Source organism: Cervus elaphus, chromosome 12 (assembly GCF_910594005.1).
Source record: "Cervus elaphus chromosome 12, mCerEla1.1, whole genome shotgun sequence".
Classification (NCBI taxonomy): domain Eukaryota; kingdom Metazoa; phylum Chordata; class Mammalia; order Artiodactyla; family Cervidae; genus Cervus; species Cervus elaphus.
This window is the reverse complement of record NC_057826.1, coordinates 61884331-61956419: the sequence shown is the minus strand read 5'-3', so window position 1 is coordinate 61956419 and position 72089 is coordinate 61884331.

The following is a 72089-nucleotide window of genomic DNA, read 5'->3' as shown; positions in this document are numbered from 1 at the left end:
CACAGGCAAAACACTCTCCGAAATGAATCACAGCAGGATCGTCTATGACCCACCTCCCAGAATATTGGAAATAAAAGCAAAAATAAACAAATGGGGAAATTTTTGAAGGGGCCGAAGGCAAGAATGAAAGATAGAAGTTTAGGTAAGATGCTTGAGTGCAGGTTAGGATGCCTGCCCAGGTGGCTGAGTGGTAAGGAATCTGCCTGCCCATGCAGGGACACACGAGATGTGTGTTTGATCCCTGGGTCAGGAAGATCCCCTGGAGGAGGAAATGGCAACCCCCTCCAAAATTCTTGCCTAGAAAATTCCGTGGACAGAGGAGCCTTGTGGACTGCAGTCCGTAGGATTGCAAAGATTTGGACACAACTAAACACTGTATATATTATATATATATATATGATGTATATGTGTGTATATACATGTTATGTTTGTATATATACATTGATCTTAGGGAAATTTTTGAAGCCACAGGAACAAGAATGAAAGATAGAAGGTTAGTTAAGATGCTTGAGTGCAGGCTAGATAGGATGTGCTGCTTTGGATAGAATGTTTGCTGTGGAAAGAACTAGGACAAGGGATTCATTTATGTTGCATTATTTCCTTCCTTTTATCGCCTTTCTAAAATGTTTCTATTTTCTTCTACCTCCATTTACAAATATCATCTTCTTAAGTTCCAGTAATATATATTTACTTATTTCACCTTGTAGGTAGAATTCCCTTAGAGAAATACTTTGTATTTTATTTACCCTCTTATCTGCTATGTTATCTAGGATAGTGACTACATTCATTCATTTCTTCATTTACAGATATTTCGCTCTTAGCATGTTTCAGGTTATTTAAGCACAGTAGAGTAACTGCCAAGAAAAAAAGACATAATCCCCACTTTTGTAGAGTGTCTCATCTCATAAAGGCATTTATCTGATAATACAAACTAATGCCAACTGTGAGTATAATGGATACCATGTCATAGAGCATCCATGATGCTATGAAAGCATATAAAAGGAGCGGCTTCCTATTGAGCTGAGATATGGAGGAAGAATTAGCTTTAAACAAGGGAAAGAGAGAGGACATTTTAGGCAGAGAGATGATGTGTTGATCTTGTGAACAATTAGATGCATCTGAGCAATAGAAAGAAGGCAACGTAGTTGGAACTCAGAGAAGGGGATGTAAGGTAAAACTGGGACAGTAGGCCACTTCTAGCCAATTTAGGGCCTTATAAATAGTGTTAATATTTTAGTCTTTCAAAAAGTCTACAAATAATAAATGCTAGCAAGAGTATGGAGAGAAAGGAACCATCCTACACTACTGGTGGGAATGTAAATTGGTGCAGTCACTATGGAGAACAGTATGGAGTTTCCTTAAAAAACTAAAAATAGAGTTATCATACGATCCTGAAATCTGACTTTTGGGTATATACCTGTAAAAAACAGCAACTCTTAATTAGAAAAGATATATGCACCTCAGTGTTTATAGCAGTGCTACTTACAATAGCTAAGACATGGAAGCAACCGAAATGTCCATCAACAAATTAATGGATAAAGATGTGATACACACAATAGAATATTGCTCAGCTATAAAAAATGAAATAATGTCACTTGGAGCAACATGGATGGATCTAGAGCTTATCACCCTAAGTGAAGTAAGTCAGACAGAAAAAGATAAATATCATTTGATAACACTTAAGTGCAAAATCTAAAAAAAATGACACAAATGAACTTACAAAACAGAAACACTCATTTACATATAAAACAAACTTATGGTTACCAAATGGTAAAGGTAGGGCAGGATCAATTAGGAATTTAGGATAAAGAGACACACACTATTATATATAAAATAGATAAATAACAAGGACTGACTGTATTAAACAGGACTATATTCAATATCTTGTAATAACTTACAATGGAAAAGAACCTGGAAAGGAATATATAACTGAATCACTTTGTACATCTTAAGCACTGTAAATCAACTATATTTCAATAAAAAAATAAAACAATTTAGTCTTTATCCTATTAATATATAATATGTTTCTAATAGTTATTTACTTAAAGAACAAATCTGAGTATTTTAGTAAGCAATGAGGATAGAAGTAACATGGGAAAAAAAGATTAACTAGGTGAGATTTAGGGAATTGGATTGAATTAGAAATAGGATCCATGATGTAAGGTGGTAAGAAGGTAGGCAGTGTTTGAAGTGCAGGGTTTGAAAATAGAGCAGAGATTGGTAGTGAGAAAAGTGAAGACTGTCAAGAAGCTATAATTGTTAAACACAGATGACTACTAGTACTATTGGGCTGTGAAGTTGAAGGATATTTGCATAAACTAAATTCAGGATTTCACTTTTCTCCATATTTTATGTATTATGACTGTAAATGACATGTCAGGTGTCCTCAACAATTTTCCGTGATTTGATAATTCTCTTGGAGGACTCACAGAACCCAAGATAGAGTTTATACTCACAGCTACATTTTATTACAGCAAAGGGTTTAGAAAATCATCAAAGGGAAAGGTGTATGGATCAAAGTCTCAATGTAATCAGATGTAAGTATATAAAGAGTCCTCTTCTAGTAGAGTCACAGAGGATGACATTTAGCTCCCCAGCACTGAGTTGTGATGATTGTTTGAAATGTTGTCCATCAGGGAAACTCGTTAGATGCAGTGTCAAGAATTTTTACTGGGGGCTGGTCATTTTGTCATTTTCTACCTAGGCTATACCAAATTTCTTATCTCCCAGGCATGAAATATATATTCAGCTTAAACTGCGTTTTTAAAACAGACTTTAGGCATGGTGAGTGACTCATCAGTTCTCAGAATGGTGGAGAAATCCCCTTTAAATCCAAGCTCCCAGATGCCAGCCAAGGGCCAACCTTGCAAGCAAGACTTTCTAAGCTCTGCACAGTGGTGATAATGGAATTTGTAGATCATCCTTTGTTTCCTAATTCTTTGTGCTAATTTATTATTTATATAATATATTCTGCAGCAACCTATTATCTGTATGTGTGGCTTTCATTTTCTTTATACATGGTGTCACAGACTCTTGACTTTTTGTGCTTTTGAGTTATCTTATTTTTTCACTTCTTTTCTAACAGTGATCTTGTTTCAGGACATACTTGGCTAAGCTTGGATTTTGTGGAATTCTACCTTGTATTCCACTCATTTGTCTAATCTCTTCTCTAGTCATTACATATTGATCTCATGTCATATCTAAGTTTCTTTGAAGGTTAATGGGAAAATCATCCTTCACTTTGGAATTTCTTTTTATATAAAGTAATTTACCTTCCTTACAATGCATAAATCTACCGAGTCTACCATGTTTTTGGTTGGACTTAGAAGATAATATCAATGAGAAGTTGTAATATTTAATGAAAGCTCATAAAGATTTATTATTAGTTAAAATAATTCTAGTGTGGAAATGTGTTATTCAATAACAGCGTACACTGTAAAGAAGCATACTCAGACTATTTTTTGTTTTTACTGGACCAGTCTTGCATTTTCTGTGTGTTGATTTCCCCGTACTAACACAAAATGTTAAGAAGGTTGTGGTGACCAGAATTGCGCTGCAACATTCTGTTGTTTGGCTATGTTCTTGCTGTATTTTAACAAAAGAATTTGTGTGTTATCCTATCTTTTGTATTAGTCCATACTCAAAGCCAAGATTTTTTTTTTTTATTCCTAAAAATTGTTTCTATTCACTGAGCCCATTCAAAACATGTTCCAAGGACCAGTAATGTTGGGATTACCTGGGAGTTTGTTAGAAACACAGAACCTTAGGCCTAGCCCCAGACCTGCTGAATAAGAATCTGAGTGGATTGTGTGTGCCACAAGCCTGGAGGTAGCATGGATGCCTTGTGCTGCCACGATCTCTTTTATTCGGGTTATCTGAAAATGTTAGAATTCTATCACTTATAGCTGAATGAGCTCCGTCTAATAAAAAAATTAACCAGAGAAGAGGAAACTGAGGTCGCCTACTTCTTGTGACCCTCCTAGTCATAGGTCCAAATCTGCTTCAGTTTGCACTTTATCCTTGAGAAAACCTGAGTCCAGACCTCACTGCTGCTTGGGCCGCATCATATAACCAAGGACCACAGTTCACTTTTCCAGTAAAATAATCCATTCACTCAATTAGAAAGGAGAAGACAAGGTGATGGAATAGAAGGGCTTGAGTTCACCTCCTCTCAGAGAAACACCAAAATCACAACTAACTACTGAACAACTATCTACAAAACAGACCGGAACCTACCAAAAAAGATATTCTACATCCAGAGACAAGGAAGAAGCCACGGCGAGATGGTAGGAGAGGCACTTTCACAACATAATCAAATCCGGTACCCACCAAGTGGCCTACCCACAGACTGGAAAATAATTATCTCACAGAGGTTTTCACACAGGATTGAGAATTCTGAGTCCCCACATCAGGCTCTCCAGCCTGAGGGTCTGGCTGAGGAGGAGGTCTCAGAGCATTTGGCTTTGACGAGCAGTGGGCCTTGTGTGCAGGAGCTCCAGAGGACTAGGGGAAACACAGACTCCGCTCTGGGAGGATGCACCAAGATTTCATGTGCCCCGGGACTCAGGCAAAGCAGTGACTCTGTAGGAGCCTGGGCCAGGCCTGCCTGAAGGTCTTGGAGGGCCTCCAGTATAAAATAAAAATTAAATTAAAAAATAATAATCTGCTTTTCACCAAAATCCCCAGTTGATCCATACACATATTTTAAATTTGGGAAGTATTGTTCAAAACTCCACCATTATCCTTGTTCTTATGCTCATTGTCAACCTGTGCCTGTTTCATCTGGTCATGCTGGGAATAATTAGCATGTTAGTCAGGGAATTAAAAAGGTCTGTGAACTAATGAATTGGTTATGCCTGAAAAATTCTGTAAATTGCCTTAATTTGGGGAGTGTTGCTGCAGCATCAACTATAAATAGATCTATTGTTTCTCTCATAATACTGTTTGCACTCAGAGCTCTAGGCAACTGCATGAAAAATGCCTTTAGCATAGTATCATCAACCCCAACACTGAGGCCCCCTAGCTAAAAGTCTGCCAGCTTCACCTTTGTTGATTTTAGGCAAGCAGCTGGGCCATTGATGTTGCTGTTTTTTAGTTTTTTATTGGAGTATAGTTGATTTACAATGTTGTGTTAGTTTTAAGTGTACAGCAAAGTGATATATATATATTTATTTATATATTTCCATTACAGGCTTTTACAAGGTAGTGAATATAGGTCACTGTATTTATATATATATATATATATGTATATTTATATTTACATTATAGGCTATTACAAGATAGTGAATATAGTTCCCTGTGCTGTATGGTCAGTCCTTATTGTTCATCTATTTTGTGTATAGTTGTGTGTATATACTAGTGTGTTTCTCTTAATCCCAAACTCCTGATTTATCTCTCTTCCTGCTTTTCTCCTTTGGTAACAGATAAGATTGTTCTCTATGACTATGTTTCTGTTTTGTTAAGTAAGTTCATTGATATCACTTATAAGATTCCACAAATAAGTCATATCATATATTTGTCTTTCTCTGACTTCCTTCACCTAGTATGATTATCTCTAGATCAATCCATGTCACTGCAAATGACATTATTTCATTCTTTTTCATGGTTCAGTATGGGCCATTATTTAAACTGGAATTTTTTCAAAAATTTTTTCTCCCTTTTCTTCATCAGTAGCTGCTTGTGCCTAGATTCCAGGACAGAAGAAGGAGGGCCTAATATCTTAGGAAATTTAATGATGCTCTTAGCTGTGTCCACAAAATATATTCTGCTCAAGAATAAAGAGTAAAAAGCTATTTCTCTCTCCCAGTCCCACAGTTGGACAACCTGCCTGCATCTCTGATTCTTTTTGCCTTTTATTAAAAACCTCTTTTTGTTTCTTTCTCTCTTTAATTCTTCTATTTCTAGCCACTCGTTGCTTCCCTTAGCCAATTCAGCTTAAGCTTAGTACTCCTCTTTTAGGTTTAAAGTTTTAGTGGCTCAAATTTTTCCACATCCAAAATTCTTGATTACATAAAATTATTACCCTCCCAATTAAAATGCAAATAATTATGAGAAAATAATTTATTAACATAGAAATCAAGGTTCATATAAATTATAATTTAAACTCTGAAATTATTATTCAGGGTTTTCTACAAAGATTTTAATTAACATTGGAATTTGATCTACATATTGAACAAATTTACTTATTAAAATAGAATTCATAAGTATTGAGTTGATTTATACTGAAGGGAAATATTCTGTTTAGTAGTTTGAATTCTATTTCTAAGATAAAGTTTTATAGCTGTCTAAGACTAGGTGAAGTTGGACTGTGAAGAAAGCTGAGCACCAAAAAATTGATGCTTTTGAACTGTGGTGTTGGAGAAGACTCTTGAGCGTCCCTTGGACTGCAAGGAGATCCAATCAGTCCATTCTAGGGGAGATCAGTCCTGGGTGTTCATTGGAAGGACTGATGCTGAAGCTGAAACCCCAGTACTTTGGCCACCTCATGCAAAGAGTTGACTCACTAGAGAAGACCCTGTTGCTGTGAGGGATTGGGGGCAGGAGGAGAAGGGGATGACAGAGGATGAGATGGCTGGATGGCATCACCGACTCGATGGGCATGAGTTTGAGTAAACTCCAGGAGTTTGTGATGGACAGGGAGGCCTGGCGTGCTGTGACTCATGGGGTCGCAAAGGGTCAGACAGGACTGAGCGACTGAACTGAACTGAAGACTAGGTGAATATATGCAAAGTGATGGTATTACAACAACTAAAAGAATGGATGGATCTGATTTTTTTCCACCATGAATTTATCAGTTTAGTTCAGTTGCTCAGTCATGTCTGACTCTTTGTGACCCCATGAATCGCAGCACGCCAGACCTCCCTGTCCATCATCAACTCCCAGAATATACTCATACTCATGCCCATCGAGTCGGTGATGCCGTCCAGCCATCTCATCCTCTGTTGTTCCCTTCTCCTCCTGCCCCCAATCCCTCCCACCATCAGGGTCTTCTCCAATGAGTCAACTCTTCACATGAGGTGGCCAAAGTACTGGAGTTTCAGCTTCAGCATCAGTCCTTCCAATGAACACCCAGGACTGATCTCCTTTAGAATGGACTGGTTGGATCTCCTTGCAGTCCAAGGGACTCCCAAGAGTCTTCTCCAACACCACAGTTCAAAAGCATCAATTTTTTTGGCGCTCAGCTTTCTTCACAGTCCAACTCTCACATCCATACATGACCACTGGAAAAACCATAGCCTTGACCAGACAGACCTTTATTGACAAAGTAATGTCTCTGCTTTTTAATATGCTGTCTAGGTTGGTCATCACTTTCCTTCCAAGGAGTAAGCGTCTTTTAATTTCATGGCTGCAGTCACCATCTGCAGTGATTTTGGAGCCCAAGAAAATAAAGTCTGACACTTTCCACTGTCTCCCCATCTATTTCCCATGAGGTGATGGGACCAGATGCCATGATCTTAGTTTTCTGAATGTCGAGCTTTAAGCCAACTTTTTCACTCTCCTCTTTCACTTTCATCAAGAGGCTTTTTAGTTCCTCTTCACTTTCTGCCATAAGGGTGGTGTCATCTGCATATCTGAGGTTATTTATAGTTCTCCCGGCAATCTTGATTCCAGCTTGTGCTTCTTCCAGCCCAGTGTTTCTCATGATGTACTCTGCATATAAGTTAAATAAGCAGGGTGACAATATACAGCCTTGACGTACTCCTTTTCCTATTTGGAATCAGTCTGTTGTTCCATGTCCAGTTCTAACTGTTGCTTCCTGACCTGCATACAGGTTTCTCAAGAGGCAGGTCAGGTGGCCTGGTATTCCCATCTCTCTCAGAATTTTCCACAGTTTATTGTGATCCACACAGTCAAAGGCTTTGGTGTAGTCAATAAAGCAGAAATAGATGTTTTTCTGGAACTCTCTTGCTTTTTCGATGATCCAGAGGATATTGGCAATTTGATCTCTGGTTCCTCTGCCTTTTCTAAAACCAGCTTGAACATCTGGAAGTTCTCGGTTCACGTGTTACTGAAGCCAGGCTTGGAGAATTTTGAGCATTACTTTACTAGTGTGTGAGATGAGTGCAGTTGTGAGGTAGTTTGAGCATTCTTTGGGATTGCCTTTCTTAGTGATTGGAATGAAAACTGACCTTTTCCAGTCCTGTGGCCACTGCTGAGTTTTCCAAATTTGCTGGCATATTGAGTGCAGCACTTTCACAGCATCATCTTTCAAGATTTGAAATAGCTCAACTGGAATTCCGTCACATCCACTAGCTTTGTTTGTAGTGATGCTTTCTAAGGCCCACCTGACTTCACACTCCAGGATGTCTGGCTCTAGGTGAGTGATCACACCATTGTGATTATCTGGGCTGTGAAGATCTTTTTTGTACAGTTCTTCTGTGTATTCTTGCCACCTCTTCTTAATATCTTCTGCTTCTGTTAGGTCCATACCATTTCTGTCCTTTATTGAGCCCATTTTTGCATGAAATGTTCCCTTGGTATCTCTAATTTTCTTGAAGAGATCTCTAGTCTTTCCCATTCTGTCATTTTCCTCTATTTCTTTGCATTGATCACTGAGGAAGGCTTTCTTATCTCTCCTGGCTATTCTTTGGAACTCTGCATTCAAATGGGAATATCTTTCCTTGACTTTATACTATTCTCTAAACAGCAGGGTACTTTTTGTTACTTCTTTCCGTTAAAATGCTGTTTTATTAAGTGAGAGTAAACTGGATCTACTCAGTGTAATTTTGCTGAAGTCATTAGTCCTAGCCCTAAGCTTCGTATTATTTAAAATTTGTTATGAGTATTAGATGAAATTGGAAAAAAATGTTTAACTCCGGTAAGTCCCCTATATTCAAACCTTCAAATTGCAAGCTTTCAAAGATGTGAACCTGCACTCACATGTCCAGTCATGTAAGTTAGCTCATGTGTCTGGTGTTCATTGTCACACGTGTGCCTCCTCTACAAGTGGCTGTGTGTTTGTGTACTTAAACATGCAGCACTGTATAGAGTACTGTATCTTTGTTTCAAGCCCAGGATGTCCAGAAGCAAGCATAAGAACCGTGGTGATGTAGCTGTTGTCACTATTCATGACATAGGAAATGGCCAGGAGATTTTCTTTATTTGAGGAGGCATTATTATTTTCTGAGGCATAGGACCTGAATGTAGAGAGTACATGAAGTTTGCAGTAGCCATTCAGAATTGAATCATGTGTTATCACGTCATCAAGGACGAGAAAAAAAGAGCTACTACTCAGACATCATTGGATAATTTTTTCAAGAGGCTACATAGAATTGAATCCAGCAAGGGAACCAGAACCTGTTTCATCAAGGTCAGATGTGAGTGAAATTGCAACTTGCCCTCTGTCTCCCACCTCCTCTCCCTTCTCCAGTCAGTAACTCTTTTTGCCTGTTGACTCGATGCCAGTCCCTGTATGCCAGTTGTTGTACTGTACTACTGTCCTTTTCAAGATCCTGTACCATAAGATTAAAAATATTTTCCTTATTTTTTGTGTTTTTTTACAATGTATTGTTTGTGTGGAAAGTATTATAAACCCATTACAGTGCAGTACCATATAGTCAATTTTGTTAGTTGGGTACCTAGGCTAACTTTGTTGGCCTTACAAACAAACTGTACTTATGAACATGCTCTTGTAAATGGAACTCATTCCTATGAAAGGCACTTACTGTATTTCATTCTGGACTATATTGAGAACTCACTATGAGAACAAGAAGTTTTATGAAAAGTAACCAAATTCATTCAGGACATGTCAAAATAATTTTTAAAAGCTTTGAAACATGCAGTACTTTATAATTTTTTATATGACCTTTACACCCATTCTTGCTATTCTAAACTATTCTAAAGTTCATGCTGTAGCTTTATATGTGTAAGATAATGAAGTTATTAGATACAGTACATGTATGTCTAAAAAAGAGAATGGAAGGAAAAAATTTCTTAAATCTCTCTTTTTGTCTTGGGAACTAGTTTGATAGAGTGCTCCACTAAGCCTGTCTCCAATCTCAAGTCAGATAATAAAAATCCCTCCCATGGATGGAAGATGACTAGGAATTGCAAATCCAAATTCCTTCAGGGTTGGGCAGTACTCTAAGGGAGGTAGACTTCTAAGCTGGAGGATTGTGTGGCAAATGTGACACACCTAATTATGAGAAACAGAACATGCTTAAAGTTATGGCTTTCCACAAAGTATTTTAGTTTTTAAAGTCCAGATGCCATCTCCCAGTCAGCGATCATTTTTACTATAAGAATAATTGCCTAATAACGAAGTCAATGTTCTATATTTATCAGTTTAAAAAAAACTGAGCTAGAAAGTTAACCAGATATCAGATTTTCATGCAGAAGGGCGATGAGTTTTGTTAACCTTTGCCTTCCCTTAATCAAAAGTAACCATAATGACAATAAGACAGTAATTGCAACAGTTGTGGAAACTGTTCTTGGTAAGAATTGCTTTATTCTTTATTAAATATAAAGAATAAACCTTATTCTTTAATGATCTGAAGCGAACTAATGCAGAGGACATCTGAAAGCTCCTGTTGACTGTCATCAAAAGTTAGCAAGTGGTTCAGTAAACTGGCAGTGTAAGTCAGAGACAGAAGTATGGGATCCAAGACTTTAGACAGGAATTCCACTCTAACCATATTGATTGTGTGTGTGTGCATTTAGTCACTAAGTTGTGTCTGACTCTTTTGCAACTCCATGAATTGTGGCCTGCCTGGCTCCTCTTTCCATGGAATTTTCCATGCAAGAATACTGAAGTGGATTGGCATTTCCTTCTCCAGGGGACCTTCCAAACCCAGGGATTGAATTTGTGTCTCTGGCATTGTAGGCAGATTCTTTACCTCTGAGTCACCAGGGAAGCCCAACCATACTAACTAGATGTGTTAGTAAATTTAATTAATTATGTAGTAAATTTAATTAATTACCTCTGTGCCCAAGTTAATTGTTAGGTACATAGCATTGTTAATAAATATTATATAAATTGAAATAGCGTCTTCTTAGGAGGGATGAGCCCTGGCATCAGACTGCCTGGCCTTGTCATACTTTGGGAGAGTTTCTTAATCTTTCATGTTTTGTTTTCCGTCTCTAATGTAAAGATAATAAATACAGCTTAGTTATAGGGTTGTGTGAAATTTAAATAAGATAATATGAAGCTAAGTACCCTGAATATAGTAAAATTATTAAATAAATGAAAGTAAATTATTAGTAAACAGGCAAATGTAGTTTATCCATGTGCTGTTAAAATTATTTTAAGTTTATTCTAATTTATAAAGCTCAGACTTAATGATCTATGAAATAATAAGAAATATATCTTGGTCTCTGGTCCTTATTTCTTACATAGAGCTCCTAAAACTGTATGTCAGGGTACCAGTAGAATCTTGTGTTCTAGTATTTTATCTTGACATAGAGTTCCTACAACTCTTATCCTTTCCTATGTTATAGGAGCATGTGACATGGAGCCCTTAAATCCCTTGAAATTTTCTGGGTGATAGGAAGTTTTGATTGCTGTTCTAGTGAAGCAAATCTTTGTGGGATCCTGCCTTGGGACTGATCACCAGAAAGATTAAGTCATGATTAAGCTTCATTTGTGATGTTCAAGCCAGGAAAAAGTTGATGAAGTGAGTCCAAGTGACCACAGTGATTTCCTAGGCCATACCAACAAGGCTTCACACTTCAGTCACTTAAATTTTTTTTACAAATATAGAACCCTAGGCCCCACTCTATACTTCCTCAAACTGTACATCTGGGAATGGTTCTCTTAAAGTTCATGTTTCTAGAAGACATGAATCTACAGATCTATGAATTCAGAAATGATTGTCAGTTTCCCTAGTTAGCACCTACTGTATCACAATTTCTCCAACTAGAACTGCACAAAGTTAGGTTTTGACATATTATTATATATAGTTACCATTGAGTATATACCATGATTTATTTTTCCAGGCATTACTTTCATAATTCAGAATAGAAGTATCATGGTTACAAATGTACAGTCTTTGCAAAGGGGTAGATTGCTGATTTACTTACAGTAGGTTAGGTTTCCATATTCACTTAGAACATTTCTCATTAAATATTAAATATATTAAAATAAGCAGGCAAAATGTTATCAACTTCCAATGTATGGTAGTGTAGGGTCATATGTATGTACATGTGGATTTATACATGTACATGAATATTTATTGTTTCAGATATGTTCTCAGTAACTCTTCCTCTTTGTTCAGAGAAGACGTCCTGCACTATGACTCGAGCAGTGGTACTTAAAGAGATGGGAACACCAGACCGCCTGACCTGCTTCCTGAGAAACCTGTATGCAGGTCAAGAAGCAACAGTTAGAACTGGACATGGAACAACAGACTGGTTCCAAGTCGGGAAAGGAGTACATCAAGGCTGTATATTGTCACCCTGCTTATTTAACTTATATGCAGAGTACATCATGAGAAACGCTGAACTAGATGAACCACAACTGGAATCACGATTGCTGGGAGAAATATCAATAACCTCAGATATGCAGATGACACCACTCTTATGGCAGAAAGTGAAAAAGAACTAAAGAGCCTCTTGATGAAAGTGAAAGAGGAGAGTGAAAAGGTTGGCTGAAAGCTCAACATTCAGAAAACTAAGATCATGACATCCGGTCCAATCACTTCATGGCAAATTGATGGGGAAACAGTGACAGATTTTACTTTTTTGGGCTCCAAAATCACTGCAGATGGTGACTACAGCCATGAAATTAAAAGACGCTTACTCCTTGGAAGGAAAGTTAAGACCAACCTAGACAACATATTAAAAAGCAGAGACATTACTTTGCCAACAAAGGTCCTTCTACTCAAAGCTATGGTTTTTCTAGCAGTCATGTATGGATGTGAGAGTTGGACTATGAAGAAAGCTGAGTGCTGAATAATTGATGTTTTCAACTGTGGTGTTGGAGAAGACTCTTGAGAGTCCCTTGGACTGCAAGGAGATCCAGCCAGTCCATCCTAAAGGAGATCAGTCCTGGGTATTCATTGGAAGGACTGATGCTGAAGCTGAAACTCCAGTACTTTGGCCACCTGATATGAAGAACTGACTCACTAGAAAAGACTGATGCTGGGAAAGACTGAAAGTGGGAGGAGAAGGGGATGACAGAAGATGAGATGGTTGGATGGCATCACCGACTCAATGGACATTAGTTTGAGTAAACTCTAGAAGTTGGTGATGGACAGGGAAGCCTGGTGTGTTGGAGTCTATGGGGTCACAAATAGTCAGACATGACTGAGCAACTGAACTGAACTGAACTGGTTCCTGGAAGGCTACGAATACGGACTTCACTTTAAGGCAGACTGTGTACTGGACAGTGATATGTGAGGTATCCTAGTACGTCTGGTTGTAGATTAATGACATTGGTTGAGAACCTTCCAGATGTGAAGAAGCAAACATGTTTTTTATACAGAATCATTATAAGAAAAATGTAGTTGAAATTATTTCTTTTTATTTTAGAAATACTACCTCACCCATGAAGAATTTGTATTCCTTCAAATATTTCAAGTGTGGAAATATTTAGTTAAATCAATCAGCCTATTTTCCCTGGAATTAAGACTGGAAAGTGCAGAGAAGTCTGTCTGGTTGGTGATTAAGAGAGTAGACAGAAATATCCAGGAATGTAACAGAAGCAGTTAATGGTAAAGTCAAAGATTTGCCATTACTGAGCAAACAGTCCAAAGAAACCTAAGACGCAACAGCATCTAAATCAGCAATGACAAAAGAAACTCAGCACCTCAACATCAATACTTACGAAGAGAAGTGAGAGAGAACACTGCTAGGAGCGTCACTGACAAAACCTCCATGAGAAGTGTGGATGGAGAGGGAGATCCCCGGATGGCCAAGCATTACAGGAGAACTGCTGTGTACCCTTTAGTAAACCCCTATTATTAATCCAGTCTTTCTCTTCATTTTAACTCAAAAGTATTTAACAAACATACACACACTTTCTAATATAAAACAAGATATAAAAAACATGAAGCCTTAGGCTAAGATCATACTTGGCCTTCGGCTAAGATAATACGAATATTATATCATTACCAATCTGTGTTCTGTTTACCTGGGTTCGGGTAGGTGATATCAAGGGAGGTGATTGACTCTAAGGGACAGAGGAAATGTTTTATGGTGCTGGAATTTTTCTGTATTTTTGTAGTGATGGTTATATAACTGTGTGCAATTCCCTAAATCAATCAATTTATACACTTAAAATAGGTGGATTTTATCTAGAGTAAATTATACATCAGTCAGTTCAGTTGCTCAGTCATGTCTGTTTGCAACCCCATGGACTGCAGCATGCCAGGCTTCCCTGTCCATTACCAACTCCTGGAGCTTGCTCAAACTCATGTCCATCAAGCTGGTGATACCATCCAACCATCTCATACTCTCTTGTCCCCTTTCCCTCCTGCCCTCAATCTTTCCCAGCATCAGAGTCTTTTCCAATGGGTCAGTTCTTCCCATCAGGCAGCCAAAGTATTGGAGCTTCAGCTTCAGCATCAGTCCTTCCAATGAATATTCAGGACTGATTTTCTTTAGGATTGACTGGTTTGATCTCCTTGCAGTCAAAAGGACTGTCAAGAGTCTTATCCAACACCACAGTACAAAAGCATCAATGCTTTGGCACTGAGCTTTCTTTATGGTCCAACTCTCACATCTATACATGACTACTGGAAAAACCATGGCTTTGAATGGAAGGACCTTTGTTGACAAAATAATATCTGCTTTTTCATATGCTACAATGTCACTGACAAAAACTCCATGAGAGGTATGGACGTACCTCAATAATGCTGTAAATAAGTCTAGCAAGAAAAAGAGTGTAGAGAACCCCTTTACATTTAGGAAAGTAAAACTTTGAAACAGATGGTTGTATGTCAGTGGAAGGGCTAGTTACACTTTAACTCTTGAAGAGAAAGGATATTTCAAATTATTGGTTGAAAAAAATTGTATACCACCTAATAACATAAGTATCTTATGGAATTTATACCTCAGGTAATTTGTGAAGGAGACTGAATTCTTTATGGAGTACATCTCCAAGAAGGATTAAGTAATTTGCTTGAGGTTATAGAAAGAAAGAGACACTGAAACAATACAAGAAACACAAATTCTTTGAAAGTTAAAAGTAATTTGGGGAACAAATACTTTTTCTGATTCTCTGGTAGATTAGTTAGAATAAAGTTATTTACCTTCTCATTAACTGGAGATAAGTAGAATTTCAATTTCTAAACTTCAATATTTCAGAACTACCTGGCACATTACATGTGTTATTGACTTCCATTTAACAGGTTAAGTTGCAGTTTCTGTTTCATGATTCCCTCCTTTCTTGCCAGGACTCAAAATCAGTTGTACAGTTACTGCAAATTTCAGTCTAGCTGATAGATAGGCCCAGTAAGTGCATTTAAAAATAGCAAATGGTCAGATGTGACCTTTGGATTCTGACAGCTGAGGGGTAATTGCAGTGAAATCATTACCCTTCCAGGGAGAAAAATCATGCTGAACATTGACCCCCTGCTTAAATAAAATGGGGTTATTTTTTCCTTCTCTGGTGAATCTTTTGACACTTTGATGCCAAGTGTCATTACTTTTGTCTGGCCTGTGGATTACTGAACTCTATGTAAATGTGATTCAATAAACTGAACCTGTCATGAAATATTTATAACTTTTTTGTTCTTTGAAGATTTGAATTTTACTTGTAACCATATTATTAATGAAATGACCTATATAGAAGATGCCACAGTATATCATATTTATTTTGTGCAAGTACAGTTGTTCTGATACAAGTGTATATTTTCAATCTTTTTTTTGAATTTAAATTATATCCAGTGGAATGTCAGATATTTGGTCAACCATGTGGGTATCATCTTTTATAAGCCTTAAATGTTTTGAACTAAAATTTAAGAACAAAACTGAATCAGATTATGAGAAACATGTACAAATAATAAGTTAATATTTAGTCAATAATAACATATATTATTAAGTTATAGTAATGATAGTCAATAATAATAGCAATAATAATTTATTCAATGCCTATGGATGTACTAAGTGCATATATAGTAATGAAATTTTAATTTCTAGTTCAAAGAAATTTTCCTCATTCTTATTTACATATCTTATTATTTGTGTATCATATACATATGTCAGATATTTGTATATGCTATGAACTGAGTGTATCCCCCTGAAATTCAGATGTTGAAGCCCTAATTATCAATGTAATTGCCTTTGGAGGTGGAGCCTTTGAGAAGTAGTGAGGTTAGATTAGGTCATGAAGGTGGGATCCTTGTAGAGACAGGGGATCTCTTTTTCTTCCCTCATTAAAGCACCAAAGGAAGGATACATAAGGATGTAAGGGGAAGACAAGCCTCTGCAAATCAGGAAGAGGGCCCTTACCAGACCCCTAACCTGTGAGCACCTTGATTTTGGGCTTTCCAGCCTCTGAAAGGGTGAGAAATAAACTTATAGTTGTTTAAACCACCGAGTGCATCATATTTTGTTATAGCAGGATGCGTTAACTAGAACAGTATGTGTATATATTGGATAGCTATTTTTATTGAGTACTTTCTATGTGCTGAGGCAGAAATCTAAATGTTTTACATGTAGTACCATATTTCATCTTCCCCACAAATAGATGGAATAGGTGCTGTTATATCATTTAATGGTAATGAGAAGGAAACTGAGGCATAGAAGATTAATTGGCTTCTCAAATTCACCAAGCCAGTTGAACTCAGATAACTATCTCAGATCTTAATATCTTTGCCACCTGTCATATTTGGTAAAAAAAAAAAAAGAAAGTTATGTCATTGAAAGGAAAATGTAAAAGTAATTATTTAAATTTCAAAAATAAAGCTTCCTATATAATTGCTTTTATTTTATTTTTTTAAGAAATCAAAAAAGATATGAAACTATAATTGGAAGAATAAACATAATTAATAATCAGAATGAGAGTAACTATTTGATAAAAGTACATTATACAGCTTGGTATCACATTAAAACAATTCTAATATTATAAAAAAAATACTTCATTTTTTCAGTTATTAACTTAGAAGGATAACTAACATGGGTTAGGTATCTTGTTTGTCGCATATAATATATAACACATTTAACAGACCTGAGAAATAACTATTAATATCCCTGTACTACATATCAGGAAATAGACTAAATTTTTTGACATATTATTCAAAGTGATAGGACTAATAAGTAAAATATACAAAATGAAAACATGTGTGGCTTCACCCTAATAGCCATGATTTTTTTTTCCCATTTATTTTTATTAGTTGGAGGCTAATTACTTTACAATATTGTAGTGGTTTTTGTCATACATTGACATGAATCAGCCATGGGTTTACATGTATTCCCCATCCCGATCCCCCCCCCCCCCCACCTCCCTCCCCATCCCATCCCTCTGGGTCTTCCCAGTGCACCAGCCCTGAGCACTTGTCTCATGCATCCCACCTGGGCTGGTGATCTGTTTCACCCTAGATAATATACATGTTTCGATGCTGTTCTCTCAAAACATCCCACCCTTGCCTTCTCCCACAGAGTCCAAAAGTCTGTTCTGTACATCTGTGTCTCTTTTTCTGTTTTGCATATAGGGTTATTGTTACCATCTCTCTAAATTCCATATATATGCGTTAGTATACTGTATTGGTCTTTATCTTTCTGGCTTACTTCACTCTGTATAATGGGCTCCAGTTTCATCCATCTCATTAGAACTGATTCAGATGAATTCTTTTTAATGGCTGAGTAATATTCCATGGTGTATATATACCACAGCTTCCTTATCCATTCGTCTGCTGATGGGCATCTAGGTTGCATCCATGTCCTGGCTATTATAAACAGTGCTGCGATGAACATTGGGGTGCACATGTCTCTTTCAGATCTGGTTTCCTCGGTGTGTATGCCCAGGAGTGGGATTGCTGGGTCATATGGCAGTTCTATTTCCAGTTTTTTAAGGAATCTCCACACTGTTCTCCATAGTGGCTGTACTAGTTTGCATTCCCACCAACAGTGTAAGAGGGTTCCCTTTTCTCCACACCCTCTCCAGCATTTATTGCTTGTAGACTTTTGGATAACAGCCATTCTGACTGGCATGTAATGGTACCTCATTGTCATTTTGACTTGCATTTCTCTGATAATGAGTGATGTTGAGCATCTTTTCATGTGTTTGTTAGCCATCTGTATGTCTTCTTTGGAGAAATGTCTGTTTAGTTCTTTGGCCCATTTTTTGATTGGGTCATTTATTTTTCTGGAATTGAGCTGCAGGAGTTGCTTGTATATTTTTGAGATTAATCCCTTGTCTGTTGCTTCATTTGCTATTATTTTCTCCCACTCTGAAGGCTGTCTTTTCACCTTGCTTATAGTTTCTTTTGTTGTGCAAAAGCTTTTAAGTTTCATTAGGTCCCATTTGTTTATTTTTTCTTTTATTTCCAATATTCTGAGAGGTGGGTCATAATAAAAACTATATATGAGAAACCCACAGCAAGCATTACCCTCAATGGTGAAAAATTGAAAGCATTTCCCCTGAAATCAGGAACAAGACAAGGGTGCCCACTCTCACCACTACTATTCAACGTAGTTTTGGAAGTTTTGGCCACAGCAATCAGAGCAGAAAAAAATAAAAGGAATCCAGATAGGAAAAGAAGAAGTGAAACTCTCACTGTTTGCAGATGACATGATCCTCTACATAGAAAACCCTAAAGACTCTACCAGAAAATTACTAGAGCTAATCAATGAATACAGTAAAGTTGCAGGATATAAAGTTAACACACAGAAAACACTTGCATTCCTATACACTAACAATGAGAAAACAGAAAGAGAAATTAAGGAAACAATACCATTCACCATTGCAACAAAAAGAATAAAATACTTAGGAGTATATCTACCTAAAGAAACAAAAGACCTATACATAGAAAACTATAAAACACTGATGAGAGAAATCAAAGAGGACCCAAACAGATGGAGAAATATACTGTATTCATGGATTGGAAGAATCAATATTGTCAAAATGACTTTACTACCCAGAGCAATCTATAGATTCAATGCAATCCCTATCAAGCTACCAACGGTATTCTTCACAGAACTAGAACAAATAATTTCACAATTTGTATGGAAATACAAAAAACCTCGAATAGTCAAAGCAATCTTGAGAAAGAAGAATGGAACTGGAGGAATCAACTTGCCTGACTTCAGACTATACTACAAAGCCACAGTCATCAAGACAGTATGGTACTGGCACAAAGACAGAAATATAGATCAATGAAACAGAATAGAAAGCCCAGAGATATAATTCCTTTTAAACTTTGGCTATGTTTGTACTTGTTAAGAAACCATTTTTATTTTTAGGTTGTACACTCATCTTTTACAATAAATATTTAACAGTTTATCTAAATGTACATTGCAATGAAATTCTTTCTTTTTAATAGGATAGCATTTTCCTTGCTCAATATTCTCTTATTACTGTTACCTAAGAACACTATAAAAAGAGCAGCAATTCCTTAACTCTAAGCTAGTATCCAAGGAGTGTCATGTTATTTCCATATTTAGCAACTAGTGCTATCTGATAATTATTCCATTATAAACAATAATCAGTTCTTAGCTTAAATTAGTCTTAGCATCTTGATTGTGAAAGTGAAAGTCGCTCAGTCATGTCTGACTCTTTATGACCTTATGGCTGCTCAAAATATGACCAGTTCTTTTCTGTTGTAGGATGTAAGATGTAGAAATTTCAATTGCATAAAATGTTTTATTAATGATAAAAGCAGAGGTTCAAGCAGATAGTCATGTTTGGAATTGATATCAGATGTGTAAACAGAATTACTAAAATAAATAATTGAATGTTCCTTTGGGAGAATGCTTAGCTGTCAATCATTCATGATACTTACCTTGATACTTATTTTGTGTCACAACTAATTTGGCTTGGGAAATTTCTTTCTTGTAAGGAAAAAACCTTTTGATGCTGATAAAAGGCTTAAGTGAAAGGAGGAAAATATTTGTGAATCAATGAATCTATTCCTTTACACTTTTAGCTGTCAAGATTAGTCTTTTTTACCTAAACTTTTAGCAAATGGGATTGTACTTATTGAGATTCTTTCCTTGGTGTTAAGGTGGAAACTTAAAACATCAAGATGTACTTATAAAATACAAATACAATTGGTTAAGAAATGCTACCAAGGAAAAATTTAAACTGTACAAAGTTCATGAAAATTCTAAATATTCTTAAGACATTGTATCTTAACATTGCATAGTTTGAAACATGGTACATGTATTTTAAACCTGGCTGTATTTTAAATCTTTTACTAAAGAGTAAAAATTTACTAAAAGGAGCTGTATTAGAAAACTTTTGATTTTAATTTTGCTAAGAAAAGAATAAAATAAGAATAGCAAACTAAATGGAATTAGTTAAAATAAAATTATTTCTACAATGTAGAACTTAGAGCAGTTACTAATAAAACAAAATGTAATGATACTCTGAAATTTTGTTTTACATATTGCTTCAATCTATTTTCCAAAACAAATTTAAAATACTGTCAAATAATTATTAAGCAAGTAATGACTAGTGTAGTTACAATGACCAATTGCCTAAATAAGATAATATGCTACAATTTTAAGAAATATGGCATAAAGCAGCCAAGAGCAAGCGAACTGACTCCTTTCACAAGAGTGCAAAATGAACTCCTGCAATATGAAACAATGACGTTCATTTTCTTTTTGCTTTCTTTAGACTGAGAAAAGACCCTCTTAAATTTAGCAGAATAGGTTCTCATATAAATGCTAAACTTATAGATGAAAATTTCCCTAAATAGCTGGAACCATGTCTTACTTATCTTTGTATTTAATGTTTCAGGTAGTTCCTGACATTCAGTAAATTCATGTGGAATAATTGAAATAAAACTACATCATAGTACTATACTAAAATCATATACTCAATCATTTTATTTTAAAAAGAGAATTATGTAATAATGGAAAATTACTATTTGAAAATTTCTTATCTTTGAAAAGTATATAAATCTTGTATTCTTCTGATTTTAACTCAGCTGGCAACAGCAAGGCAAAAGTTAATCAATATAAGAAGCAGCTAATAAATAGTACATCATCCTATCCCTGAGTATATTTTTCCTTGCTTATGCATCTGCGGACTTTTGAAATGGTGATGGGTCTGTATTTCTGCATACCTTAATTTGTGTTAACCATTCTCTTTTCTACTTTTGTTAGGTGTGTAACCCTGACTTACTAATTAGATCAGTAATTACCATGAAATTTACTAAATCTCTTTGTTAGGAACAGTTTAGTGGGAAGACAGTGTATCAAGTGTCTGCATTTCTTGTAATTCATGTCAACATTTCCTCTAAAATATATTTTTTTAAGTGAATCTGGTACAAGATAGGAACAGAGAGAAAATTCAGATATATTTAATGTGGAGGCACAGTTTGCTTCCAGAGTCTTCAAGAAAGTAACAATGTCTGCGCCTTGAAGGGCAGCTATGAGTATAGTAGAAGGGTTTTACACTTTCTTCCAGGCTCAATCATTCATGCACTTAGTTGTGTTTCTATGTTTTCAGAATTTTTATCAAGAGATGTGTCTAAAATGATTGGTCACAGAATTAAACAGGCAAGTGTTAAAACCTAAAAGTTTTCAAGATTGTCCTTAGAGTAATACTTGATTAACTAGATCATTAAAATCCTACCAGATAATAATTAAATGTTAATTAAAAACAGACAATGACTTTTTAATTAAATTATCAGTGATTAAAAAAAACAATTTTGAGGAGTATGAGTACTTTAATTTCTGTTGGGAATGTAAATTGTTACAATCTTTGTATTTATCTGCATTTGGAGACTGACTGTGTATAAATAACTGTGCAAATATTCATGCTCTTCAAAATAGAAATCCTACCTTTAGAAATTTTTCAATGAAATCAGAGGCTGCTATGCTATTATAAAACTATTAAAAATAAGGTGTGAAGCTTGTTTAAAGGCATGGGGAAAATGCTCACAAGATGACTTTAAGTATAAAAATATAGCATGATTAAATTCTAGATTAAATATTGCTACATTTTATTCAAAACATATAAGGAAATACTAATTTTTGGCGTGATAATATCACAGGAATTTCAAGTCCATCTATGTTGTTGAAAATGGAAACATTCCATTCTTTTTAATGACTGAGTAGTATTCCATTGTGTGTATATTACCATATCTTCTTTATTTATTCATCTCTTGATGGATACTTAGATTGCTTCATATTTTGGAAATTGTAAATAATACTGCTATGTTATCTTTTTTACATGGAGTGTATGTGTCTTTTCAAATTATTAATACTGTTTTTGTTTTTACAGATAAATAACCAGTAGTGGAATTGATGGATTATATGGTAGTTCTATTTATAGTGTTTTGAAAAACCTCCATACTGTTTTTCACCGATAGTAGTTTCATCAATTTACATTCTTACCAGCAGTGTATGAGGGTTCCCTTGTCTCCACATCCTCTCCAACTTTTATTATTTGTAGACTTTTTGATGATAGCCATTCTGACAGGAGTGAGATAATATATCATTGTGGTTTTATTTTGCATTTCTTTGATTAATGATGTTTAGCATCTTTTCATGTGCTGATTAGCCCTCTATTCTTTGGGACAATGTCAATGGAGGACTTCTGCCCATTTTTTAAATTGGGTTTTTTTTTTTTTTTAGATGTTGAGTTGTTTATATATTTTGTATATTAATTCCTTATTTGTTGCATCAATTGAAATTATTTTCTTCCATTCCATAAGTTGTCTTTTTGTTTTGTCAGTGGTTTACTCTGCTGTACAAAAGCTTTTAAGTTTAATTAGGTCCCATTTGTTTATTTTTGCTTTTATTTCTTTTGCCTTGGGAGACATCTAAAAAACAATGCTGTGATTTATATCAGGAGTGTTCTGCATATGTTTTCTTCTAGGAGTTTCATGGCTTCTGGTCTTACATTTAGATCTTTAATCCATTTTGAGTTTATTTTTGTATATGATATTAGATAAAGCTCTAATTTCATTATTTTATGTGGAACTGTTTATTTTTATCAGCACAATTTATTGAAGATAATATCTTTTCTCCATTGTATATTCTTTCCTGTTTGTCATAGATTAATTGACCATAAGTGTGAGGGTTTATGTCTGGTTTCTCTATTCTGTTCCATTTATCTATGTCTGTTTTTATGGCAGCATTATACTATTTTGCTTATTGTAGCTTTGTAGTATAGTCTGAAGTTGCAGTAATCAGACTGTTTCTGAGGAAGAATACTTAAGGAATACCAAAGATAGAAGACAAAAACAAAATGCAAGGGAAATTGAAACTTCTGGCACCTATAGCTATATGAAAAATTAAACAAAGCCCAATTATTAGCCAGATTAGTGTATATCTTTACATTAGAGGCCTATTTACCTCACTTCCTATGGCCCAATAACATGCATGGTATTCAACAAAAAAATCACAGGGCATCCTAAAAGGCCAGAGAGAATGAATTAGAAGACCTAAAACAATCATCAGAAATCAGACTCAGACATAACACAGATGTTGGAAGTAACAGACAGGAAATTAAAAAAATATGTATATGATTACATGTAGGGATCTAATGGAAAAGAAATGCAGAAATGGAAGAACAGATAATGCAATTGTATAAATGGAAAATCTCAGAAAGGATCTGAAGGAAAATGGTAGGGAATTTTAATATATACATAAAGCAAACAAATTATGTCTATCATGAGTTCATTAGAAGACATGATACAGCTAAGGAAAGAGTCAGTGTGCTTAATGATGGGTCTAAGAAATTTCCAGACTGAAATGTGAAGGAAAAAAGGATAAAAAAAGAAAAAGAAAATAAAATACACATACCAGAACTGTGGGAAAATTTCAAAAAGTGTAACATATGTATAATTAGTGTACCATATGGAGAAGAGGAAAAACAGCAGAAGAAATATTTTAAGTAATATTATCTGAGATCTTCCAAAATTAGCAACAGATGTAAAACCACTGGTCCAGGAAGTTCAGAACAGTAAAAAGGATGAAGACTAACAAAACAAAGCAAAATTGTGCCCAGGCATATCTTCTTCAGACTGCTGAAAACCAAAGACAAGAGAAGATCTTGAAAGAAATCAGAGGAAAATGTTAACTATACCTTACCCATAGAGGAACAAGAACAGTTTCATTGCACTGTAATTCAGAAGCCATGTGAGTGAGAAGAGAGTTGAATGAAATATTTAAAGTGATGAAAGAAAAAATATTACCTCCCCAGAAATCTATACCCACTGAAATAATCCTTCAAAAGTGAAGGAGGTTTAAGACATTCTCAAACAAAAACTGGGAGTCTTCATATCTAGTAATGTATGCCATAAACTCTAGGGTAACAACTGAAACAGTTTTAAAAGAAGTATAATTAGTAAGCCAAGAGTGTCCATCCTCAGTTCCTTAACAAGTGACCCTCACCATAGGGCAGCTCACAAAATGGTAGCTTTTATCATTAATGCCAGCAAGGGAGACAGACTGCTAGAATGATGAAAGTTACAGTCTTTTGTAACATAATCCCAGAAGTGACACCATGTCCACCTTAGTTATATTCATTAGAATCAAGTCACATGTCCTGTCCACTCTTAAAGGGAAGAGATTATACAAAGGCATGAATATCAGAAGGTGAAGATTGTTGGGGCCATCTTGGAGTCTCTCAGTCATAGTCATTGCTTTTCATATGTAAGGGGCTTTCTCTGTGGAAAAAGTTAATATTAGGGTATGAAAGGTCGAGTTGAGAAGGAAGTTTCCAATGTGTATTTGTTGTTCAGTCACTCAGTTGTGTCCAACTTTTTGCAACCCCACGGACTGCAGCACTCCTGGTTTCCCTGTCCTTTGCTGCCGCTGTCCAATGTGTGTAAATATTTTTAATTATTTTTACTCTCTTCAATTCCCTTTCCTATCATTAGTTTTCCTGACTTTACAAATTCCATGCCTTTCTTTCTCAGAAAAGAGAAATCACCAGCCTTGAACCATCTTTGTTTTCTCTATCATCTCTCTGGCTTAGATGGAAAGGAGCACCTCTTTCCTTTCCAAATAACATGCACTATCAATCCCCTTTCCTTTTTGTTACCAAGTGTCTACTAACCTGCCAGTGTGACCATATTTAATACACAAAAATTTCTCTTCCTCCCAGATATTCTCTTATTTCTCAATTTCATTTAAGTTTTAGGAAGTCTTGAATGTATTCCAAAGTCACTGATTTCATTTTTACCCTTCCCGTATACTCCCCAGTGTAGTACCATTTGGCTTCGGCTCCTAATGCTCTGAGGAATCCTTTCTTTGGAACATTATTTCTTATTTGCCAGATCCAGTGCTTTGTCAATTTCTAACCTAATTCACCATAATTTTTCCTTTGTTACTTGTTTTACTTGACTAAGGATATTGTAATATCCTCCTAGTTGGTTTCCCATTTCCCATCTGTCCTCATTCCAATACATCCTATACACTGAAGTCCTGTAAATCATATGGAGCTTGAATCATGTCACATGACTCCCCAAAATATTTAATGAAGCTTGGATCATGTCACATGACTCCCCAAATATTTAAAATTCAATGTTAGAAAATCTTAAATGTCAGGTTTTAAAACCATCATATAAATTGTTAAAAACAATTACTTAAAAAATAATGAAACTGCTCCATAATTGTAGATATGGTATTCTTTGCCCTTTGGTGCCCATTGACCATTGAAGAGGCTCTAATAAATGTAATTTGTTCACTATCAAATCGCTATCAAAGTCTATCAAACTTTTTATTCTTCTGACTCTGAAATTAACTAGTCACATTTCTTCAGATAACTCATTTCTCTGTTCCTCACCTCATCTCTTATCCATAAAATACAGCAATTACTTTATTTTATCTTAAAGGATTTTTGTCACTCTTAAAAATGACATTTTAAGTTACTTTGTATGAAACTGCTATTTTGTTGCATCCAATCCTAATCGATTATGAGTCTATAAGGTAAAAACTCAACTGCATAAGCATGTAAACTATGACCTTATTTTATTTTGCCCTAGTGTTGTAATTGACCTCTATCATTTCCGCCCCCGCCAAATTAGGCGTAATGCTTACTTTTCTCAAAGAAATATATTGGACATCTGTGTCTCTTTTTCTGTTTTGTATATAGGGTTATTGTTACCATCTTTCTAAATTCCATATATGTGTGTTAGTATACTGTAATGGTCTTTATCTTTCTGGCTTACTTCACTCTGTATAATGGGCTCCAGTTTCATCCATCTCATTAGAACTGATTCAAATGAATTATTTTTAACGGCTGAGTAATATTCCATGGTGTAAATGTACCACAGCTTCCTTATCCATTCGTCTGCTGATGGGCATCTAGGTTGCATCCATGTCCTGGCTATTATAAACAGTGCTGCGATGAACATTGGGGTGCACGTGTCTCTTTCAGATCTGGTTTCCTCGGTGTGTATGCCCAGAAGTGGTATTGCTGGGTCATATGGCAGTTCTATTTCCAGTTTTTAAAGAAATCTCCACCCTGTTCTCCATAGCGGCTGTACTAGTTTGCATTCCCACCAACAGTGTAAGAGGGTTCCCTTTTCTCCACACCCTCTCCAGCATTTATTGCTTGTAGACTTTTGGAAGGCAGCCCAGAGGGATCGGGTAGAGAGGGAGGTGGGAGGAGGGATCGTAATGGGGAATACATGTAAATCCATGGCTGATTCATGTCAATGTATGACAAAAACCACTGCAATATTGTAAAGTAATTAGCCTCCAACTAATAAAAATAAATGAAAAAAAAGTATAATATATTGGATATTAAAACATTCACTCAATTTTTAAATACAGAACATTCTCCTGTTCTTTAAACTAATATTGAGAGTTTAAGGTAGCTGTGCAGACATGATTTTCTGTCAGTTTGAACAGATTCTGACTAATCCACCTGACATTAATTCATTTAAGTCCTCTACTTATGAGCAGTAGAGAGGAAAGCTGTCAGGAAGTTCCTATCATAGCTGAAATATAGCTGCCAAAGTTTATTTTTCATACTGTCAGATGCAGAGAGTCTTATTCTTAGTGGGCCAGATACACCTTCACTATTCATAGTTTTACAAGCGTATTATGGTTTTTGCTTTAATGAAAATGGAGTAGATTCTTGTGGTTTAAAAAAGGGTATTTTGCAATTGGGCAAATTTGCAATTGGGTATTTGCAATTGGGCAAATTTGTAATTTCAATATTAACCAATATTTGATAGTTGTCTTTATAGATAATTAAATTTAATTTTTAGGTAATCAGTATGAAAAAAATGCCCTCAAAGCACACTGTATCCTTTTTTTTTGAACTATCTAGTAAGGTATTTTTAATAACACAAGTAATGCACACTGTCCTTTTTTCATTTGCAGAAAATCTTTTACTTTTCCACAGTAGTAACAAATGTTTATCAGTTTTCACAATAAAGAGCCAGACAAAAAATAAAAGATAATTACAATTGCAAGCCAAAATGGAAACATTATTAACCTAACTATGAAATAACTGCATACAATTTGGGGGGTTAAGTAGAGTGATGTGGTAAGTGGAAGTGCATACACGAACTTGTTCTCATTGCCCAGCCAGTCTATGTCTTTTGGTTGGTGCATTTAATCCATTTACAGTTAAGACAATTATTGATATATATGATCCTATTACCATTTTCTTAATTGCTTTGCATTTAAGATCAAGAACTTTACAGACAAGAAAAGTTAAGAGAATTCAGCACCACCAAACCAGCTTTACTACGACAAGCACACTGTGTTCTTAGTCTTGTGCAAGCTGAACAGAAATCTTAAACCTCTTAAACCCTCTTTACATGTTGATCACCTACTTAAGTTCTTTTTACTGAGTTAATTGAATGTTTGTGTGATTTATGCCTCACATTTTTAAGTATCAAAAATACATAGCATTGCATACAATCTTTTTGTATACCAGATTATGATCTTGAGCTAAATGCCACAAAGATTTTGTGATTGTGTTTCCTGCACTCATCTAGTCTGGTGAGCATCAGGGCAATAGGGAGTTCTGGGGAACTACAGAGAGAAAGAAGACATGAAAAATATTGGTGCTGGAAATAACCAGTAAGCTATGAGTTCATTTATTCATTGAATAGCTATTGATTATCACAAAGCTAACACTGATTGAAATTTAAAGGGACTTCTTCCTCAAGATACTTTATGGCCTTCTGCTTGAACATCGTTATAATAAAAATATGAATTTATCAGGTTGGCCAAAGTGTTCAATTGGGTTTTTCCATAACATTTAATAGAAAAACCTGAACGAAATTTTGAACCAACCCAATATAATAACTATGAAATGAATGTTCCTCCTATTAATATAATTGTATAGTGCACAACTTGTATAGATGCATAGTGTTCAATCCTGAAGGTGATCAAGAATAATTTTGTCCTTGACCTCAGAGAGAGGTACAAAAATAAAGATATATAAATAGTTATGCAATCAGATTAAATATTATTTGGGGAAAGAAAAAAAGCACCAAAAAGAGAATGATAATTTAGAAAGAGCTATTAGAGAACGTCTCTTTTGCCAGGAGATATTGATATTGAGATCTCAAAAATGAGAAGAAACCAGCCGTATGAAAAGTTTAGGAAAGAAGAATGAACCCTATATATAGTGGCTATGATGCATGAAAGAAGCAGTTATATGGGAGCACCTGAAAGAAAGCTAGGTTGGCCTAGGAAACAGGAGAGAGAACAGAATAACTGGAAATAGCTACGTGTCTAATGACAAGAAACGGTTTTATAAATTAAATTATGGTCTATTTGTATAAAAGAACACAATGTAGCCACTAGTGAGCATGTTTCTAAAGGCTATTTCATACTGTGTAAAATTGTTCATTATAAGTAAAAAGCAGGATATAGAACCACCATATGTATATGGATATATGTTATACAATTTCCCAATTTCATTATGTCTGAAAAAATAGGCTGTATAGATGTATTTAAAGCAAGTATCTGTGGTAGTAAGATTATGAGCGATTTAAATTTTATTTTATTGATGTTTAATTACTTTTTTAATCCTTGAAGTGTTTTAACATGTATACAAGACATATGTAAAATTTTATTACTGAATTATCATAGCAAACAAGTAGAATAAACTAACTATCCTTCAATAAAGGAATGGATTAATAGACTGTTTTATTGGTGCAATAAAATATTCTTTATCAAATCAAATGGAAAAGAAGAAACTAGAACATTCATTAATATAAATATCAAAAGCATAATTTGGAAGCAAACTAAAGTTAGGTACAAAAATGTAGCTGAATGTGATAGCTTATATAAATTTAAAACCTATTTTCTATATTATTTATAGTTAAAGTTATATATGTGAATGTTTCAAATTACATGTAATAATGATCTCCCTAGTTTCACAAAAATGAAAAATGATTATCTCAGGAGGGAGGGAGGAGAAATGGATAAGACAGTGGCTTTAGCTACATTTATAATTTTATTTTTTAAATATATTAATCTGAAGTAAATATGGTAAAAATTAACACTTTAATCTTGTATCCTTTCTACTATTCTATATGTTAAAATGTTTTTTAAAGCTACACTTAAAAATTCTTATATTAAAGATGTTAAAACTCATAACCACATGGATATTATTACTTAAGTAATAACAAGGGAAGATATATATTGGAGCATCTGAGGTCAGCATAATTTAAAAATTTTACAGTGAAATAAAATATTCTGAGGAGAACATACTGAGGAGAATATAAAGTACATATACACATATGCACTTTACTTAGTTATTAGGAAAATGCCCAGAAAATCATCATTCAGATAAAGAAATAGAACATTATAGCAGCTAGAATTAAAATGAGCTTGCTGCTGTTTCGTTGCTAAGTCCTCTCGGGCTCCTAGCAATCCCATGGACTGTAGCTGGCCAGGCTCCTCTGTCCATGGGATTTCCCAGGCAAGAATACTGGAGTGGTTTGCCATTTCCATCTCCAGGGGGTCTTCCCAACCCAGGGATCAAACCCGCAACTCCTACATTGGTAATGGGTTCTTTACCACTGAGACAGGGAAAATGAGCTTAGGTTTTCCTGTTTTTGAACTTTTTGTTAGTGAAATTGTATTTTTGTCCATATGCATGCATGTCTGTATACATATATTCTTTCGTTGCTGCTTTAGCTCAGTATTTGTGTGTGTATGATTATTTATGATCCTGCATTAGGTGTCATCTCATTTTTATTGCTATGTGGTATTTATCCGTTTGCCTGTTAATGGACACTTGGGTTGTTTCCATTTTGGGCTACATGAAGAATGCTGCTCAGCGAATTTATACAGTGTATTGACATATCTGTTGTGCATCCTAGTGCTTTTTACTTATGATGAACACTTTTGCATAGTATAAAATCCATTTCATTTGATATTGTGTTGATCTGCGTAGTTCAGGAAGAAATAACTGAGTTAATCAAAGACAATTTAGCAATCAATAAGGAAGGATGTTTCTTAGTTTATTGGGTATTTGAGAAGTGAAAGTGAGTGAAAGTCACTCAGTCACGTCCAACTCTTTGCAACCCCATGGACTGTATAGCCCATGGAAACTTCCAGGCCAGAATACTGGAGTGGGTAGCCATTCCCTTCTGCAGGGGATCTTCCAAACCCAGGAATCCATCCCAGGTCTCCCACAGTGCAGGCAGGTTCCTTACCAGCTGAGCCACCAGGGAAGCCTGAGAATACTGTAGTTGACAGCCTATCCCTTCTCCAGCAGATCTTCCCATCCTGGGATTTGAACCTGGGTCTCCTGCACTGCAGGTGGATTCTTTACCAGCTGAGCTACCAGGGAGGCATATTTAATGATTAATGATATTTAACCAGAATTTGGAACTACAAATACTGGCCAAAAATTTTGGGTTTTTCTATAATATTTTGGGTTTTGGCCAATCCAGTAAAATAATCCCAAGAAAGAATAGATAGATAAGGATATGAAGGAGTGAGCAAAGTAAGAAGTGTCCCCACAGGGTTTAGTTAATTTTACTATTTTCTTTGATGATAAGTATGAATAGAAATATGGTCATTTATGAAAGGTGGATACCTTTTAAATATTTATAGTTATCTTTGAAAGTGTGTTTGGAGTTATAAGCTGAATGTGGAGCTTAATGTAATATAGTTGTGTTTGGGGTCTGGAATTTAAATCAGGTAAAATATAAATTTTATAAAGATCTGATTCAGGAATTTACTCCACTTTCCTCTCCTGAATTTTTATCACTCTCTTCTTTGGTTTACACCAACTGAATTGTTTGTCTGTAGGATTAAAGAAAATTACAGGCTAAACATTCTTATCCTTCTGAAAATACAAATGCTATGTAAAAATTTAGATTTTTAAGGAATTTTTTCATTATGATTCTGACTGCATTTAAAATAAGCAGAGAATAATAGGTGAATTACCAGCAAGTCACTTGGGGTAGAATATTCCAATTTCTGTGGTAAACTGGAAAGCAGAATTTATCTTTGATGCAGTTAATTTTAACTTTTACTTATGAGTAATATGTTATATCTAAGATTTTCTTTGTTTTGTTGTAAAAAGAATGTTTTATTGTAAAGAATGGTAGTAACATAATGTTTTTGACTTGGGTGATGGGCATGAGGACATTTATGGTACTACTTTTATTTTTCATCTGTGTTTGAATTCCATAATAAAAAATTAAAAAATATATAAAGCTATGTTTGAGGAAGTTATGTGTTAAGGGATTAAAAAATATAAGTTTAGTTAATATACATTTCTTCCGGGTAAGAAAACTATTTTGTAAATAAATATATTTCCCTTCTCTCTAACCATCTCTATTCATTTAATTCAGCATTCAAACATCTATTTTTCCAATGATGCCATATATACTGAGCCCTCACAAATGGTGTGTATATCACTGGAGAATATCGTGTTTAAGGCAAGGCCACAAAATCACAGAATTATGGAGCTCAAAGAAAGCTTGAGGCTTATTTTTGTTGTTTTACAGTTGCTAAGTTGTGCCTGACTCTTTTGTAACCCCATCAACTGTAGTCTGCCAGGCTCTTCTGTCCATGGCTTTCCCAGGCAAGAATACTGGAGTGGGTTGCCATTTCCTTCTCCAGAGGATCTTCCTGACTCCGGGATTGAACCTGTGTCTCCTGCGTTGGCAGGCAGATTCTTTACTGCTGAGCCAATGAAGCTAAAGCTCATTTATCCTAACCTATTTTCATAAATGATTACCCTAATTCTCAAGAGATTAGGCAATTTCACAATGTTTTTAATGACAGAGAAACATGCCCAATTGATAGAATGTTCTCATGTTATATGTGATGGGTTATATGGACAGACTTGATACAACAAAAAAATTTGCTGGACTCCATCTACTGCAATAGTGAAAGACTGACATGTTAGTGATAATAGAATTGTGCTTCCCTATATTTATCAAAAGTCATTTTCTAGCTACAGTAGACTAAATCCATTGAATTTTTCTGTAACATCCAATTCTGCTAATTTAAAGGTTCATCTCTAAGTGCTGTGGAAAAAACGGTTTTACAAATGGGGGGATGGTAAGAAAACATGCATTACAAACCCAAATAACTTTGGCAGATTTACCTCAGGGATTTTACTAGAAAAGGCAGTTTCTGTGGGATAAAAAGTATTTTGACCTGAAAATATCTTAATAACTCTGTAAAGTTGTCAGTTTTTCTTAGGGGAATTTTCTCTATCAAGATAAATTACAGTTTTGCCTTTTTGAGGTTTCAAAATGAGGGTTTTAAGGCAGCAAATAGCTGGTGGCTAGAAAAGCAGTAAACTTGCTCTGCCTTAGTTATAATTATATGAAAGATACTGAGAACTTTTGCAATGCCTGTCATAAAAAAAAGTGTGTAACTTGGAAATAAAATAAGTTAAACTCTTTTGTTTGATGGATATCTGAGGCCCAAACCTCTACAAATTGCAAGTTGTGTGATTTGGGACAAGTTACTAAACCTCTTTGTGCCTGTTTCCTCAGCATATAAATGAGTTTAATAATGGAAGGTATTTCATAGGATTTGAGTGAGGATTAAATGACATCATGTAAAGTTCTTAGGCGAGTACTTGACAAGCTGTTCAGTACTAGTTAGTATTAGTAAGCGTTCAGTACTCGTTAGTACTAGTATTATTTGATTCAACTATATAACAATTTGTGATAGAAAAATCCATTAGCTAATCATTATTAGTTAAGTGAACTAGAGGACTGATTTTCTTTCTTCCCCCCAGTTTTATTGAGTATAATTGACAAACACAATAAGATGTTTAAAATGAAATTGTGATGATTTGACATATGTGCACACTGAGAAAGGATCTGTCCCATTTAGTTTCTGAATGTGTGTATAACCTCACATATTAATCTTTTTTTCCTAAGAACATATAAGTCCTACTGCTTCAGGAGATTTCAAATTTACAATAAAGTAAATAGTCACCATGTTATACATTAGATCCTTCAGTTCAGTTCGGTTCAGTCGCTCAGTCGTGTCCAATTCTTTGTGACCCCGTGTACTGCAGCATGCCAGGCTACCTGTCCATCAGCAACTCCCAGAGCTTGCTCAAACTCATGTCCATCCAGTCAGTGATGCCATCCAACCATCTCATCCTCTGTTGTTCCCTTCTCCTCCTGTCTTCAATCTTTCCCAGCACTGGGATCTTTTCAATGAGTCAATTCTTCACATCAGGTGGCCAAAGTTGGGAGCTTCAACTTCAGCATCAGTCCTTCCAATGAATATTCAGGACTGATTTCCTTTAGCATTGACTGGTTTGAGCTCCTTCCATACAAGGGACTCTCAAGAGTCTTCTCCAACACCACAGTTCAAAAGCATCAATTCTTCAGTGCTCAGCTTTCTTTATAGTCCAGCTCTCACATCCATACATGACTACTGGAAAAACCATAGCTTTGACTAGATGGACTTTTGTCAACAAGGTCAAAGGTCTCTGCTTTTTAATATGCTGTCTAGGATTGTCATAGCTTTTCTTCCAAGGAGCAAGTGTCTTAATTTCATGGCTGCAATCAGCATCTGCAGTGATTTTGGAGCCCAAAAAAGTAAAGTCTGTCACTGTTTCCATTTTTTCCTCATCTGTTTGCCATGAAGTGATGGGACCGGATGCCATGATCTTTGTTTTTTGAATGTTGAGTTTTAAGCCAGCTTTTTCACTCTTCTCTTTCACTTTCATCAGGAGGCTCTTTAGTTCCTTGCTTTCTGCCATAAGGGTGGTGTCATCTGCATATCTGAGGTTATTGATATTTCTCCTGGCAATCTTGATTCCAGCTTGTGCTTCATTCAGCCTTTATTGTTTGTAATTAGATCCTTAGACTTTATATATCTTATAGCTCAAAGTTAGTACCCTTTGACCAACCTCGCTGTAATTTCCCTACCTTCCATCCCCTGGTAACCAACGATCTACTCTTGTTTCTATGATTTTGACTTCTGTTTTCTTTTCCAGATTCCACATGTGAATCATACCATGCACTATTTATCTTTGGCTTATTTCACTTAGCATAGTGCCCTCAAGTTTCATCTGTGTTGTAGTAAACAGCAGGCTTACCTTTTTTCCCCATGGGTGAGTAATAGTCCATTGTATACATATGGCACATTTCTTTATTCATTCTTCTACTGTTCACATTTTAGTTGTCTACTGTGAATAACACTCTAGTGAATATGGGAGTGCAGATACCTCTTCGATTTCCTGTTTTCATTTCTTATGGATGTATACCTAGGAGTGAGACTTACTGGTTCATATGATAGTTGTATTTAAAAAAAAATTAAGGAACCTCCATACTATTTTCTGCAGTGACTGCACTGGTTTACATCTACTAGCAGTGCACAAACATTTCCTTTTCTTCATGTCCTCCCCAACACTTATTTTTTCTTGTCTGTCTGATAATAACCCTTCTAACAGGTATAAGGTGATATCTCATCATGGCTTTGATGTGCATTTCCCTGTTGATTGCTTATGTTGAACACCTCTTCATGTATCTAATGGATTGGTAAAAATGTCTATTCAGTCCTTGCCCATTTTTAAATTGGATTATGTTTTTGCTATTGAGTTGTATGACTTTGTTGTATTTTTTGGATATTAACCCACATCATGTCTATGATTTGGAAATGCTTTCTCCCATTTGGTAGGTTTCCTTTTTATTTTGTTGTTGATGGTTTTGTTTGCTGTGTAGAGCATTTTAATCGGATATGATCCCATGTATTTATTTTTTCTTTTTTTGACTTTGCATTTGGTATCAGATCCAAAAGTCATCACCAAGACTGACGTCAAGGAGCTTACTGACTATATTTTCTTCTAGGAGTTTTATGATTACATGTCTCACATTCAAGTCTTTAATTCATTTTTGGCTGATTTTTGTGTATGGTATAAGATAGGGGTTCTGTTTCATTCAGTTGCATGTGGCTATCCTGTTTCTCCAACACCATTTATTGAAGAGAATCTCCATTCTCCATTGTTTGTTCTTAGCTCCTTTGTCAAAAATAATTGATGATATATGTATAGGTTTATTTCTTATCTCTATGTTCTGTTCCATTGACTTTTAAAATTTAAGTGTAGTTGAGTTGCAGCGTTATATTTCAGGTAAACAGTGATTCAGTAATTCTACCAGTTATATTCAATCAAAGTTATTACAAGATATTGGCTGTAATTCTCAGACTTTACAGCATTTCTTGTTGCTTATCTATTTTATACACAGTATTGATAGCTTGTATCTTTTAATCCCATACCCCAAATTTGCCCCTTCTTTATATCCTATCCCCACTGGTAATCACTAGTTTATTTTCTTTATCTGTGAATCTGTGTATGTTTTGCATATACATTATTTGTATTATTTTTAGATCCTACATATAGCTGATATCATAAGTATTCTTTACTCTCTGACTTACTTCACTAAGCATAATGTTCTTTAGGCCCATCCACATTGCTACAAATGGGAAAAATTCATTTTTATAGCTGTGTAATATTCCTGTCTGTGTGTACACCACATTTCTTTATCCGTTCATATACTGATAGGGCACTTGGGTTATTTCCATGTCATTTGTTGTTGCTCAATTGCTCAGTTCAGTTCAGCTCAGTCGCTCAGTTGTGTCTGACTCTTTGCGACCCCATGAATCGCAGTACGCCAGGCCTCCCTGTCCATCACCAACTCCCAGAATTTACTCAAACTCATGTCTATTGAGTCGGTGACGCCATCCAGCCATCTCATCCTCTGTCGTCCCCTTCTCCTCCTGCCCCCAATCCCTCCCAGCATCAGGGTCTTTTCCAATGAGTCAGCTCTTCGCATGAGGTGGCCAAAGTATTTCAGCTTCAGCATCAGTCCTTCCAATGAACACCCAGGACTGATCTCCTTTAGGATGGACTGGTTGGATCTCCTTGCCGTCCAAGGAACTCTCAAGAGTCTTCTCCAACACCACAGTTCAAAAGCATCAATTTTTTTGGTGCTCAGCTTTCTTCACAGTCCAACTCGCACATCCGTACATGACCACTGGAAAAACCCATAGCCTTGACCAGACAGACCTTTGTTGGCAAAGTGATGTCTCTGCTTTTTAATATACTGTCTAGGTTGGTCATCACTTTCCTTCCAAGGAGTAAGCGTCTTTTAATTTCATGGCTGCATTCGCCATCTGCAGTGATTTTGGAGCCCAAGAAAATAAAGTCTGTCACTGTTTCCATTGTTTCCCTATTTATTTGCTGTGAAGTGATGGGACTGGATGCCATGATCTTAGCTTTTGAATGTTGAATTTTAAGCCAGCTTTTTCACTCTACTCTTTTACTTTCATTAAGAAGCTCTTTAATTCTTCATTTTCTGCCATTTGGGGGGTGTCATCTGCATATCTGAGGTTATTTCTCCCAGCAATCTTGATTTCAGTTTGTGTTTCATCCAGCCTGGCGTTTCACGTGATATACTTTCCATGTAAGTTAAATAAGCAAGGTTACAATATACAGCTTTATGTACTCTTTTCCCAATTTTGAACCAGTTTATTTTTCCATGTTCGATTCTAATTGTTGCTGCTTGATATATATTAAATCAAAGTAATTTCAGATCAAATTTACCAATAGGTACCTCAAAAATAAGTACTTACGACACTTTTATGTTAAATAAGAGAAAATAAGTATTCATGGCTTAAGAAAAGCCTTTTCTTGACAATCACTTATGTACAAGCATTTCTTGGTTTGTATCAGAGAAAACATCCTCAGAGCCAGTACTATACCTCACTATAATAAGTGAGCCTAAGAGTTCAGCCAGCCTCAACTACAGCAGTTTCATTCAGCAGGATCAAAAAGACCATTTGCCAGCATGATGAAACCTTTTCTGTGACCATGGTCTGCAAGGCTCAGAACTATCCAGCAATTCAATCTTCATTACCTCTCTTTCTTTAAAGTAGAAACCCACTTGGCTCATATTTTAACAGTACATCCCTATAATAGGATGGCTATGCTGAGATCCTGGGTAGTAAAAAAGTATGCCAAGGTGATTTGGGCCCATTTTGATACTTTCTAAACCTGAACTCCATAGCTGCAAGGTCAATTTTCCTTACCACTGAATAGTTTGTACCTAGAGTGGGATATAAAAGCCTATTTTTTGATGTATTGGCACCCTTCTATGGAGATGAAAATCCAAGGTTATATCACTCCATGTGGAAAATAAAAAGCTTATGGTGTCTCTTATAGATGAGGGTTTGTGTGTTGCTCTCCTTGATCATTTTCTGAGCTTTTGTTACTGTGCTGAGTGCCATCACCCTTCTTAGAGCTGACTGCATTTTTGAGTCTGAAGCACTTGTGGGCCCTTTGAGATGAAAAACACATTCCTTGCTAAATGCTAACCACTTTTATTGTTATTATTGTTATTAAGCCAATTCCCAAAGTCATATCCACTAACATGGCATTTTAAAAAATGACATATTGCAGCCGTGTACTGGGAAATGCTATTCATCTGGCTTTCCGATGCCAACCTTACATGTATTGTTAGTGTGGTGATACTTTTGGGAATGACACTTCTCTTTGGTGGCTCCCAGTACCCACAGGTAGTAAGCTATTAAGGGAATAATGATGGGCAAAAGCAGGTGGCAGATACTTTATGACAGGCTCAACTTCCACCTAAGGCATCTGTTGTTTAAGAATGTATGTAGTCACTATACATAATGACTGGCTCTTGAGAATAATGCAGAATGATGATATTCAAACACATTCTTTGAAAACCATTAGAGTAATTGGCTTAAAATGCAGTGTGTTAGTAGGCATCAATTCCATGAAATATGCCAAGTTTGTGGAAGCATGGCTTTTCTATTTAACTTCCAGAGGGACTTTGTTTTAATGCCTTTTCATTACATGATGGAGAAAACTGCCGTGCATATAGACCGGAAATTAGGCAACTATACAGAACGAGAATCTAGGGGGCAACATTATCATCCAGATTTTCATAGCACTAAAGTAAATCATAAGTACATCTCAAGGATGTAGCTCTCAAAATATTCATTTGATGGTAATGGTTACTAATGTAAAGAAGTACAACAGTACTTTTGGGAAAGATTTCTGAGGATCTGTATCCATGCATTGGCCCTAGTACGATATAATTTAGAGTTCTAGTGTGAAATAACATAGGAGAAGCTGTTTTTAATTTTTTTCTCCACTGCTCCTGGTAAGTGCTGCCTATCCTAGATAAGAGACTAAAAGGAAGATGTGTATGAGTTACAGGCAGAGTACTTAGTCCCAGTGCAGGCTTTATTTTCTAAGCAGTTAGCATTTCCCCCTACCTCACCCGAAACATTTCTCCAGCCATGCCTTACAGATCAGAAATCATAGAGGTGGGCCAGGGACTCCACTCCCCCGTTCAACCAATATCTTTCTTCAAGGGACACATGTAGGCATTGTATAATGGTCTTCATAAAATTAGATGCTGAGCACCTGAAGGGCAGGCACTATGGTGCAGTTAATACAACTCACCTTGTTTCAGAAAGTGACTTAAATAAAGACTCAAAATGTAGCTCCTGAATTTGATATTAACTGCATTACAGAAAATGTAGGATTGCATTTCAGGTGCTTTGCATATACTAAATTTGATGAAAACCACTTTTAAAAAGTGGAGAGCCATATTTTCAATATTCTTTCCTGGTTCTGTTTTTGAAGAAGACTAGGCCTAGCCCAGATATTCTTTCTCAAGAGAAAAAATTAAAAGGTTAGAGAACGTATGATCACAAACTCCTTATGGAAAACTTGATACTGTTATTAAAAGAATCCTAAGCTTGACCCAGAGATAGCTATAATTCTGCTATCTTAAGGAATAATCTGAAATTCTTGAATAAGTAATTGCTAGACATGTTGTCAAAAAGTTTCCTTCTGCAGAAAAGAGAAATGTAACCTATGTATTTGAGTAAAGGATAAAATCAGATTTTACATCACATAGTGGATTGAAAGCACTAAATTTATATCCTGAAGATTTGTCTCATTTGAAGATTATCTATTTCAGAATAATTATAAAACTCAGGATGACATGTCTCAAAGTTTGTGAAAGAAACCCTTGAGTTTTCCTGTCTTTTCTTCTTCAGATCCAGACCAGAGAGGCATCATGACAAGACACTGCCTCCTATAGACAGTAAATGTGACAATGTCTTTGCTAAAAGGCACAGTTTGTAAATAATTTCACACAATAAGTTATGCTTTTGAGAAGCCAAAATCCTCTGAAGTCTCTTCCTTACTTAGAATAATTGAGAAAAGTGGGTTCTAAATTCAATTACAAAATTAAACTGAAACTGAGAGTTATGACTAAAACTAGAATGGCTGTCCCTACCATCTCGTCACAAATGGCAAGAATCCATAAATTATTTGAAATACTGGTTGTATCAGATTTGGACTCATGCAAGCCATCCAATGAGCGACAAAAATTGAAATTATTATAGTGTAGTAATAACTTGTAGAAATAACTGTAACTTTTTAATCAGTAAGTTAAATATAATTTATTTGTATTTAGGTTTAATAAATATGAGTAAAGTGCATGTTTTAATAGAGACTGTACTAAATGAACAATAAATTAAAACTGGTCATAAATTAAAAATCTTTAATTGTTATAAATTAATCATTATAAAAATAATGATTTTTATTTTCAATTTTAATATTTCATGGAATCTATGAGAAGTCAAGATGTTTATATACAGTTGTATTTTCTTTTTCTCAATAATATATGTCACTTGGTTGCAATGGATGAATAAATATATCTTTTATTTTTAAATACTTAAGTGGTAAAATATAATATCTTATTCCATATAATATATTTACTCATCTCTCATGACTGATTGTCTTTGATTCAATTTCCTTTGATCTAATCTTGTCTTAAAAATAAAATTACCTATTTATTTCTGAACTATCAATTACTACTCAGTTTTTTGTCTTGTTGTTGCTTTCTCTATACTAATCCACCCTTAATATTCTTTCTTGCTTTGGTTGAATCATTTTGCAAACTCAAAGTTTACATTTGATTTGCAACATTGATTTGAAATACATTATTGTCTTTCATAAATTGCCCTTGACATTATTAGTGGAGGCATTAAATACTCGGTAGAAATTATATAAGAAGAAACAGATAAAACTAGTTAGCTAAGATAGTATTTTTACACTGGGCACTTAAATTATATTATGGTAATTCCTATTTTTTAGTAATATGCCGAAAGAGATAGAGAAGAAATATATGGATAGATAGATAGCTATCTTTTTGTAAGCTGTAGCTATGCAACTTTTAAATGATCTTCAAAAGTGAATTTTAAATTTATTATTTACAAAAGCACATATTTTTCTGGGAAATAGGTAAATCACAGCATATTTTCAACATTTGAAAGCAGAACTGATCTGTCTCACTGAAATATAGAAGAAAATATTACTAGTGCATAAAAGGGAATCATGAAGTTCCAGTGTACCAGAATGATACAATTGCAGGGTTATGGTGATTTACTTGAACTGGTAATTTAAAAGTCATTTTAATATATGTTTTAAGGTAAGAAGGAAGATGCATACTGGGAGACTATTTAAGCTTTGAAGTGATTTCCATGATTATGAATCTTATTGTTATTAATTATGCTATTTTAGATAGATTACTTAATTTTTCTGAGCTTCAGTTCCATTTTATAAAAAAAATGGTATAATAATGCATACCTGATAGATTTGTTATAATAAATGTGGTATCATGTGTAGGTACCCAGTACAAGGTTCTTTTATATATTTTATCTTGACAAGTCAAGAATCAATATCAAGAGAGAATGAAATCAAATTCCCATGATGCTAAACCTTCAGGCAGACACTTGAGAATGCTTCTCTGGTCTTTAGTGAACCTTACAGTTTTGTCTCAAATCCCTGTCTTCAAGGGTTATTTTAATTAGTTTTATTTTAAAAGACTACATATCTTGACCTAGATTTAAATAGAATATTTTAAGAAGGATTTTCACTATATTTAGTGGGCAATGTAAATTGCCCTGGTGATTGAAGGTGAACCTAGGGGCCACTAAATACCACTTTAAAAAAAAAAAATTTTATTGGCATATAACTGATTTACAATGTTGTGTTAGCTTCAGCTGTATAGCAGAATGAATCTGCTATGCAAATAATACATCTATTTTTTTTTAGACTCTTTTCCCATATAGGCCATTACAGAGGGTTCCTTGTGCTAAACAGTAGAACTTTATCAGTTATCTGTCAGATATATCAGTATGTATGTGTCAGTCCCAGTCTTCCAATTTATCCACCCCCGCCCCCCCCCCCAGTAACCATAAGTTTCTTTTCTACATCTGTAACTCTATTTGAGTTTTGGAGATAAGTTCATTTGTAGCTTTTCTTAGATTCCACATATAAGTGATATCATATGTTATTTGTCTTTTTCTGTCTGACACTGAGTAATATTCCATTGTGTATATGTACCATATCTTCTTTATTCATTCCTTTGTTGATGGACATTAAGGTTGCTTCCATGTACTGTTATTGTGAATAATGCTACAATAAACACTGGGGTGCATGTATCTTTTCAACTTATGGTTTTCTCCAAATACATGTCCTGGAGTGGGTTTGTTGGAGCATATGTGCATATCTGCTATCACTTCAGTTGTGTCTGATTCTATGAGACCCTATGGGCTACAGCCAGCCAGGCTCCTCTCTTCATGGGATTCTCCAGGTATGCTGTGCCAACCTCCAGCTGTTGGATCATGTGGTAGTTCTATTTTCAGTTTTTTAAGGAACCTCCATATTGTTCTCCCCAGCGGCTATACGAGTTTGCATCACTACCAACAGTGTAGGAAGGGTTCCCTCTTCCCCACTCTCTCTAGCATTTATTGTTTGTAGACTCTTTGATGATGGCCATTCTGATCATTGTGAGGTGATACCTCAAGGTAGTTTTGATTTGCATTTCTCTAAGAATTACTGATGTTAAAAAGCATCTTTTTATGTGCTTTTTAATCATCTGTGTGTCTTCTTTGGAGAATACCACATATTTTTAAGAGAATGATTAGCCACATTTTTTTTCTAAAGAGAATCTTTCTTTGCTAAATCCTCTCAAAGGTTGAAATGATGGCAGTCCTTCACATATTTATGTGAGTAAATTTAATCACATTGGGTGCATTTATACCTTATAAAACTAAAGAAATGAGGATTTTTGAAGGTCAGCTTAAGGGGAGAAGGCAAAGATCATTTAGAGAATTTGTATGGAATCAGAAGAACCTGAAGAAGCCAAAATGGGATTTATGGAGGCAAAGTCACTATGATTGTTTCTGGTGAGAAAGGAGGATGCTCAAATATATGTAAAAAGGTGTTAAAGTTTGCTTTGCCAATTATAAGTTTTCATCTAAAGTGCTGAACTGAAAACTTCATTTTTTTTCCTTCAGCAATTTCAATGTTGTTTACAGTCTAGGAACCCTATGTCCTAACCACCTTGAGAAACCATGGCCATTTTAGAGGTTCTGAAGCAAATTGAAGAGGTCAGATTCTACATTACAATTAAATTCATCTGGTTTTTGGTATCTAATATCCCTTATATTAGTTTTTGTCTTTTGGGAAGATATAGATTTGTATTTAATTGTATTCACACATGCCTAGAAGCACTATAATGGATGCGTTTTACAAGGAGAAAATAAAATGAAATATCAATAAATAACTAGGCTATAAATAAACACATTTGTCACTGCTAGTAAGTGAATTCTACTCATATATTGTTAAAGTAATGGCTTTGAATGAATATATTAAGTCTAGTGAAAAATCAAAAACTACAATTCTACTAAAGTTAAATTGATTGTACTTTTATGCAAGCCCTTTAAATAGCTGTGATCTTTCATTTAATTTGTTTTGTATAGTGGATAGCGGTGCTGTTTTTTGTTCCTCTTAAATGACAATGTGCTATCTGTTGGCATTTTCAGCCTGCTGCTTTGATATGCATAAATCCCATTATACTCTATGGTTGATGCTTTTAAGATGAGATGGTGGCTTTCCTGACCTATTTGTTGATTTATTTTAGCAACTGAGAAAATATCAAACCACTGAAGTTGGATCCTATTAATCTTTGCTTGCTTTCTATCTTTTCTCTCTGTAATTTTTATTCTCAAAGTTGAAAAAGAGTGTGCCACCAAGTATGCATATAATAGAAAAATGTTTTAAATTGGATGTGAATCACAGTTTGGAAATTGATTGTGTTTCATAGCTCTGGTATAATGAAGAACTCTTTTAAAACACATTTGTCTGACTTGCATGAAGGAGTCTATATCATATTAATATGAAAGTTTTTGAGGTCTAAGTTTTTCTTTCTTTTAAAATAAGGGTTTATGCACCTGAAAAAGAGATGCATTGCAGGCAGATTCTTTACCATCTGAGCCGCCAGGGAAGTCCCTGATAAAGAGCATGCAGAGCTAATTTTGGTAGATGTAGACTGATATATGTTTCAATAAATAGATTTTAGTTTTCTAAGAAAATAATTAAATAGCTAACTGTAAAGATATATCTTATTTTTACGTTGGAACATACTGACCATAATATGTTCTCTTTGCTCACATTTTTTTCTTTTTGTTTATACAACAGGAAATACAAGGGTTGAAATGAAACTTGCACTTATTATCTTGTACTCATCTTTAGACTAGAGAATCTGATGGGGAATATAGAGTGATTCAAATAGTAAGATACTATAAAAAATAAAAGTCCCTTTCAGATACAAGAAAATAAAATTAAGACTTAAACAACTACTTATTTGAATTAAAATAGAAATACTGTCACAACTTAGTTTTTGTCTATCCTGTTTCAAAACACATATGTATGAATTAGGGATTTTAGTGGCCCTGGCATTATTCAATTTTTTTAGATTAATCAAGCACTGAAAATTATAATTTATTTGAAAATGCTTATTTGTTCATTTATTTGTTTAATCAGGAAAAATCACTCATCAACTGTTTCAGTTACCCATTCCTTTACAACAAATTATCCCCAAATATAGGGTCACAAACAGTTGGACACGACTGAGCGACTGAACTGAAATGATACAGTAGGTTGTTCTTCAGTCAGTCGTATCCGACTATTTGCAATCCCATGAACTGCAGCACGCCAGGCTTCCTTGTCCTTCACCATTTCCCTGAGTTTGCTCAAACTCATGTCTGTTGATTGGTGATGACATCCAACCATCTCATCCTCTGTCGTCCCCTTTTCCTCGTACCTTCAATCTTTCCCAGCATCAGGGTCTTTTCCAATGAGTCAGCTCTTCCCATCAGGTGGCCAAAGTTTTGGTGCTTCAGCTTCAGCATCAGTCCTTCCAAAGAATATTCAGGGTAGATTTCCTCTAGGATGGACTGGTTGGATCTCCTTGCAGTCCAAGGGACTCTCAAGAGTCTTCTCCAGCACCACAGTTCAAAAACATCAATTCTTCGTCATTCACCCTTGTTTATGGTCCAACTCTCACATCCGTACAAGACAACTGGAAAAACCGTAGCTTTGACTATATGAATCTTTGTCAGCAAAGTAATGCTTGCTTTTTAATATACAATCTTGGTTTGACATAGTTTTTCTTCCAAGGAGAAAGCATCTTTTAATTTCATGGCTGTGTAGTCATCTGCAGTGATTTTGGAGCTCAAGAAAATAAAGTCTGTCACTGTTTCCATTGATTTCCCCATTTGTTTGACATAAAATGATGGATGGCAGGCATTGATCTTAGTTTTTGAATATTAAGTTTTTAAGCCAGCTTTTCCACTCTCCTCTTTCACTTTCATCAAGAGGCTGTTTAGTTCCTCTTTGCTTTCTGCTGTAAGGGTGGTGTCATCTGCATATCTGAGGTTATTGATATTTCTCCTGGCATTCTTGATTCCAGCTTACGCTTCATCCAGTTCAGCATTTCTCATGATGTACTCTGCATATAAGTTAAATAAGCAGGGTGAAAATATACACCCTTGACATACTCCTTTCCTGATTTGGAACCAGTCTGTTGTTCCATGTCCAGTTCTAACTGTAGCTTCTTGACCTGCATACAGATTTCTCAGGAGGCAGGTAAGATGGCCTGGTATTCCCATCTCTTGAAGAATTTTCCACAGTTTGTTGTGATTCACATAGTCAAAGGCTTTAGAATAGTCAATGAAGCAGAAGTAGATGTTTTTCTGAAAACTCTTGCTTTTTCTCTGATCCAGTGGATGTTGGCAAACAGATCTCTGCCTTTTACCAATCCAACTTGAACATCTGGGAGTTCTTGGTTCATGCGTTGTTAAAGCCTAGCTTGGAGAATTTTGAGCATTACTTTGCTAGCATGTGAAATGAATGCAATTGTGTGGTAGTCTGAACATTCTTTGGCACTGCCCTTCTTTGGAATGGGAATGAAAATTAACCTTTCCCAGTCCTGTAGCCACTGCTGAGTCTTCCAAATCTGCTGGCATATTGAGTGAAGCACTTTAAAAGCATCATCTTTTAGGATTTGAAGTAGCTCAGCTGGAATTCCATCATCTTCATTAGCTTTTTTCATAGTGATTCTTCCTGAGGTCTGCTTGACTTCCCATTCCAAAATGTCTGGCTCTAGGAGAGTGATCACATCATCATGGTTATCTGGGTCATTAAGATCTTTTTTTGTATAGTTCTTCTGTGTATTCCTGTCACCTCTTCTTAATATCTTCTCTTTCTTCTGGGTCCATACAATTTCTGTCCTTTTGTGCCCATTTTTTCATGAAATATTCCCTTGGTTTTTCTAATTTCCTTAAAGAGATCTCTAGTCTTTCCCATTCTATTGTTTTCCTCTATTTCTTTGCATTGTTCACTGAGGAAGGCTTTCTTATCTCTCCTTGCCATTCTTTGGAACTCTGCATTCAGATGGGTATATATTTCTTTTCTCATATGCTTTTAGCATCTCTTCTTTTTTTCAGCTATTTTTAAGGCCTCCTTAGACAACCATTTTGCCTTTTTGCCTTTTTATCCTTGAGGATGGTTTTGATCCCTGTCTCCTGTACAATGTTATGAACCTGCATCCATAGTTCTTCAGGCACTCTGTCTATTAGATCTAATCCCTTGAATCTATCTGTCACTTCCACTATATAGTGGTAAGGGATTTTATTTAGGTCATAGCTGAATGGCCTAGTGCTTTTTCTTACTTTCTTCAATTTAAGTCTAAATCTTGTAATAAGGAGTTCATGATCTGAGCCACAGTCAGCTCCCGGTCTTGTTTTTACTGACTTATAGAGCTTCTACTTCTTCATCTGCAAAGAATATAATCAATTTGATTTTGGTATTGACCATCTGGTGATGTACATGTGTAGAGTCATCTCTTTTGTTGTTGGAAGAGGGTGTTTGCTATGGCCAGTGTGTTCTCTTGGCAAAACTCTATTAGCCTTTGCCCTGCTTCATTTTATACTCCAAGGCCAAACTTGCCTGTTACTATAAGTTTCTTTTGACTTCCTACTTTTGCATTCCAGTCCTCTATGATGAAAAGGAAGTCTTTTTTTTTTTTTGGTGTTAGTTCTAGAAGTTCTTGTAGGTCTTCGTAGAACCATGCAGCTTCTTCAGCATTAGTGGTTGGGGCATAGACTTGGATTACTGTGATATTGAATGGCTTGCTTTGCAAATGAACAGAGATCATTCTGTTGTTTTTGTCATTACACCCAAGTACTGTGTTTCACACTCTTGTTGACTATGAGGGCTACTCCATTTCTTCTAAGGCCTTCTTGCCTGCAATGGTAGATATAATGGTCATCTGAATTAAATTTGTCCATTCTGGTCCATTTTAGTTCATTGATTTCTAAAATGTCGATATTCAGTCTTGCCATCTCCTGTTTGATTACTTCCAATTTATCTTGATTCATGGAGCTAACATCCCATTTTCTTATGCAATATTGTTCTTTACAGCATTGAACTTTTACCACCAGATAAATCCACAACTGGACATTGTTTCTGCTTTGGCTCAGCCTCTTCATTCCTTCTGGAGCTATTTCCTGCTCTTCTCCAGTAGCATATTGGGCACCTACCAACCTGGGGAGTTCATCTTTCAGTGTCCTATCTTTTGGCTTTTCCGTATTGTTCATAGGGTTTTCAAGACAAGAATGCTGAAGTGGTTTTCCATTCCTTTCTTCATTGGACCACATTTAGTCAGAACTCTCCACCATGACTTGTCCATCTTGGGTGGCCCTACATGGCTCATAGTTTCATTATGTTAGACAAGGCTGTGATCCATGTGATCAGTTTGGTTAGTTTCCTGTGATTGTAGTTTTCATTCTGTCTGCCTTCTGAGGGATGAAGATGAGGCTTGTGGAAGCTTCTGGTGGGAGGGGTTGGCTTTGGGGAAAACTGGGTCTTGCTCTGGTGGGAAGGCCATGCTCAGTAAATCCTTAATCCAGTACAGTAGTTCCTTGTTAGTTATTCATTTTAAATATAGTGGTGTGTACGATTTCCATCCCAAACTCTCTAACTATCCCTTCCCCCTGGCAACCATAAGTTCATTTTCTAACTCTGTGAATCTTTTTCTGAACATTTATTTTACACTTTCTGAGAGTTAAGAACCTGAAAGAAGTTTAGTTAGATGGTTCTGGTTTAAGATCTCTTATAATGTTGTGGTCAAAATATCAGCTAGGGCTGCAGTCACCTGAAGGCTTGGCTGAATTGGAAAATCTCTTTCCAGGCTCATTCAGTGGCTATTGGTAGAAAACATCAATATCTCATGTGGGGTTGTTCATGGTGTAAGAGTTGCCTTTTTCCAGATCAAAAGATGGAAAAGGAAGACAACATACTCCAAACAAAAGCTACAGTGTCTTTTATAACTGATCTTGGAAGTGACATTAATCACATCTGCTGTATTCTGTTGGTTACATAGGTCAACCTTGGCACAGGGTGGGGTGTCAATATCAGGACGTATGGGGTTCAATGGGAACCATATTCAAGGTTTGTTTCCACATCTATGTGCTTCACAAATGTTGCTAAGCACTAGACACAAATATGAATACCACTCAGACACCTATCCTTAAAGATTATTTTTGTGTCAGACAGTAAATTCAGGATCAGAATATTTTTAATTTTTCTGACAATACTTATAAGTACAGCATAAAAATAATCATAAAAATCAATTTCTTTTATAAAATTTTATATCTAAAGAAATACTTTAACATAATTTGGAATATATATCCTCAGAATAATATTGGACAAAAACATCCCAGTTTTTTCTTTGCCTATTCTAAAACTCTAAACCATATAAGTCAAAATTATTTCTGAGAGGTTTACTGCAGAATGGAAGAAGCAATGTGTGTAATGTTATCACATTGTAGTTCTAACTTGTGTGTACCTAATTACTAATGATATTGAGCGTGTTTTTATGTGCTTATCTTTGTTTCTATGTATCTTCATCTTTGTTTATATGGTACACTCATATTTTCCCTAAATGTGTGACTTGTCTTTTCAGTCTTGTAACAGTCTTTTGAAAACCATTAAATTTTGATTAATTTTTATTTCTCAATTTGTCCTTTTGTGGCTCATGCTTTTTTGTATGTTATCTATCTAACACATATTTGAATAATCCAAATTTGAAAATCCAAGATTTCTCCAATATTTTGTCTAAAAATTTTTAGTTTTAGATTTTGATTTTTGAGTTATATGATCTTTTTGGGGCGTTAATTTTGCATTCAATGATTGTTTTGTTGTTTGCAAATAGATATCCAATTGTGTTAGCACCATTTGTTAAACAATTCTGTTTACTATTGAATACCTTTGTCAAAATTCAGCTTTCCATATGGTATGTGGATCTATTTCTGGAATCTACTATGTACATTTGACTAATTTGTTATTTTGTTTATAATCCTACCAGTACCACATTATCTGATTATTGCACCTTTACAGCAAATCTTGAAACCAGGCAGTCTTTCAAGATTGTTCTTGTTTTGCCTAACTTAGTCCTTTACAATTCTTTGTAAATATTAAGATCAGTTTGTCAATTTCTATTTTTAAAGTGGCTGCTCAGATTGAGTTTGGGATTATATTTGAGGAGACTTAACAGGTCAATTTGAGTAAAAATGACATTTTAACAATATCATGTCTTCTAAACCATGAATGCAGTATATCTCTCAATTTACTACTTTGGTTTTGTCAATGTTTTGTAATTTTTAAAATCTGGCCATTGTGACATTGTATGTCATATTTTATACTCAAGTATTTCACATATTTGATGCATTATAAATGATATTGTTTATAATTCCTAATTGAACATTGCTGCTGCTGCTGCTAAGTCACTTCGGTCGTGTCAGACTCTGTGCGACCCCATAGATGGCAGCCCACCAGGTTCTGCTGTCCCTGGGATTCTCCAGGCAAGAACACGGGAGTGGGTTGCCATTTCCTTCTCCAATGCATGAAAGTGAAAAGTGAACGTGAAGTTGCTCAGTCATGTCCAACTCTTAGAGACCCCATGGACTGCAGCCTACCAGGCTTCTCTGTCCATGGGATTTTCCAGGCAAGAGTATTGGAGTGGGGTGCCATTGCCTTCTCCGTGAACATTGCTAGTATATGCAATTAATTTTGCATGTAATCTTGTATCCTGCAAGTATGCTAAAATTAGGTATTCTAATGGCTTTTTGTATATTCCATTGGATTTTTTAAATAGATGTTCATGTTACCTGAGAGTAGAGATATTTCAATGCTTGTTTTCAAATCTAGATGACTTTTTTAAATTGCCTGGATTTTGCATGGATTAAAATCAATAATAAAAATGTTAAAAAGAACCGATGACAGTAGAATCCTAATCTTGTTATCAATCTTGGGGAAATTATCATTTTGCTACTAAGTTTGATTAGCTGTAGGTTTTTAGCAGATGCTTTGACAGGTTGAAGTTTCTATTTCTACTTTACTGAAAGTTCCTATTTGAAATAAACATTGGATTATATCAAAGTTTTGATATATTTGGTGAATTATATTGATTGACTTTTGAATGTTAGATCAACCTTCTGCTTCTGAGATAAAAAGTTGGGGTGCTATATGTTATCCATTTTATATATTATTGGATTCAATTTTAAAAATTTGTTTACAAGTTTTAAATTTAGGTTTATGAGAGATATTTGGGGCTTTCCTGCTGGCTCAGATGGTAAGGAATCTGCCTGCAATGTGAGAGACACAGGTTCAATCCCTGGGTCAGAAAGATCTGGAGAAGGGAATGGCTACCGATTCTAGTATTCTTGCCTGGAGAATTCCATGGACAGAGTAGCCTAGTGGGCTACAGTCCACGGGGTTGCAAAGAGTTGAACACAGCTGAGTGAATAACAGTTTCATGTTACTTTTCATGAGAGATATTTATCTATAGTTTTCTTTTCTTTCTTTTTTTTTGGTAATGGCTTTGTGTAGGGTCAGTCTGAGTATATATAATGAGTTGAGGAGTGTTCCCTCCTTAAGTTTTCTGGAAAGTTTGTGAAAATTAGGTATTCTTTCTTCCTTAAATGTTCAGGAGACTTTACAAATGGAGCTGTATGCTCTTTGATTCTTCCTGATAGGAATGTTTTAAGCTACAAATTAATTTTCTTTAATGGATGAACCCTATTATCATTCTCATTTTGACTTAGATTTGATATTTTTCCTCTTTCAATAAATTTGTCTATTTTGCCTAAAAGTTGTCAAACTTACTGGCATAGAAGTCTTCATAATTTTTCTTTATTATTTTCTAATATGCTTGGGATCTATAGTGATGCCCACTCTTTCATTCTTGATAGTAAATTTAGTGTCCTCTCTTTTTTCTCTTATTACTATTGGTAGACTAACTTACTATTTATTAATTTTTTCAATATACTTAGTTTTTGGTTGGTTTTGATTTTTCCCCTGTTTTTCTGTTTTCCATTTTACTAATGACTACTATGATTTTTATGATCTTTATGTGAAATGCCAGGCTGGATGAGTCACAAACTGGAATCAAACTTGCCAGGAAAAATATCAGCAACCTCAAACATGCAGATGATGCCACTTTAACGACAGGAAGTGAAGAGAAACTAGAGAGCCTTTTGATGAAAGTGAAAGAGGAAAGTGAAAAGTGAAAGTCGCTCCCTAGTGTTCGATTCTTTGCAATTCCATAGATTGTAGTCCATCAGGCTCCTCTGTCCATGGAATTCTCCAGTCAAGAATACTGGAGTGGGTTGTCATTCCTTTCTCCAGGGTATTTTCCTGACCCAGGGATCAAACCTGGGTCTCCCGCATGGCAGGCAGATTCTTTACCATCTGAGCCACTAGGAAAACCCTGGCTTAAAACTCAGCATTCAAAACATTAAGATTACAGGGCATTTGGTCCTATCACTTCATGGCAAATAGATGGGGAAAATGTGGAAACAGTGTCAGATTTCACTTTCTTGGGTTCCAAGATCAATGTAGATGGTGACTGCAGTCACAAAATTAAAAGATGCTTACTCCTTGAAAGAATAGCTATGACAAACCTAGACAGTGTATTAAAAAGCAGAGACATCATTTTGCTGACAAAGGTTTGCATAATCAAAGCTTTGGTTTTTCTAGTATTCATGTATGGATGTGAGAGTTGGACCATGAAGAAGGCTGAGTCCTGAAGAACTGACATTTTCGAACTGTGGTTCTAGAGAACACTCTTCAGTGTCCCTCAGGCAGCAAGGAGACCAAACCAGTCAATCCTAAAGGAAATCAGTCCTTGAACATTCATTGGAAGGACTGTTGCTGAAGCTCCAATATTTTGGCCATCTGATGTGAAGAGCTGACTCGTTGGAAAAATCCCTGATGCTGGGAAAGATTGAAGGCAAGGGGAAAGCGAGGGGGACAGAGGATGAGATGGCTGGAGTGCATCATTGACTTAATGGACTTAAGTTTGAGCAAACTCAGGGAGATAGTGAAGGACTGAGAATCCTGGTGTGCTGCAGTGCTAGGGTCGCAGAGTCAGACACGACTTGGTGACTGACCAACAACAACTGTGATTGTTACTATTTCCTTTATAGTTTTAAGTTATCTTTATATGTTTGAGTTATTACAGTATACCTTTCCCCTACTCCCCTACTTCCAACTTCATGTATTTTCATTCATTTTCCTTTAGCACCTACACAATATTATTTTTATTTTTGTAAACAGGCAATTACATTTTAAGGAAATGTGAACAATAAGAAAATTTTAATATAGTTACCTATGCAATTATATTCCCAGTGTTCCTTATTTCTTTGCTTAGTTCTGTTCTTCCATATAATACCATTTTCTGTCTGATGAATTCCTTCAGAATTCATGTAAAAAGTCTGTTTTATCTTCATTCCTCAGATATGTTTTTCTAGGTTTAGAATTATGTTAACTTTTTTTCAGTACTTTATATATGCTTCTCTACTATCTTATCATTTGATATTGTTTCTTGGACACAACTGAGCGACTGAACAACACCAATAGTTAAGATATGTAGAGACAGTTGATCCTTTGGGGTCTTACTATTAAGATTTTTTAAAAAGTGACACTGGAACAGTACTCAGTTTGGAGCTAATAGTTCTCCACTCCTGGAGCAAAACCTTCCTATACTCTACCCAGTGTCTTACGTAATTATGATGTTTTCCAACTGGCTTGTGGGAATAATCTGCAGACCTTTCTGAGCACTGGACAGTTACCTCTAATCCTTTCAGATGATTCTATTCTTGGACTTTTACGCATACACTGTTGCATACCGTGGTAGTAAACTCATGTATACTATGTGTACTCAGCTGAATACTTGAAGAAACCCTTTGAAGCTCTCCAGTGTTCTCTGTGCTATATGTTAGTGGCCCAAATGCTATCCTACTTTCCTCTCCCTTTGCTTTCTTCCAGTATTTAATATGCAGATTTAAAATCCTTCCAGAGGTTTTTGTTATTTTTTTCAGTTAAAGGTGATCTAGTTCCAAATAATGAAATGCCCTGGGTGGGCATTCTGGGGTAGGTTAGGCTGGCATGCCCCACTAGCCTTGTCCTTTCCCCCTTTTCAAGCCCACGACAATGATGTGGTGCCTAGAAGGGCAGTAGCCATCAAGTACAAATGAATAAAAGCTGAGCGGCAACTCAGGAAGATAAGTGTTCTTGGGCAGCTGCATCACACTATAGTACTGACCTCTAAATTTTTAAATTTTCACATGAACCAAGTAAACTACTAAAGTAAAAGTCACTATTCATGAAGTTTTCCACTGCTTCCAGCTAATATTATTCTGATTGATATAATACCTTTTTATGGCCAAATCAAAAGCTCATGTAGGAGTGTCCCTGCAGGATTCTGATCTGTCTTTCCACATTTCAGTCCTTGTGACTGTAACTTTATCTTTGACTCTTGGAGTAGACTGATTGACAGGAAAGATCATCACTCTCCACACGTAGAGTGTGATGGTGAGTGATGCAAAAGTCATTCTCTCTGAAGGAAAATGAAAATAAAGAAAATATTTATTTTATACACTATTATTTTGTGCTTTATTCTGCATGCTATAAATTTTACATTATATTAAGTTGTTAAATAGTAACTAGAACTATTTTGAGAGTTTCCCATACAAGTGTATAAGCACCACTAATAAAATATGTTCTCTGTTATTACATATAATACTCTACCACATTTATACAAAATATCAGTATAATACTTTTACTTCATGCTTTATTATTTCTGGGAATATATTTTATGAAAATTTCAAAGAATTAATATCACCTAGATAAAAGTATTATGAGAAAGCTACCTAGATGATTGCATATGGCTGTCTAAATTAGGTGTCAATAGATTTCATTTCTCATTTAAAAAACTCTTTAGAGTCATTTATTTTAAGTACTTGAAAAACAGCATAATGGAATAAAAATGCTATAGTTTTTATTTCTTCTTTGCTAAAGTGATAAAGTCATCAATAGTATTGAAGGATGTATTTTGCTTGAAATTTTAGTTTCCTTTTTAATAGGCCACATTGGAATTCATACTCCACAGAACAAATACTCACTAATTCTAATTTATATTTAATCATCTGTAGTGACTCAAACACCAGTGAATCATTTCAAAATAGAAGTTTCACAGTATCAAGTTATTTTAAAGTAAGGCCTCTTCTTATTCTGCAAATGAAGTTGTTGAATAGGATTACAATAAATAACTAGCTAAAATACATTTTTAGGGCTTATTTGAGATTTTGAGTAAGTTTAATGTAGCAAGAAAGCTTGCTTCCAGTACGTGAATTTCTAAGGCAGTTGATTTGAATTATTTTTACAAAGAAGGATTTTATAATGCAAAATGATCAGTTTCATCCTTGACCTTGTCCTTGCATTCATTGTTAGCATGTCCCTTTTTTATTTTATTAATTTTTATTGGAGTATAGTTGCTTTACAATGTTGCATTACTTTCTGTTTTGCAGCAAAGTGAGTCAGTTATACATATACATATATCCCTTCTTTTTTAGATTTTTTTTCCCATTTTGGTCACAAGAGAGTACTGAGCAGAGTTCCCTGTGCTATGCAGTAGGTTCTTATTATCTATTTTACGCATTGTTATTGTTTAGTGGCTAAATCATGTCTAACTCTTTTGTGACCTCATGAACTAGCCTGCCAGACTCCTCTATCCATAGGATTTCCCAGGCCAGAATACTGGAGTGGGCTGCCATTTTCTAATCTAGGATTTTATTCATAATAGTGTGTATATGTCAATCCCCATCTCCCAATTCATCATACCACTCCCCTTTCTCCCCTTGATATCCATAAGTTTGTTCTCTACATCTGTGTTTCTCTTTCTGCTCTGCAAATATATTAATCTATACCATTTTTTCCCCTAGATTCTGCAAATAAGCAATATTTCATGATATTTGTTTTCCTGACTTACTTCACTCTATATGACAGTCTCTAGGTCAATTCATCACTTTGCCAACAAAGGTCTGTATAGTCAAAATATGGTTTTTCTAGTAGCCATGTATGGAGCTTCCCTCACATCCATACACATGTATATGGGCTTCCCTGATAGCTCAGTTGGTAAAGAATCCACCTGCAATGCAGGAGACCCCAGTTTGATTCCTGGGTCAGGAAGATCTGCTGGAGAAGGAATAGCCTAACCATTCCAATATTCTTGGGTTTTTCTGGTGGCTCACTCAGCTGGTAAAGAATCTGCCTGCAATGTGGGAGACCTGGGTTCGATTCCTGGGTTGGGAAGATCCCCTGGACAAGGGAAAGGCTACCCACTCCAGTATTCTGGCCTGGAGAATTCTATACTGTATAGTCCATGGGGTCATAAAGAATCAGACATGACTGAGAGACTTTCATTTTCACATGGATGTGAGAATTTACATCAAGGCTGAGTGCTGAAGAGTTGATGCTTTCAAACTGTGGTGCTGGAGAAGACTCTTGAGAGTCCCTTGGACAGCAAGGGGATAAAACCAGTCAATCCTAAAGGAAATCAACCCTGAATATACATTAGAAGGACTGATGCTGAAGCTGAAGCGCCAATACTTTGGCCACCTGATCGGAAGAGCCAATTCATTGGAAAAAACTCTGATGCTGGGAAAGATTGAAGGCAAAAGGAGAAGAGGGAAGCAGGGGATGAGATGGTTAGATGGCATCACCAACTCGATGGACAAGAGTTCAAGCAAACTCCAGAAGATAGTGAAGGATACTGAAGCCTGGCATGCTACAATCCATGAGGTTGCAAAGATTCAGACATGACTTAGCAAATGAACAACATCAACAACAAGGTCTATTCATGTGTCTCCAAATGGCATTATTTTGTTCCTTTTTATATCTTCTTTATCCATTCCTCTGTTGATGAACATTTAGATTGCTTCCATGTCCTGGCTATTGTAAATAGTGCTACAATGAACTTTGGGGTGCATGTATCTTTTTGAATTATTATTTTCTCCAGGTATATGCCCAGGAGTGGGATTGCTCAGTCATATGGTAGTCCTATTTTTAGTTTTTGAGAAACCTCTATATTGTTCTCCATAGTGACTTCATTAATTTACATTCCTACCAACAGTATAGGGAGTTCCCTTTTCTCCACATGCTCTCCAACATTTACTGTTTGTAGATTTTCTGATAATGGCCATTCTGACTGGTATAAGATGATACTACATTGTAGTTTTGATTTGCATCTCTAATAATTAGTGATGTTGAACATCTTTTCATGTACTTGTTGGCCATCTATATGTCTTCTTTGGAGAAATGTCTGTTTAAGTCTCCCACCCATCTTTTCACTGAGTTGTTTGATTTTCAGTATTGAGCTGTATGAGCTGTTTGTGTAATTTGGAGAGTAATCCTTTGTCAGTTTCTTCGTCTTCCATTCTGAGGGTAGTTTTAATTTTGTTTATGGTTTCCTCTGCTGTGCAAAAGCTTTTATCTTTAATTAGGTTTCATTTGCTTATTTGTGAAAATGACTCTACTACCCAAAGCATTTTGCAGATTCAATGCAATCTCTATCAAATTATCAATGCGTTTTTCATAGAATAAAAAAACCTTTAATAATTTGTTAGAATATACAAAAGACACTGAATAGCCAAAGCAATCTTGAGAAAGAAAATGAGCTGGAGGAATCAGGCTCCCTGACTTCAGACTATACTGCAATGCTAGAGTAATCAAGACAGTATGGTACTGGCATAAAAACAGAAAAATAGATCAGTGGAAAAGTATAGAAATCTCAGAGATATACCCACGCACCTGTGGTCACCTAACTTGTGACAAAAGGGGTCAGAATATGCAGTGGAGAAAAGGCAGTCTCCTCAATAAGTGGTGCTGGGAAAACTGGACAACTACATGTAAAAGAATGAAATTAGAACACTCCCTAACACCATAGACAAAAATAAACTCAAAATGAATTAAAGACCTAAATGTAAGGCCAGATAGTATAAAACTCTTATAGGAAAATGTAGGCAGAACACTTTTTGACATAAAATGCAGCAAGATCTTTTTTAACCCACCTCTTAGAGAAATAGAAATAAAAACAAAAATAAAGAAATGGATAGTGTCTTTCTTTTAACTACTGAGTTTATTCATTGTCATCACATGAAGTTGAACATGTCTCAAACTTAAAACTTTATATTACTCCTAGTTCCTCTAACATTCTTCTTTGATTTGGTCAAATTCTTTTATTATTTTCCTTATCACTCAGGTTTAATAATTTTTCATTTCAGTCCATCCAATCTTTGTTTCTACTTGCAAGAAGTCTTCATATATCATGTGCACTACAAATTACTATCAAAAAACATGGAAAAACATGTTACTGCAAAAACATGAACTATCCTCCCTCTGCTTCTTCATTGATAGCGTAACTATTTTTTAAGCTCAACTCAGATTGTCTTCTTCCTTCATCAAATCTATACTCTGAATGTTCTGGGATAAAGAAATCTTTTCTTCTCATCTTTTGGGTACAAGTTGTTTTTCTCACTGATTTTGTATATATTTGAAATGTTGTCTCATGTGTTTTGAGGGCTTTTATAAGAATGAATGCATGTGTGTGTGCTAAGTTGCTTTAGTCGTGTCTGACTCCTTGTGACCCTGTGGACTGTAGCCCGCCAGACTCCTCTGTCCATGGGATTCTCCAGGCAAGAATACTGGAGTGTATTGCCATGCCTTCCACCAGAGGATCTTCCTAAGAGAGGGATAATATTCATTATTTTTCTATTCATCTGGAATTGATGACTAGGGCCCAAAGCTGAGTCCAAAGAGGTGTGGGAAACCTCATGTTTTAGAGAAACCTGCTGGCTTTCCAGGTGGTGTAGTGGTAAAGAATCCACCTGCCAGTGCAGGAGATGCAAGAGATGTGGGTCCAATCCCTGGGTCAGGAAAATCCCCTGGAGAGGGAAATGGCAACCTACTCCAGTATTCTTGCTGGGAAAATTCTATAGAGAGAGGAGACTGGTGGACTGCAATCCATAGGGTCACAAAGAGTTGGACACGACTGAACGTGCAAGCACTAATAATTCAGGTCAAACATTCTCAGGCTTATGAACAGGCAAAAACTATAGTCAATGTTACTTTATATTTACCCTATAGTTACCCTTTTTGATGTTCTTTATTCCTTTCCACATTATGTATTTCTCTTTGTGATCACTTTTATTGGACTGAAGTGTTGAAATTCTGTTCCATCAGCTTTTATTTTTCTGAAAACATCTTTAGCTTATGTTCTTTTTTGAAAGGTATTCTTGCTAGACATGGAATTATGATTGGCAGTTATTTCACATTCTTGTTGGAAAGTTGAATGTAAACTTGATTTTTTGTCGTTGGTTAACTTCTCTTTGTCTTTAGACACTTTCAAAATGTTTTTGTTATTCTGCAATTTCCTCTTTCATATTGACAGGTGATTTTTCCATTCCCTTTCCTTATTTAACATTATTAGATTTGTTTTCAATCTGAGATCTTTAACTTTCTTTAACTCTATAAAATCTATCCATTACTTCTTCAATTACTTTCCTCCTCTCCATTTTTACTCTTCTTTCTTATATCTCTTATTATCCAACATTGGCATTTCTATTTATGTTATCCATGTTTCTTTACTTTCTTTTATATATGCTATTTGTAGGAGAATGACTCTACTATGACACTCTGACAACCTTGCATGTATCCACATAGGTCATAGAGAAAAGGCTTAAGCCATAGTTGATCCGAATCTTGGCAGAATGCTCTGTCATCCACCTAGAGCATGGAATTGTGAGAGCTTGTGACCATTTCCCACTCACCTCTCTAAATATCAGGGAACCTGTCATGATGCGGTGTCTCATCACTTTCCTGGTTTCAGTGAAGTTATGAAAATGCCTGCCTTACTCATTCTAGGGTGTACACAAGGCTATTAAACTAATTAGCTGTAGCATGGCTTCTTAACAGCAGTGTGTCCTGTTATTTATGTTACAGTCCTATATCCTCTCTTTTCAGAGCCATCCTGTGGGATAAGTGATGTAGAGAGCTAGAACCTTTGACCACTCTTATTTTCACTGTGTATGTAAGTTAATAAATAATCTGAATCTTTAGAGGGCTTATTGCTTCTTTGCCAGAAAATCTCCCAGGCTGAATCTTTGCCTGTGTCCCATCTAAAGTGTTTCCTTTGTTCAACTATTATTTCTATACCTAATAACTCCTGGCTTCTCGGATGGCTCAGCAGGTTCTATTTTTAATAATTTCTTATTCTTTTTATATGCTAATACCTTTATCTCTTTATGTGTGTTCATCATTCTTACTTCCATTCTTAGTCTGTCTCTTCTAATAATTCTATTCCAGGCTGAATTTCCTAAATTTCAAACTTTTCAAAGTTGTTTTCCTCATCAGCTGTTTAGTTGTCTTGCCTTTGATCAAGTTCTTTCTGATACTCTTTCTGTCTGTGAGTTCTTTCTGGTACCCCAAACTATGAAAGGGCCCTAGTTTATGTCAGTCTTATATAGTTTAAAGAGAGTGAGCTTATATGCCCTAGAATAGATGGTTTCAACTGATGAAACTGCTGTTAGTGGCTTTCATTTGCTCTCACTCTGCCAGATAATTCCTCTGTTCAGAGTTTTACTTTAAACCCAGAGGTAGAAGGAGCACTGAAGGGACGCTATCCTCTGACTGTGTTATTCCACAGCTCTGCGAGTTGAAGTACAAAGAATGGATGAGGAAGTGGGCAGCTGGTGGGACTGCTCCTCTTCCCTGCAGGGCTTTGGTTTTGCCTTCACAGAACTTCTGTGTACACCTCCACCACTATTCTGGGCTGTTGCTAATAATACCTGTAGTAATGTTTTGGGTAGTAATTGTCCAAAAGTAATGCAATCCCCATAAAACTGTTCAAAAAGCTTTTCTTCCCAGTATTGTGTGCCTTTCTCTTTCTAGTTCTTTGAATTTATATTTCTTTCTGGAAGTCGTACTTTCTCCAAACTTGATTTCAAGGAGGGAGACATCCAGCCATGTTCCTTTGCCATCTTGCCAAGAATCATATACAATAGAATCTTATAACTCAATCAAACCTTGAAGATTATATATAATTTTTTCTTCATAGGGTAGTTCAGAAGAGGTAAACTGTGATTAGCTAAATACCTTCTCCATGGTCATATTGTGAGTTCATGGCTGAGTGGAAAGTATATTCAACTCTCTAGATTTCTATGCCATAGTTCTCCATTAAACATTGCTACATTACCTTGAGGCCTCTGAGTCTTAACTGTATATTCATATGGATTGTGCATAGGCATGTTTTGCTAGAAGGATTTTTATATTATCTTATGAAAGTCTGGTTTCTAGGAGTCTCCACTATGAGGACCATCAAATCTATGAAGAATTCACTTGGACTACTAGAATTAACATGAATGGAAGAGAAGTGTGATCATTGTCCTTTTAGAGATGTGCAATAGGCTGGTGCTATGTTCTAATTGTTTCTGTCCTCCTCAAAATTCTTATGTTGAAATCTTAATGTCTGATGAGATAGTATTAGAAATTGGAGCCTTTGGGAAGTTTTTAGGTCATGAAGGAAGAGACTAATGAATGAGATTTTTGTTGTTGTTCAGTCGCTCAGTTGTGTTTGACTCTTTGCTGCCTCGTGGACTGCAGCACGCCAGGCTTCCCTGTCCTTCACCATCTCCTGGAGCTTGCTCAAACTCATGTCCGTTCAGTCAGTGATGCCATCCAACCATCTCATCTTCTGTCACCCCCTTCTCCTCCTGCCTTCAATATTTTTCAGTATCAGAGTCTTTTCTGAGTCAACTCTTTGCATCTGCTGGCCAAAGTATGGGAGCTTCAGCTTCAGCATCATTCCTTTCAATGAATATTTAGTGTTATTGAAAGAGAGATCCCATAGAGATCCCTTACCCCATTCACTGTGTAGGACACAGTGAGAAGCTGCAACCCAGAACTGTTCATCAGAATACAACCATGCTGGTGCCTTGATCTTGAAATTTTTAGCCTCCTGAACTGTGAGAAATTTATGTTGTTTATAAACAATTCAGTCTATGGTATTATAGTAGCCTGGATGGACTAAGACAGATGGCATCTCAATAGGAAGTGAAAGAAATGGCCACATCAGTTTGAACAGTGTCTCCTACTATTCCTACCATGAACTCTTTCACATTTCAGGAGAAGGAAGTAGCAACCCACTCAGGTATTCTTGCCTGGAAAATCCCATGGACAGAGGAGCCTGGAGGGCTATAGTCCCTGGGAGTTGCAAAGAGTCAGACATGATTGAGCGACTAACACTACTACTGTTTTGCAACTGAGGTTAAAATGCTTTACATTGAATATTTTAAATACTAGTACTTATCTGTAATAACAGATTTTAGGTGGCACAATCACATTCCTATAGCATTGCCATGATGCACACTTGATACACAGTCTACTTACAGTTCATATTTTCACACTGGAATGCCAGTACATTAAGAACTGGAAGGAAACCTGTCTCATATTTTATGAAACAACCAGATGTGAGTCTATTGACATGCCAGCTGGAAGCTCTATGTATTTGAGTGAAGTTAGTAAATCATATGCATGTTAACACAAAGGGTCAATTTAATATTTAAAACTTAATTTGAATGATTTCTGAGGATTTTTTGAAGACAGAAAGTCACATAAATTCAGATGAGTGACATGAGAGTAAATTTTGGCTGTCATTGTAATCCTTGGTACACTAAATGATGTTTAATTCTTTATTGGTCATGATACATTTTTTAATGAATGTTTTAGGGTGCTTTTAGAGATCCTTTTTCTTTCTAAGTGCTAAAGTTCCATGTTCTCAAGTTTAAACATGTAAGAAGTATAGGCTAAAAATTAGGGTAGGCAATAAAATGACATTCTCTCAGTTGCGTTTGATTGTTCAAACATAATCATGTATTGTAAATAATACCGTAAATATTGTTTCGGGCACTGCCACAGTAAGTAGGCTGAGAGTGAGGCTGAGAACAGAGGTTGGGAAGTCAGATGGATCGCTGGTTTTCTTACTTATTAGCTACAGATCTTGGATAAATTATTCTGAGTTTCATTTTCTTCATCTTTAAAATGGGAATAATGCTACCCCATGAAATTATTGTAAGGACGAAATGGGATATGTTTTAAATATACCTAATATAGTGCCTAGGCAGACTAAATACTCAATGAATGGCTTTAATAATAAGTTGCCAAGAATACCTGGCATATAATATATACCCATAGAATATTATTTTTCTAAATCTTTTGATTTGGGACTTTAGTTCATTTTTATTTTATTTTTCAATTTTATAACCATAAAGACCTAAGAACTTGAATCTGATGATTGAATGAAATACATTTGTTATCATTATATTTTAGAAATGCTGTAATTGAGTCCCTATTTAAAACAAGAGTTGTTTAAGGCAAAAGTTTTCATATTCCCAGTTGTGAGTACTTTTTTGATTTTGTTATTAATTTTTTAAATTTGTGGTAATCTGAGCAGATAGTTTTTGTATTGCTACCTTATCACTCTTTCTGAGATTTTTTTTAAATTGCCTAATATAGGGTCAATTTTTATTGTCCTTGATGCTGTAATCTCATATGCTTTTGAGAAGATGTAATCTTACCCCTTCTCCCCTCTCTGTTGCTCTCGCTATTCTCTTACTCTGTGAGTATGTGTTTGGTGTGTGTTGGTTTTTCTTTCAGGCAAAAATTAAGGTGAGAATTGTTGAAATCAACTGAATTTCCTGAATTCCACGTGAATGACAGTATCTCTGCAAGTGATTGGACTTTATCACCAAAGACAAGATGGTCAAGAATATTATAATGAATAGCAGATCTGAAGCAGTGACCAAATAATTTGAACTGCAATGATCTTACCATTGGGTAGTTAATCACGGTGTTCCAAGAACTTAAATGGATTTGCAGTAATCTATAGCTGACTTGCTCTGTGTGTTTGTGGGTACACAAACATACAAACAATACATACATTCACACTTATATATATATATATATGTATATCTATATATATATATGCACACACATGTTCTATTGATTCTGTTTTTCTGGAAAACCTTGACTGATGTACTACCTGTACCTTCTATGAAAAATGTAGAGGTGGTACTCCTACCACTTAACACAACTTCCCCATTTGGCCTGTACAGAAGACAGATGGAGCCTTGAAGAATGGATTACCATAAGCTTAAGAAGGTGATGAATCCAGTTGTATATAATCATCCAGATATGCTTTTTTTTTTAAAAATTCATCTGCTAGGTCAAACTCACATATCTTTTGGTACTCTTTATGCAAATATGGGAAGTGTTTCTTGTTACCTGCTAGTGAAGACTATCAGAGGTTGATTGCTTTTACTAGGTAGAGCCAACATTATACCTTCAGTGTCCTAACTCAGGACCATATCAACTCTCCAGCCTTATGTCAAAATATAATCTACAGTGAATTTGATTCCTTCTTTTAACAGAAATCCATAGTGGAAGGTTTACTACATTAATGATACTATGCTTACTAGACCTGCTGATCAGAAGTAGCAACTACTCTAAGGGAAAAAGTGAAAGTATTAGTCACTTAGTTGTGTCCGACTCTTTGCAATGCCATGGACTGTGTCCTGCCTCTGTCCGTGGAATTCTGTAGGCAAGAATGCTGGAGTGGGTAGCCATTCTCTTCTCCAGGGGATGGGAGTCCTCCTGACCCAGAGTTCAAACCCAGGTTTCCTGCATTGCAGGTAAATTCTTTACCATCTGAACCATTGGAGAAGCCCCTGGCCCTCATGCATGGATTATTATGCATAGAAAATAAATTCTATGAAACTTCAGAGACATGTCACCTCGATAAAATTTCTAAAGGCTCAATGATCTGCATTATGTTGATAAACCTCTTACAAGGTAATGAAAATTTACCACATGTGGGCCATCCTATTGCCAAGAAAGAGAGACAATGCTTAGCAAAGCTTTGGATTTTCGATGCAACATATACATTTTGGGAAAGCTACTCTCTTTTATGAAGTAACTGAAAGACTAGTGATTTTGAGTAATGCCCAGAATAAGAGGAGAATTTGCAGTAGGTGCAAGCTTCTTTGCCAGCTTCTCTGTGTTTGGAACTTGTGTCTCAGTAAATGCAATTGTGGTTGAAATGTCTGTAGCAGAAAGCTGTAGCAGACCTTCAGCACGTTTCTAACAGTGAACCATAGCACAGGCTCCTAGGATTTTGGAACAAAGTGTGCTATCCTCTGGAAATTTCTAGAACTGCAAACAGTTACTATTCAGTGCTGGATAATTGTCCATTCAGTTACCCTGTCGTGAACTAGCCATAAATGTGTGCATGCATAGGAACACTCCATCATCAAATAGAAGTAGCATAAACAAGATCAGGCTTGAGCAAGTTGTGAAGGGACAAGTGAATTTCATGTGTGAGTGGCCCAGGTGCCATAATCGTTTAATCTGGCTACGTTGTCTCCTGCTTCTCTTAGTCTCTACCTGTGACTATATAGAGAGTTCTCTATGATACATGGACTCACAAAAAACAGTAGGGCTTGTCAACAGATGGTTCAGTGGCAGCACTGCAATCCCTCTCTGATATTTTCCTGAAGGACAGTCCTATAAGAAAATCTCTCAGTGGACAGAGCTTTGAAAAGTATACCAGGCAATTTATTTTGACTAGAGGGATAAATAACTAGAGATCTACAATGAATTTATTAAGAAAATCAAGCTAATTATTTGGTTAATTTCCAAAGTAGTTGTAGCATTTTACATCTGTAGTATCAGTGTGTAAGAGATCAAGTTTCTAAGCATCTTCATCAGAATTTAGCACTGTTAATATTTTTTATTTTAGTCACTCTAGTAGGTATGTTATAGTATCTCATAATTTGCATTTCCATAAGAGTTAATGATGTTTTGCATCTTTTCATGTGCTTATTTCCCACTGTGTTTAATGAAGTATCAGTTCAATTCCTTGGCTCATTTTCTAATTGGATTACTTATTTTCTTACTCTTACATATAGGTAATTCTTTCTGTATTATAGGTATGAGTCCTTTGTTATGAGATTTGCAGTCTCTCCTAGTTTGTGGCTTATCTTCATTCTCTTAACAGCAACTTTTACAAAACAGTTTATGGATTGTGCCTTTTGTTTTCATATCCAAGAACACCTAATCTTGAGTTCTGTAGATTTTATCTGATCTTCTCATAAAAGTCTTATAGTTTTATATTTAAATATATGATCCATTTGATATAAGGCATAAGATTTAGTTCAATGCTTACTTTTTTGCCTTTGGATGTCCAATTACTCCAGCATTATTTGCTGTAAAGACTACCCTTACTCCATTGAACTACTTTTGAAAATTTGTCAGAAATCAGTTGGATATATTTATGTGGATATATTTTGGGATTCTCTATTACTGTCTTCATTTTTGGTTTGGTTTTCGTCATTGGGACTCCTATAAATATGTTGAATGCTCTTCACTTGTCTTCCAATCTATTAATTTCTCTCTGATACTTTCATGTTTTTATTTTGTGTTCTGTTCTTTTGGCTTTTTTCATTACAGTACTCTTCTCAATCAGTTCAGTTCAGTTCAGTCACTCAGTCATGTCTGACTCTCTATAACCCCATGGACTACAGCACGCCAGGCTTCCCTGTCTATCACTAACTCCTGGAGCTTGCTCAAACTCATGTCCGCCTAGTTGGTGATGCCACCAACCATCCCATCCTCTGTCATCCCCTTCTCCTCCTGCCTTCAGTCTTTCTCAGCATCAGGATATTTTATAATAAGTCAGCTCTTTGCATCAGGTGGGCAAAGTATTGGAACTTCAGTTTCAGCAGCAGTCCTTCCAGTGAAAATTCAGGACTGATTTTCTTTGGATGGACTGGTTGGATCTCCTTGCAGTCCAAGGGACTTGTAAGAGTATTATCCAACACCACAGTTCAACAGCATCAATTCTTTTGGCGCTCAGCCTTCTTTGTGGTCCAATTTTCACATTCATACATGACTACTCGAAAAACCATAGCTTTGACTAGATGAATCTTTGTTGGCAAAGTAATGTCTCTGCTTTTTAATATGCTGTCTAGGTTGGTCATAACTTTCCTTCCAAGGAGTGAGCATCTTTTAATTTCATGGCTGCAATCCCTGTCTGCAGTGATTTTGGAGTAAAAAAAAAAAAAAAAGAAAAAATAAAAATAAAGTCAGCCACTGTTTCCACACCTATTTGCCATGAAGTGCTGGGACCGGATGCCATGATCTTAGTTTTCTGAATGTTGAGCTTTAAGCCAACTTTCTCACTCTCCTCTTACACTTTCATCAAGGGGCTTTTAGTTCCTTATCACTTTCTGCCATAAGAGTTGTGTCATCCACATACCTGAGGTTATTGATATTTCGCCCAGCAATTTTGATTCCAGCTTGTGTTTCATCCAGCCTAGAATTTTGCATGATGTTCTCTGTATGTAAGTTAAATGAGCAGGATGACAATATACAACCTTGACATACTCATTTCCCAATTTTGAACCAGTCTGTTGTTCCACGTCCAGTTTTCAGTCATGGCTTTTTCCCCTTTGGCACTTTCTAATTAATCCTTCATTTTTCAAATCTGAGATAATTGTTTTTCCTTCAGTTTTCTTCTTGAATTTAAATCTTATAATCTCACATTTTCTAGAAACATTTTTCTGTTTCTCCTTTCAGATTTAAAATTTTCATCTCTATAAATGCTTATTTAATGATATTTAATTCAGATTGCCATGTTGTGTTATATTTATCCTTTTATTTCATGGTTGATTTTAAGGGGAGAGTTTTTATCCAATGAACTCATTTGATTCTCATTTTCATTTTACAGTGATTTTGTATGACTTTACCTGTATGGATTTTCTTTTTTTTTCCTACATTATATTTCCTGGATCAACAGTTAACAGGTGATGCCGTCTCTGCAGGTGTGAGAAATTAGAGGGTCTTTCTTTGAGCTTTGTTTAGGGCCGTGCTCTTCTATTAGCATAGCATTCAGGTTCTTTACTATATGGTGACCTCAGGGAGAATCTTCTAGCTTTGTGGTTTGCTTTTGTAGGATCTTTAAACTCTACTCCCATTTCTTTCTTTTGCTTCACTAAAGAAGCACTTTTTCAGGTCTCTTCTCTCTTCTCACAAAGTTGTGCTTTCCCCAAAATTGCAATTCACATGCTTTTAACTCCCCTGTCTTCAGTTTTTCTGTAGCCATTTTTCTGAGTCAGAGGTATCAGAGTCTTAGTATTTTGTCCCCAAAAGGGCAGTCATCTTTCTTGAGGATGACAATTATTTTATTTCTCACTTTTTACTCCTAGGTGCACAGAACTCTATTTTTGGCATGATGTTTGCCTGACTTTCTGGTCCATCCTGGACTCTAGAGCTGATTCTCCTGGTTTGCGATGTTTATTTCTCCTATATATATTCAAGTTAAGTTTTATAGTATGTTCTATCATCTATACTATAGGCATGGATTACAGATGGTTCTGTTTGCTTTCTTTATCATATGATATGATTTTTAAATAGTATTTGAAGATATTAAAATTCAGATGACCACTTATTTACCAAAAACCTAGAATACTCTCCCCCACCTACTTTTGTATAATGCACTCTAAATCATCCTAATTTCTGGTATTAAGGAAGTAAGCAATATGAATCAGAGAAACTTGACTAATAGTGCCTCACACCATCAGAAGCAACTACAGATTTCACTGTCAAATTCAAAGAACTTACAACCTTTCTTTTTATAGCTTTCAAAAAAGAGAATAAACTTTCTTAAAAGAGAGAGATTTGGCACCTCAGGTAGATCACAGGAAATTTCATTTAGCACATATGCTATTCTCTGAGAAGACCACCAGTACAAATCAAGATTCAAAATTATTGAATACCTAAAACATAAATGAAAGAGCAATCCTTTAAAACATCCATGGATTTGAAGCATCTTACAAAGTAGAGCTGGTTTGTCATGCAGGGAGAAATAATGAGGTAGTAATTTATCTTTGTTAACAATGGAGGGATAGTATATTCACATGTGAGCTTGGTGTCCCTGTGGATAATATTTTGTACTGATCTGTTAAGAAGGAAGAACATTTTCTCACGGGTTTGATCAAGCTAGGAAGAATAAGGTTTTAAATTCTCTCAGTTCTGAGCAGCCCAACAAGGAAAAAAAAAAAAAAAGCAACTAAGGATTATATCTCATCAACATGCATTTTAATTTTGGGATAAAATTATCAGAGGAAATTGAAATGCTTGATAATTGAATCGGATAAATGATGTATATTTTCTGGAAAGAATAATGGACTTTGTGGTGCATATTATTTCATCGACTAAAAACAAAAAAACTATATTTTTCAGCTTTTAAAGTGACTTTAAAAATATCACTAAACTGTGACTTATTATTTTATTTTCTTGGTTATATCATTTGAAATACAACATTGTAACTCATGTAACAATGAGATTCAAGGGATGGAATGCCTTAAAATATTGAGAAATTTTCTAATTAATATATTCCTGTTAGTCCACAAAACCCTACAGCTAAAACCCACTGATCATGTCAAACACTTTCCCCCTAATAATAGAGATAAGGTATGTATGTTTAATCTCATCATTTCTATAATAATGTTGTACTGGAAGTTCCATCTAGTGTAGTAAACAAGTGAGATGATATAAATATGAAGAATTTATATATGAGAAAAAATAAAATTTAATGAAGTTAAAGAACCTATTGGTTGTCACACAAGTAGTAAATAAATTATAGAGCAGTACTGAAACACAGCTTTTTGTCTTGGGAAATTGTTAACCTCTAGACTGTTGGGATCATCAGAAAAGAAACGTTGGATGATGTTGAATTGTCAGCAATAGTAATCTATATTTCTAACTAAGAAACTAAAACTGTCTTCTAGAATGTTGGGTAGAGGTCACCATAAATAGTTTGTGAATTTTTTAATTTGTGTTGGTATAATTTCTATACTCAATGAACTTACTGAAAATTTAGTGTTAAACTTTAGGATACAGTAGAAATCCTTACCATTCAGAGTACACTGAGGCACCAGAAGGCAACAAGGAGTGAATGCATTAACAAACATTAAACAGAGGCTAAAGCCTTCGACTGTGTGGATCACAATAAACTGGAAAATTCTGAAAGAGATGGGAATTCCAGACCACCTGACCTGCCTCTTGAGAAACCTGTATGCAGGTCAGGAAGCAACAGTTAGAACTGGACATGGAACAACAGACTGGTTCCAAATTGGGACAGGAGTACATCAAGGCTGTATATTGTCACCCTGCTTATTTAACTTATATGCAGAGTACATCATGAGAAACACTGGGCTGGAAGAAGCACAAGCTGGAATCAAGATAGCCTGGAGAAATATCAATAATCTCAGATATGCAGATGAAACCACCCTTATAGCAGAAAGTGAAGAGGAACTAAAAAGCCTCTTGATGAAAGTGAAGGAGAGTGAAAAAGTTGGCTTAAAGCTCAACATTCAGAAAACTAAGATCATGGCATCTGGTCCCATCACCTCATGGGAAGTAGATGGGGAGGCAGTGGAAACAGTGTCAGACTTTTTTTGGGGGGGGCTCCAAAATCATTGCAGATGGTGACTACAGACATGAAATTAAAAGACACTCCTTGGAAGGAAAGCTATGACCAACCTAGATAGCATATTAAAAAGCAAAGACATTAATTTGCCAACAAAGGTCCATCTAGTCAAGGCTATGGTTTTTCCAGTGGTCATGTATGGATGTGAGAGTTGGACTGTGAAGAAAGCTGAGCATCGGAAAATTGATGCTTTTGAACTCTTTTAAACTGTGGTGTTGGAGAAGACTCTTGAGAGTCCCTTGGACTACAAGGAGATCCAACCAGTCCATCCTAAAGGAGATCAGTCCTGGGTATTCATTGGAAGGACTGATGCTGAAGGTGAAACTCCAGTACTTTGGCCACCTCATGCAAAGAGTTGACTCATTGGAAAAGACCCTGATGCTGGGAGGGATTGGGGGCAGGAGGAGAAGGGGATGACAGAGGATGAGATGGCTGGATGGCATCACCAACTCGATGGGCATGAGTTTGAGTAAACTCCAGGAGTAGGTGATGGACAGGGAGGCCTGGCGTGCTGCGATTCATGGGGTCACAAAGAGTCGGACACGACTGAGTAACTGAACTGAACTGAACTGAAGGAAAATTTAGATACCTTAAGTACAAATGATCAGTATTGAATGCCTATAAATTAATTACACATGGAAGTCAAAACAAAAGGGAATGCCCTGTTCTTCAAATAACTAAATATTGAAAGTGATGACTATGAAGCTGATTCTTCCAAATACGTAAAAATCGTGTAGAGGCAGGCCCTAATTTACCTCTATGAAAATTATCATAGGTGAGTGTGAATTGTATTTAGTGCTTGAATCTATGCTGCATTCCATCAGAGGCAAAGTTAGGTTGGACTGTATACCCTCCAATTCTTAAGAGCAAGAGCAGAGCTTCCTAGTGGTTGATGTTGCAACTTCATTCCTCTCTGTAAGTAGGGACTTAATGCTTAAATAGGGCATAAGGCTTCACAGTAGTTAGAAACCCACTTAAGTTTTCTTGAATTTTTTTTTTCTAATTTGAGGAAGGCTAGATGGTGACATTTGGCATCTAGGCTTTCACAATAATTTTACCATCTTTATAGGTCTAGAGGATGTGAGAACAGGGATGGGATGTGAAAGTTTCACATGTATTTTCTCACTTTTTAAGTCAGCCTGAAACTTGACTCCCTTTAATTACTTAATGGAATAATACATAAAATTGTTGAAAGACATTTCCTTTTAAAAAGTTCTTTTATAAATGTATACAATGATTATTCTTAGGAGAAAAATTCTGTGCTCTGTTTATTTTACTTAAGTATAGGGAATTATTTCAGGGGTGCTTTTATTTATAGGGTATTGATTAAATTCAGATTGTTGAAAAGATGCAAGAAAGGGCTATTGAGAGAAAAACATGAGTAAAAGGAATGTGATTTCTCTGCCATGAAGTTTTCTATATTTTGACAGATTGTGAGGTAGTTACGTTGTGATCACAAAAATATATCTCTCTGGTTAAGATGAGGACTATTTTCTCTTGAGAAACTAACAATTTTGAAAAGATCTATAACCTCTAGTTTGACAGTGGTAGTCACTTTAAAGTGATTAATTTCTTCCAAGATGGAATGAAAATGAACATGATGTACATTGGCCTTGGCTTTGACATGACTGTTAGTACTATCCCAAGGTAGAATTATGCAGAATTTTCATTTCCTCTAACCTTCATTTGTTTACTTAGTCTTTTACTGGAGTACCTGATAATTAATATGACCAGTATTTTATTTTAATTGCTACTAGGTTTATGTGTCTGTGATTTACACCACACTTTATTTTTCCCTTGGGGGAAATATATGTATAGGCCTTTGACAAAAATCTACTTAAGTCTTTGAAACTATCCAATGATACTGTGTAATTTGTTATTCAGATTATAATAGAGGCAAGTATTTTATGTTTTCAAAATAAAAAAGACCCTGTTGATAGATGAGGATACTGGTTTCTATGAAGTTTTTAAAAGTTAATTTAATTCAGGAGGAATTTGCTTTAAAAATGAAATCAGAGCACAAAGAAGTTGAAAACATGAAATGCAAGATATTAAATTCATAAATTCATGACTAACTAGTTCAATTTTTGATAGTGATATTAATTTTGGACCTGAATCATGTTGGCCATCGGTGTTTTCTCTATTTTTATTTAACAGACATTTCTGTCTCTCACAATGCACCATGAGACTGATTTTGGTATTGGGGTTATCCCTTTTAGG